The 72,089-nt window shown below is 44.2% G+C and overlaps 1 protein-coding gene and 2 pseudogenes across 1 annotated transcript; 1 reads left to right on the forward strand and 2 right to left on the reverse strand.

Annotated features, from left to right (window-relative positions):
- The window catches only part of LOC129530412 (coiled-coil domain-containing protein 188-like), a 2,260-nt pseudogene extending 1,960 nt beyond the window's left edge, over positions 1-300 (forward strand).
- A 2,932-nt stretch (positions 301-3,232) lies between these two features.
- LOC129530377 (palmitoyltransferase ZDHHC8-like) lies at positions 3,233-6,325 on the reverse strand (annotated as a pseudogene).
- An 18,246-nt stretch (positions 6,326-24,571) lies between these two features.
- On the reverse strand, positions 24,572-53,629 carry LOC129530378 (uncharacterized). The gene is made up of 14 exons (XM_063703414.1): positions 53,531-53,629; positions 46,925-46,986; positions 46,427-46,460; positions 43,860-44,215; positions 43,366-43,387; positions 43,049-43,090; positions 38,539-38,891; positions 38,045-38,066; positions 37,728-37,769; positions 33,216-33,568; positions 32,722-32,743; positions 32,405-32,446; positions 29,684-29,725; positions 24,572-25,132 (listed from the first exon to the last, which is right to left on the reverse strand). The coding sequence occupies exons 1-14, from the start codon at positions 53,544-53,546 to the stop codon at positions 25,056-25,058; spliced, it is 1,485 nt and encodes a 494-aa protein (XP_063559484.1). The 5' UTR covers positions 53,547-53,629; the 3' UTR covers positions 24,572-25,055.
- Between the last annotated feature and the right edge of the window lie 18,460 nt (positions 53,630-72,089).

Consider the following 72,089-nt stretch of genomic DNA (forward strand, 5'->3'; position numbering starts at 1 on the left):
AGGGAGGCCAAAGCTGGAAAGCTCCAAGGGCCTGGCAGGCCAGCTCTGGTAGGTGACTGTGTGGCAGAGCCCAGACCCCAGGCCCCCTGCGTGTCCCTGGCCCTGACTGTCGCTGCCCATAGGCTGCTGATCCTGAGGCTGCTGCTGGGCACCCTGCTGGTTGCCTATGTGTACATGGTGAACCCCAGGCCCTTCGAGGGACTGGTGCCGCCCCTGCTGAGCCGTGCCACCGTCTGGAAGCTCCGGGCCCTGCTGGATCCCCTCCTGTGCCTTGAGGTGGATGGCTTCCTGTCCTTCTAGGCCGGAGGCCCAGTGGCCCCAGCGAGGAGGTGGCCAGGCGACCAGTGCTGCCCCAGATGCCCGGTGGCTGCACCAGCCCCCTGCACACGGCACCACTGTGCACCATCCCTGCCAGAAGCTGCAGAGAAGGGTGGAGGCAGGGTCTGTCCTGAGGGTTGGGCCTGTGGCTGGACATAGAATCATGACATATGTAGCCGGTGAGCACGTCTCTGTGGAAATTGGGGAAGGGACACCGGGACGATACGGCAGCGAGGGTCCCTCAGGGTGGAGACCCCAGCTTAGGGCTGGCTTCCCACCCCACATCCCACCTGCCCTCCAGAAGGCAGCCCCTCTGCACAGGGCTCTCAACCCCCAAGGCATCTTAGGAGGGTCTCCACTGAAAAGCAATAGCAGTAAGGACTGGGGGGTCCTCAGGTCTTGCCCCCTGGGCCAGGCCCTCCCGGGGACCTCAGAGGTCAGGTTTTCAGCACTGAACCTGCTGATCCACTGACCTCATGCCCCTCATGCAACCCCCCCTCCCTTCCTGGCCACCACCCACCCTGCCCAGGTCCTGTCACCTCCCCAACCCAGGGCCCTGTCCAGTCCAGGGGGCCACACTGGTAGACAGAACGGTGGAGATCAACACCAAAAATTGTATCTGGGGAATTAATTAGCAGGGGTACCCTTAAGAACAACAGAGAATGGTTTTGTGGCTTTCTCATCCCCAAATGGGAGAAATAGAGCCGCAGCCCAAGGTAAACCAGGGACAGGGACCCTGTGCTGGAGAAGGGCTGGCCGGGATGCCACACTGCCATAGGCTGTACCACTGCTAGAGGACACAGGACTTGGGCCTCGGGCCCTCTGAGCTCCCAGCAGCATCATCTCTGGGTGCAGGCAGCCCCAGTGGGGCTCAGGCAGAGCTGGCCATGACCACAGGACCTTGGTGGCAGGCAGGGGCCAATGGCTCACCAGGCTGGTGGCTCCAGGAAGTTAAGTCATCTGTTCATGTGTCAGGGGAAGGGAAGGAGGAGTGCAGAGACCTTCGGGGGCAACCTGAGACCCCCCCACCCAGCCGAATCCATGGAGGCCTGGGCTCCTAGAGGAGGAAGTGGCTTAGTCTAAAGAGGTTGGTTGGGCAGGGAGGCTGGGCAAAGGTCATGCTGGTCCCCACAGCAATGGGGCTGCCCCCTGTGGGGTGCTGGGCCCCCTGCAGCAGGTGGGAGACTCCCTGAGGTCACATGGACACAGGGTCTCGGGCACTGGCAGGCTGGGAGTCTGTCAAGCTGTGGCTGGTGGAGCAGAGAGCCCAGCCCACCCCCAGCCCTGCTCCAGGATCCATGACAGTCTGACCTCCTGGGCCCCAGCTGGACTGTCCCGGACCCCAGAGCCACCTACTTGTCATCCTGCTAGGGCCCGGGGCCCGGAGAGGCTGGGGAAAAGACTGGAGGCAGCCAAGGGCAGGCAGCACATGGCCCCGCATGGGGGTGCCCCGGCGACCAGGCTCCAGGGGGCCCGCAGTGGTGGGTGGTCCTCCGGGTGGCCAAGGTAGCACAGGTGCAGCCCAGGAGGCACCCAAGGCTGGCCACGCCACCCCCATCCACGGGTGCAGGTGCCAATCCACCCCCTGTGGGCCGTGGCATCCGTGAGAGAGCAGCAGAAAGTTGGTCAGCACGGCGCCAGCTTCGGGGCCCTAGAGCTCACACTCCTCCCGCATTGAGATAGCTCCAGCCCAGGATGTCTCAGACCCGAACAGCTGTGCACCCCTCACACTCCCTCAGCGCTGCCCCTGGCATTTGGCAGGCAGGAGAGTTCCAGCAGGTTCAGCAGGCCCTACAGGGCCCTGAGCCAGCAGGTGGCCCCTATGCACCCCCATTTCATCTCCCCAAGCTCTTGGGTTCCTGGGATTATGCTGTGGGCAGTGGCAGACCCAAGTCTTTTCCCCAAACACCCTGTCACTGCCAGAACTGATGCAGACCCAAGGCGAGAAACCCTCACACTTCCCAGCCACAGACCATCGGCCACCCCCTCCTCCCAAGCCTCTGACTCAGCCCAAGTCCGCAGAAACAGCCCTGGCCTTGCCCGAGGAAAGAATCAAAATAACTTTTTCTTTTTTAATAAAATTATAGATATACAGATGTAGATATAAAAACATAAGACAGAAACAACACAAGTGGACGCTGTTGTGAACTTAATCTCAGGTCCCTGACACCAAGGGAAGCACTGACCCTTCCCCAGTGTGCTTTCCCATGGCGTGAGCACCACAGCCAGGCCGGGGCTGGGGACGTGGCATGCCTTGGGGCGGGGTTCTCCAGTTTGGCAGGGAGGGCCTGAGGGCTGGGGAGTGGGCTCTGGATGTCACACGCCCCGTGGCAGCATCACCCCAGTGCCTGCTCCCACCTGCTCCATTGCCTCCCATAAGAGCATAAACAAAAGTTCAGGCTTTGATGAAAGGGACGGCGATGGCCGGAGCACTGACACATGGCTGGCCATCTGTCCACCTATCCACCACCACCCAGAGCAAGCCAGAGCAGAAGCATCGGCCTTGCCAAGCTACAAGCTTCCAGTGGGGTCCGTGAAAGGCAATGGGTTAGGAGTAGCCTGGCTGGGGACACTCGGTCCAGGAACCCACAGGCTCTATCAGAAGGATGGTGGGGGCCCTGGGTGCCTCTGTCAATCTCTGGGACCCATCCGTAAGGGGACCGTTGGGGGCTGGCCTGGCGATGACCTGGGGTGCATGGGTGATGGCAGTGGGCCAAGCCTGGCTGAGAGAAGGTGCCCCAAAGAGGCTGACTGGGCCCCCTCACTGCCCCAGCCATGGGACAGGCCCAGACACAGACCAGCCCAGTGGCCCTTGGCCCAGTGAGCCGACTTCCCCATGGGCAGATGAGTGGATGGGCAGGCAGAGTGCTTGGGGCAAGCTGTGGCAGTGTGGCACTCTCTCCCACTGATGGGCCCACACCAGGCTGGGGTGGCCTTGGGTCCCTGGGGCAGAGAAGTTGGTGGGGAGGGGGGGTGCGCTGCGGGGTCCTGGTCCCCGTGGCACCATGGCGGATGGGTGGCGGTCAGTCCTCACACCGAGATCTCGTACATGGTCCCACCCATGCCAGACACCTTCTTAACCAGCGTGTGCCATGTAGATGTGGCACAGGGCCCTGGGGGTCCTGTGGCAGGTCCCAGCCGGGCCAGGCCCAGGAACTGCCCATTAAGCTTACCTGGCGAAGTCTTCAGCTGAGGGTGGTCCCTGCATCAGAACAAGCACATACACACATGCATACGGTGAACACACGAACACGGGGACAGAGGACGGAGGAGGCAGCAGGACAGAGATGACGCAGACGTGGACTGGTGTAGCCATGTCATGGGGACCCGGGCAGTCCCTGCCCTCTAGGCTCGGAGGGTTCACCCAGAAAGTAGGAGGGAGATGCAGAGCCTGCCTGGGGAGTGGCTGTGCCATCTCAGGACAGACAGGTATCATCAGAACTGCCACCACACTCCGGAGTCCCTGGGTCCCTAGGCAGCACTGGCCAGAGAGCATGGGGCAGCCAGGTGGGCATTGAATGGAGCCCCTGCCCTGCTCTGTACTGGGAGCCCGGCCGGCCACTCTGCCTGGCCTCATTCCTGCTCTCTCTCAGGAAAATGAGGGGCTGCCCTCCTGCCCACCAGCGCTGACCAACAGCAGCTCTATCCTTGCTGCTTAAACTTTCTCGAGGCGAGAGCCCTTTGTCCCCGGGCTGCGATCCCTGCCTGGCTGCAATGCTGCCCACTTCTAGGTCTCGGGCTCCCCACTCATCACTCCCAATGGCAGCCTCCTCCCCAACTCCACAAAAGCTGAACAGACTCCTACCCTGTGGGGTAGGGGAGGCCTCCTCAGGGCTGGACTGCTGTGCTCTCAGCCCCTTTGTGGCCAAGTGGCCTGGGCTGGCCTGGGTGGGGCTGGGCTCTCCCCCTGGGGCCGCATCTGACAACAGGAAACAGCTGAGCCTGTGCTTGAGGTTTCCAGGCCCAGATGGGGTGACAGACGACACATGCCATGAGGACACCATGCGTCCACGGCATGGGTCCTGGCCCCAACAGGTATGCAGTTCTCCTACCTGGGCCTGGGCCTGCAAGCCAGCTGACCCTGCTTTCTCAGTTACCAACCTGCTGGGTGCCTGGAGCCAGCCTGCTTTCTCCAGTCCTCAGTTTCCCCACCTATGAGCAGGGAAGCCCCTGCTTCCTAGAACTATGTCCCACAGGGAGGGCCAGGGCCTGGCCGCCCAGGGTGGCACATTCTGCTGCTAGGTAATGTCCTCACCCCCAGCCTCCTAGAGATGCAGCAAAGCAGGCCCAGGGAAAGCACTGGGTAGACAGGGCCACTGTGACCCAGAAAGCCAGAGCCACAGCCTGAAGGAGGCCCAGGCTGCCACGTGATACTGGCCCCAAAGAGAAAGCCCCATGGCCTCCCACATGCTGGGTCTGTGCCAGCATTGGAAGAACAAGTCATTGGGATCAGGACACAAATTCTCATACCCTGTCCCCAGAGCGTGCCCAGGACATCCTCAGAGCTGAGCCACACAGGCTAGCCAAGGCCTTCAAGTCAGGGTGAGGCGCATCCTCCCTGTCCCATCCCCAGAGAAAAGCTCAGGCCCCTGGGATGACCTATGAGTGCCCAGCCAAGAGGGCCCCTGGAGACGGCTGGACAGCTGCCCTGTGCCAGGAAGCCCACCCGCACCTCCCGGCACCCACCTCTGCATGGTCAGCGAGGGCGGTGGCTCTGAGAGGTCAGTGTGAGCAAAGGCAACAGCTTTGGGGCCCATGTAGGATGGTGAGTGGGGAGTGCCGGGTGGGGAGGGCAGGCCCTGGCGTGCGGGTGACCTGTGTGAGCCACTGCTGGGCTGGGGCCCCGGGGTGTTGCTGCTGGCCTGATCAGCCTGCAGGGAGGAGGACGACATCCACGGTTCACGGCTCACAGAGCTGGACAGTGAGGACAGTGACGTCTGCAGGGCAGGGTTGCGGGCGCCGCCGAAGCTGGGCCAGGCCACAAGGTCATCTCTAGAGCTGTAGCACAGCATAGGACCTCGGAGGCCCTCGGACAGCACACTGGCCTGCTGCAGGCTGTAGGAGCTGGGAGCGTCATAGACGCCTGAGTCACGGAACAGTGAGTTGGCCTGGGAGCGCAGCAGGCGCTCACGTTCCTCCCTGTCCTTGCACTCCTGGATGGATGCCATGATGGTCTTGGACAGGTTGTCGTAGAGCACAGGTGAGGGCTCCCAGGGCCGGGGGCCCAGCACGGGACTGAAGCTGTGGGGCAGGGGCCATGGTGAGTCGCCCGTTGCCCTAGGGTGCAGGTAGGGTGAGTGGTATCTGGCCACGCCAACTGCTGGATGGGAGAGGCAGGCGTGGCCACCAGGCGAGCCAGGGTTGAGCACACTATTGTAGGTCAGGCTGCCATTGTGGTTGGGCAGTGCGTGGCATGGGGGGGCAGTGCAGTGCATGGCGGGGCAAAGATGCTAGGGTGGGGCATGGGGGGCCCACCCTCGGAGCACAGGGGCTGCAGGGCCACGTGGTGCCCCCCCTGCCGGCTTGAGGCCTTGAGGCTCAGGGAGGGCAAAGCAATGAGAAGGCATCAGAGGCGCTGAGCAGTGGGGATGGCAGGTAGGCTGCGTGCAGGCCCCCGGGCCCATAGTCAGGGAGGTCCAGGCTCGGCTCGACACAAAGTCCAGGCTATGGATGCTGTCGTCCCCCAGGATCATGGAATCGGGGCCTGGAACTTGTAGGGAGAAGGCATTCTCACCACTGCCCACCTGCTACCCTGCCTGCAGCTGCCAGTCAGCACCCACGGGGGCCACACTGGTACCGTGGCCTCAGGAACTGGGCCTCAAGGAGCCATAAGAGCCACATAGTGACCCATGGCCCTGTCCCTGAGCATCCATGGCTGAGGGGCAGGGGCTCTGCATCGGGAGGGAGGCCACAGCTGGCTACTGCAGACACCCAGGGCTCAACCTTTTGAGCTACGCAGTCCCAGGGGCCTACCACTCAGGGCAGCCACAGGGAGGAGGGGCCTCATCTAGCCTCTTTGATGGGCACGTGGGCATGGGCTTGGGCTTGGGCTAGGGACAAGAGCCTCAGGAACCACAAAGCCAGAAGGGGATCAGGGCCAATGTGGGCTCAATGCACTTGGCCAACCAGACCCAATCCCCCACTGGACCCAGGAGTCCCAGGAAGATGACATACCTGGAGCCCTCATCTCCAAGCAGGGCTACCGCCTCCTGAGAGGCATGGCCCCTGCATGCCTGCAGACTCAGACCCTTGACAAGGAGCCTAGACTCACTGCTCCACCATGTGACTCTCTCCAGGAAGGACATCAATCCTGAGGGGAGAGGTCCCCAGGGATGGGGCTGGTCTAGGTGCACGGGCCCAGCCACAGGCCTGCCCAGAAGGCCGGGTGGCCCAGAAGGAGGGATGGCGCCCTGGGCGCCAGGTTTTAAAACCTGGAGCACAAGAAAAACTCACTATAGGACTCGAACAATCTGGGGCTGTATTGCTGACCTGAGAATTACATCTGGCAATCAAATAAGGAATGAACAGCATCCCCTAGAAGCCCTAGCGATGTGCTCACGGCAGAAGGCAACCACAATGAACTGGCCTGTGTGCAGCCAGGTAACCAGAAGGCGGAGCTTTACCGCAGGTGGCAGCGACTGTAAGAAGATGTCTTTCTCAGCTTAAAACCTAGTTCATCCTCATCCCTGGGGTACAACGACTGTCTACGGAGCAAAGTGTCAGATGGGACCAAATACACATTGGTGGCCTGATATTCAAATGTTATCCTCTCCATGCACATCCCACTAAAAAGAAGCTTAGAGAAAAAAAAAAAAAAAAGCTGTCCACCTGTCTACAGTTGACCTTCATTCGTCTGCATCAACCCATTTCACATAAATCACAATTAGCATCCGCACTAAACACCATTAAAAGAACACAAATGTGGTTTGAACTCTTGGATATACTTTCTCTGCATTCAGAGTCAGAAAAACCAGCCAAGATACGGAGCTGGTCCCCGCCCCTTAACGGGATGCGGCACAGAGGCCTTGCCTGAGGGGCCTGCCAGACCCCTTCGTCCCGGCTACCTACTGAGCAAGTGGGGTGGCGGCTCACCAGTGCCGCATGCCAGGCGGAGGCTCCCGGCAGCGGCCAGCTTTCTGCTAGGCCAGGCAAGCCCGGCTCCGTGTAGGTCTCCTCAAGGTGGTTTCTAAGCTGGGAATTTCCAATGTGCCCGGGAGACCTCCAAGAGCGCGGACCGCTCGGAAGGCAGCTAGGTAAGGGGACCAGAGGCGAAGGCGGCTGCCATCGCCAGGCCGCGCCCACCGCCCTCACAAATGTAAAGGCGCGCCAGGGTTCTCTCGGCCACCTACCTGCCAGGGTCGCAGGAGCCCACCCTTGGCGCACGCCACTGCCAGGCCGGGACAGCAGGACCGGGTGGCCCCGGGGGCCGGGCCGCGAAGGCAGGATCCGGCGGAGCCTCGGCCGCGAGCCTGCGGACCCGGCTAAAGACAGAGACCTCCCCCGCCCCAAAAAGCACCCCCGCCCAACGCCGGGCTAAGGGTTAGGGCTAAGCCTCCTTCCTCCGCCTCCCGCCTGAAGCGGGCGGCCTCTCCGCGCCCGCCGCCCCAGAACTCCCGACCCGCCGGCGCACCTGGCCACGCATCCTCCGGCGGGAGGTGACCACATGGGCACGCGGGGCGGGGGCTTGCTCGCGGCCCCCACGCCGGGCGCAGGGCTACAAGCGCCGCTGGAAGGAGGCGACCGCGCCGCGGCGGTTCCGGGTCTCGGCGCTGCCCGGGCGGGAGACTCGGCGCACGTCCGCTCGCGGGGCCACCCGCTCCAGAGTCGCCCGCAGGGGCCAGCCCGGGGCCCGAGACCCCCAGCTCTGGCGCGAGCAGGATGGGGCTCCCCGGGGGCAGTTGGCGCGAGTCGGAGTCCCGAAGCTCCATCCTTACCTCTGCTTCATGCTGCGGTGTCCCTCAGCGCCGGCGTCCCTTTGACCGGCCAGTACCGCCTGTCCTGCAGCCCCCGCGTCGGTCGAGGTAAGTAGCAGCCAGAGCAGCGGCGCAGCCGGGGGAGGGGCGGACACAAGGAAGGGCGGGGGTTGAGGCCCTCGAGCCGGACCACAGGATCCCAGCCTCGGGGGCGAGAGATCTCAGTGCACCTCGGGAACTGGCACGGCGGCTCCCGTCCTCAGGGACCCCATTGGTACCTGCACGCTCAGCCTTGCCGGAATCTCATGGGATATGTGCAAAAGGCAAAGAAATAAATTGTCGCCACACCCTTCGTCCTCTCCGTCTCCCCGCACGGTCCATATGGTACATTCCCCAAAGCCCAACGGGAGACAGGAAAGAGGTGATTGGATGGAAATCTTGGAAGGGGCGAGAAGCCACACGAAGTGGCCAATGGAGAAACCCGGTGGGCATATCAAAGCCCGCCAGCAGAGAGAAGGGAGGATGGATTTAAAGGGAACTTGTTGGCCGGGCGCGGTAGCTCACCCCTGTAATCCCAACACTTTGGGGAGCGGAGGCAGGCGGTGTTGAACACTTGAGGTGAAGAGTTCAAGAGCAGCCTGGCCAACATGGTGAAATCCCATCTCTATTAAAAATACAAAAACTTAGCCAGATGTGGTGGTGCATGCTTGTAATCTCAGCTACTCAGGAGGCTGAGGCAGGAGAATCGCTTGAACCCGGGAGGCAGAGGTTGCAGTGAGCCGAGATCACACCATTGCACTTCAGCCTGTATAACAGAGTGAGACTCCATCTCAACAAAAAGAAAGACAAAGAAAATATAGAGTGAATTGAACCAAATATATCTGTATGACCTTGAGCAGGTAAGTCCAACCCTCAGCCTCAGTTTCGTCATCTGGTCCAATGAGGATACTGGACTGCACTTGGTGTCTAACAGCCTTCACACACTTGGTGTGTGATCCTATCATCCCTTGCACGGGAATAGTAATACCTGCAAATATTCTTCAATTTGGGGCATGATCTACCATCTTAAAGAACTTTAGTTGAAAGTAGATAGACTTTCTGACACCTACTTTCAGCGACAGTATCAACCCCACCTTTGGTAAAGGTGAATCCAGTCTTCTTTCTGGGTCCCTCATCTCTTAGGGAAGAATATTCTTCTTATGTGTGGAGCCCCCCACCTCCAAGTAGTTAATAATTTCTATTTTTCCAAGAGGCACCCCTTTCTCTTCCTTCTCCCTTCCTCCTCATAATCAGACAAAGCTTCAATTCATAATTCATTCACCCCATGAGCTGTCCACCATTCCTGCCTTCAGCAACAAACCCCACTGTTCACCCCTACCTATAACTGCTAAATTGCTCGTCCCTAACTCAGTCTGTGACACACCATTCAACCACACATGGCCAGTTGTGCTTTCATCCACACTACAAGCCAAATTTCAGACTTTCTAACCATTCCTTGGGACCTGCTCTGTTTTCGAGTTTTACACCAGCCTGCTAGGCTTACATTTTGGCTACCAAGCTTCAGCTCCACCTTCTTTATTTCAGAATTTTTCAACCTCCCAACAGGTGATCACCCCACCCCCACACAACCAGCTTCCAAATCATGTAGGGTGCCTGGGATACCTGTTCTAAAAGCTCCAGACAACTTATCTTCCAACTACAATCCAAAGAGCTCTAGAAAGTGCATCCCTCCATGAAGCCTTCCAGATTGATTGCCAGAAGCTGCTAGCTTACAGAGCTCCCATTTCTACTCTGTGCCCTGCCACAACCCAACTGTCCATGCTCTCTGCCCCAATGTACAATTTTTTTTTATACGGAGTTTCGCTCTTATTGCCCAAGCTGAAGTGAAATGGCATGATCTTGGCTCACTGCAACCTCCGCCTCCCAGGTTCAAGTGATCCTCCTGCCCCAGCCTCCGCCTCCCGAGTAGCTGGGATTATAGGCATGCACCACCACACATGGCTAATTTTGTGTTTTTAGTAGAGACAGGGTTTCTCCATGTTGATCAGGCTGGTCTCAAACTCCAACCTCATGTGATCTGCCCACCTCGGCCTCCCAAAATGCTGGTATTATAGGCGTGAGCCACTGCGCCCGGCCAATATACATTTCTTATTGACATATTTCCCTGTCTCCCTGATGGCCACAGCAGCAGCAGACACAGCTTACATTTATTAAGTGCTCACTATGTGCTAGGTACTGTTGGGAAGTGCTTTGCCCGCATTATTTAACTTCACCCTCATATCAATTCTGTGATATTCCTTATTATTCCCCTTAGTACCGTTTTGCCTTCCTGAGGAAAACACAAGAGCTTAGTGAAACTGATCTGCCCGAGTGCACACAGAGGTCTGACATCTAGTGCCCCCACCATAACTCCACAACGCAATACTGTCTTGAGTTTCTTAAGAATCTACTGCATGCCAGATGAAAGATAATCTCATACATTTACTTATTTATTTTTATTTCTATTTTATTTTATTTTATTTTATTTTGAGGCAGAGTCACACTCTGTCACCCAGGCTGGAATACAGTGGCACAATCTTCAGCTCACTGCAACCTCTGTCTCCTGAGTTCAAGCGATTCTCGTGCCTCAGCCTCCCAAGTAGCTGAGATTACAGGCTCGTGCCACCATGCCTGGCTATTTTTTGTATTTTTGGTAGAGATGGGGTTTCACTATGTTGGCCAGGCTGGTCTCGAACTCCTGACCTCAGGTGATCTGCCTGCCTTGGCCTCCTAAAGTGCTGGGATTACAGGCGTGAGCCACTGTGCCAGGCCTCATACATTTATATTATGTTTACATTTATTTCTGTACCTATAATATCATTTCAGTCTCAAAACAGTCTTGTGAGGAGAGTTAGTAGAAGTCTATTCACACATGAGGAAGGAAACTACAGCTCAGAGAGCATGATTGTTTGGCTAAGGTAGCAAGGCTGGTAAGTAACTGAGCCTGGCTTTCCACACTGCATTCTTTCCACTGCAATTTCTGCCCCCTGCCTGAACACAACCTTTTTACATGTGACAACCAGAGAAGGAGGAAACAAATACAAAATAGCAAAACCTAAGCCATGGGGTTTAGGGAGTGTGGTACAAGGAGTGCTTACAGGGGGCCAGAAAACAAGTCAAAGAAGACTTCTATGAAGGGTGAGAATCACTATGGACTTCTTTATACTGGTTTGTTGTTTATATTCTGCCCATGAGACTGCGTCTTGGACACATCTGGCAAATTCAATAGCAAAAGGCCACAAAACTGCCCCATACCGCTGGAAGGCTGGTGGCTAGAATTAGCCACATGTCAATGAAGAAGGGACTTCTATGTGCAATGCTGCTGCCGACCAGTTTGGGAAAGTTCTCAACTTGCTGTTTAGCAAACTATCCTGCTCCACTGGCAGTTTTAACACTCCCCTGCAAATACAGGCTGGGCGCATTATTTCTTCTTTTTCAACTGTTGACATCCTCACAGGGTTGGAGAGCCTAGCAAAATTGTGTGGGAGCAGGAAACTTTTAATATTGATTAAGCAGCCTGAGCAAGCTAATTGTGAGGCCAATACTTCTGAGTTGTTCTTTGCCAGGTCCAGCCATAGTCAATCAAGTTAATTCTCACTCCCATAGCTCTCTCTTTTCTCATCCCCAGAGAGCTCTAAAATGTCTCTGTTTATCTGAGTGCTTTATTTATGCATTCAAAAATTTATTGGGCACCCACTACAAACAAAGAACTGGCAGGTTGTGTGGGGTTATCCTGATGGATCGCACATGAAGTGTGTACTTAGCGCATGGGGTGATTAAATATCAGACCTCCTCCTGTAAGGAAGGAATCTGCCTGAGCACCTCAGAGAATGCAAGTGGATCCCATCTACAGCGAAATGTAGGTGATCATGTTGGAAAGTCCGCCCCGCTAGTAGGAGAAGGAGCAGTAGGTTGAGAAATGGTCCTGGGTTGGAGAGATGGGCAGTGCCCTGGGGAGGTGGAGAGTGCCCAGAAATAACTGGACACATAGCAAACAATAGGGAGAATCATCTAATTCAGTCCACAGTGGAGCTGGTAAAAGATTTGTGGAGTATGCTGTCTTATTTTCAATTTAAAAAATACTTTCTGGGCCGGGCACAGTGGCTTATGCCTGTAATTCCAGCACTTTGAGAGGCCGAGGCGGGCGGATCACCTGAAGTTAGGAGTTTGAGACCAGCCTGATCAACATGGAGAAACCCCATCTCTACTAAAAATACAAAATTAGCTGGGCGTGATGGCGCATGCCTGTAATCCCAGCTACGCAGGAGGCTGACACAGGAAAATCACTCAAACCCGGGAGACGGAGGTTTCAGTGAGCCGAGATAGCGCCATTTCACTCCAGCCTGGGTAACAAGAGCGAAACTCCATCTCAAAAAAAGAAAAAAATTTGTCTGATTTCTTTTTTTTTTTTTTTTTTTTTGAGATGGAGACTCACTCAGCCGCCCAGGCTGGAGTGCAGTGGCGTGATCTCGGCTCACCACAACCACCATCTCCTGGGTTCAAGCGATTCTCCCATCTCAGCCTCCTGAGTAGCTGGGATTACAGGCACCCGCCATCATGCCCGGCTAATTTTTGTATTTTGGTAGAGACAGGGTTTCACCATGTTGGCCAGGCTGGTCTTAAACTCTTGACCTCAGGTGATCCGCCTGCCTCAGCCTCTCAAAGTGCTAGGATTACAGGCGTGAGCCACCATGCCTGGCCAATTTTCTGATTTCAAAAGTAACTCATGTTCATTGTAAAAGAATTTTTTAAATAGAGAAAAGTACAAAAAATAAAAATACCCATTATCTTCACTAGCATATCATTGTGACCATTTTGATGTATGTGTTTTCTTGTATTTTTCTGTGTACATGTGTCATATAGCTTCTTTTTCTGTATTATCTTTTTAACAAAATTTGATCAAACTGCTTTGCAATCTACTTTTCTACTTAATAGGCTAGGAATTTTCCTAGGCCATTATATATTACTTAAAAAATGATTTTTTTTCTTTTTTAGAGTCAGGGTCTTGCTCTGTTGCCCAGGCTGGAGTGCAAGTGGCACAATCATAGTTCACTGCAGCCTTGCACTCCAGGGCTCAAGTGATCCTCCCACTTCAGCCTCCTAAAGTGCTAGGATTCCAGGCCTCAGCCACTATGCTCAGTTTTGTTTTTGTTTTTGTTTTTGACTTAAACCAGTTTTGATCAGCTATCTGCCACTAGCTAGCAAAGTAAAAAATGCATGGTTGGGGCCGGGTACGGTGGCTCACGTCTGTAATCCCAGCACTTTGAAAGGCCAAGGTGGGCAGATCACCTGAGGTCAGGAGACCAAGACCACCCTGGGCAACAGGGCGAAACCCTGTCTCTACTAAAAATACAAAAATTAGCCAGGTATGGTGGCAGGTGCCTATAATCCTAGCTTCTTGGGAGGCTAAGGCAGAAGAATCACTTGGACCTAATTTATTGATTTTTTTGAACTTGGAATATGGGGTCATGACAAGATCATGCCACTGCACTCAATCCTGGAAGACAGAGCAAGACTCTGTCTCAAAAATAAAAAATATAAAAAGAGGTTCCTTTTTATTTCTGGAAAAGCTTGAACTTCCTGACATTGAAAGCCCTAAGGAGCTAGTGGACAGAAGACAGCTGGCAGTCATCGGTGGGGCAAAGGCGGAGATACCACTGCTGACTCTACTGGGCCTCAGGCCTCGGCCCTCATGGGGACCCTCTTTCAAACTTTTGGAGGACTAAGGGAGGGCCAGGCAGAGCTGGGACCAAGGCAATGGTGGTCAGCGGGGGCCTGAAGTTCTATCATCTAATTGGGCTTCTTCACGGGTGCATCGCCCATAAGTGCAGTATTGAGTCCCTGAGCTCCCAGGGCTGCCAGATAGGGCTGGGGTGGCCACAGCCTCCCAGCCAGTCTCCTCCTGCAGGAGCACCTTGTCAGTTTACCTCAGATATTTGCTGCTCAAATACCATCTTCTGTGTGTATCACAACATGACACGCCTATGAAGAATGCTGAGCTAGGATTTCTAGATGTACTGTTACACGGTGATTTACTGGTCTGGAATTGCTGCCTCGCAGGAGGTCAGATGAAAACACCACCAGCAAAGCCAAGCATTTATGGAGCCACTCCCTTGTGCCAGGTCCTGGGCTGGGATGTCTGACTGCATCAGCTCCGCGGTGGACAACTGTGGCTTTAGACTGCCCAGCATTCAGACCCCCTTGCCTGGTAACAGTGTCTACATCTTAGCTTCTGTTGTGGAAACTACCTTTTCCCCACAGCATGCAGGCCTGGTGGGCATGGGGATGGAGGCACCTTGCTCTCCATCCATGAGGAAGGCAGCACATGGCCCAGCCTCGTCCAGTCTGACCTGTCTTCCTGGAAGTTGAGTGTCAAGCAGAGAGCCGCAGAACTGAAAACAACCGGAGCTGCTTCATGCAGTCAAGAATCCCCTGAAGAAGGAAGGCAGTTAACTCCCTATTCTTGAGATCTCTTCAGCTGGCCTGGCTCTCATCCCTTTCCAAGACTTGGCTGTTTGCTTTGCATTCAGTTATTTGAGCTAATTCATATCCTTCTAATAAATGTCTTCCATCCTTCTCCAAAGTTAGTCCTAGAGTATATTGCTGTTGTTTACAATCAAAAAGCCCTAGAGGTGTACTCTCCAATTCTTTTAATAACCTCGTTTTCTGTCATTGCCCCTGTTTTAGTACCAGTAGCTGAGCTTCAGAGAAGTTAAAACATGTGCCCAAGGTCACAAAGCTAATGAGTGTCACAGTCAGAATCTGAACCGAAGTCTGTCTGATGTGGGGTCATGACAAGAGCATGGGTTTTCTTGGGAGAACAAAATGACTTCAAATCCCCACTTCCTGCATAAAAATGCACAATGGGTATAGCAATGCCGAAGCCACAGAGCTATTGAGGATGGATGGAGGTGACGCATAGGAAAGCACATGGCCTAGGGTGTGTAATCCCAACACTTTGGGAGGCTGAGGCCGGCAGATCACCTGAGGTCGGGAGTTCAAAACCAACCTGGCCAACATGGAGAAATCCCGTCTTTACTAAAAATACAAAATTAGCCAGGTGTGGCGGTGCATGCCTGTAATCCCAGCTACTTGGGAGGCTGAGGCAGGAGAATCGCTTTAACCCAGGAGGCAGAGGTTGCAGTGAGCCGAGATCACACCATTGCAGTCCAGCCTGGGCAAAAAAAAAAAAAAAAAAAAAAAGAAAAGAAAAGAATAAGAAAAAATATTTGAACACTTCTTTTTAAATTTTTTTGAACTTGGAATAGGAACACTATTGCCAACAAAAGTAATTAGAGAATATAGATGTTAAATCTATTATCTAAATGAATTATTGCTTATTTTAAAATTACATATTAATTAATTACAGGAAATTTGGAAATTAAGAGATGTATCAAGGAAAAAGGTAAAAATGAATTCTAATCCTTCTGACAGTTACCCATTAATGCCATTTTTGGTATATTTCCTCTCAGTTTTTTCCCCCTCCACCACCAGTATGTGTGAGTAGTTTATGTTTTATAAAGCTGGGTTCATACAATCTGATTTCTTGGCTGGTGTGGTGGCTCATGCCTGTAATTCCAGCACTTTGGGAGGCTGACACAGGAGTATTGCTTGAGCCCAGGAGTTCCAGACCAGCCTGGGCAACATAGTGAGACCCCATCTCTACAAAAAGTAAAAAATTAGGTGGGTATGGTTGCACTTGCCTGTAGTCCCAGCTACTTGGGAGGCTGAGACCAGAGGATCACTTGAGTGGGAAGTGGAGCCTGCAGTGAGCCTAGATTGTGCCACTGCACTCCAGCCTGGGTGACAGAGCAAGACCCTCTCTCAAAAACCCAAAAAAGATTTCTCTATAATTTCTTTTTTTATTCAATAAAATATTGTAGTTTTCTCCATCTTGATTAAACAGTCTAAAATGATTTTAATGTCACTGTAGTATTCCATTTTATAAATTTGTCAAAATTTATTTAACCCGTATTGTTACGTTTCCATTTTTTAAAATACTGCTGCAGCTGTTGACTTGAAAGGATAATTTTTTCAGGTAGTTGACAACCAAAATATCCCCTTGGTGCGTTCTGGCATACCCCACGCCTCAGTATCACGCAATAAACCTTTGTAACTAACCTGCTCGGTACCCCCCCTCCCTGATTCTAAAATAAAAGTTGAAAAAAATCACCTAGTGTTTTAAAATAAATTATATATTATTTTTGGGCCAAGCATGGTGGCTCACACCTGTAATCCCAGTTCTTTTGGAGATTAAGGTGGGAGGATCACACAGGAGGATCCACTGAGACCAGGAGTTTGAGACCAGCCTGTGCAACATGGTGAGACCCCCATCTCTACAGTAATTTAAAAAAAAAAAAATTTGCTGGGCATGGTGGCATGCACTTGCAGTCCCAGCTACTTAGGAGGCTGAGGTGAGAGGATTGCTGGAGCCCAAGAGTTTCAAGTTACAGTAAGCTATGATGATGCCACTGCACTCCAGCCTGGGTGAGTGAGACTCTGTCTCAAAAAATATATACTATTTTAAATTTATAAATCACAATTGAATTACATTTATGTAGTACAATCTGATGTGTGATATATGTATACTGTTAAAAGAAAAGCCTTAGGCTAAATTTGACAGAGTTTAGTTAAACAGAAAAAAGATTCGTGAACCAGGTAGCTGTGAGAACCAAAAGTGGTTCAGAGATCTCTGCTTCACAAGTGGGCAGGGAATATTTATAGCCAGAAAATGTAAGTTTCATGCAGAAATAGCCTGTTGTTTACAGCTCTGCAGTTGCCTTATTTGAACGTTTTTGGCAGCTTGCATCCTGTGAAGGGCCGAGAACCCTGCTGCTGTGATTGGCTGAGACTGGGCTACTTATTCCAAGGGCATATTCTCAGGTTAGGTTGCAGTTTGGCTTTTTTACCTATGTGAACCCCAAATAGCTGAGACAGGTCTCAGTTAATTTAGAAAGTTTATTTGCCAAGGTCGAGGACACATGCCCATAACACAGCCTCAGGAGGTCCTGACATGTGCCCAAGGTGGTCAGAGCACAGTTTGATTTTATACATTTTAAGGAGACATGAGACATCAATCAACATATGTAAGATGAACGTTGGTTCGGTCCGGAAAGGCAGGACAGCTCGAAGCAAAGGTGGGACAACTCGAGGTGGGGAGGGGGCTTCCAAGTCTTAGATAGATAAGAGACAAATGGTTGCATTCTTTTGAGTTTCTGATGAGCCTCTCCAAAGGAGGCAATCAGATATGCATTTATCTCAGTGAGCAGAGGGGAGACTTTCAATAGAACGGGAGGCAGGTTTGCCCAAAGCAGTTCCCAGCTTGACTTTTCCCTTTAGCTTCTTGGGGCCCCAAGATTTATTGTCCTTTCATGTCTATTAAGTTAGGTTACAGTGTGCTATATGTGGAGGCAGCTTTATTTTATTTTAATTAATTAATTTATTTATTGTTGATGTTGATTTCTCTTGTTTTAAAATCAACTTTATAGGCTGAGCATGTTGGCTCATACCTGTAATCCCTGTACTTTGGGAGGCCAAGGCAGGGGATTACTTGAGGTCAGAAGTTCAAGACCAGCATGGCCAACATGGCAAAACCCCATCTCTACTAAAATATACAAAGATTAGCCAGGCGTGGTGGTGCACACCTGAAATTCCAGCTACTGGAAGCTACTCGGGAAGCTGAGGCAGGAGATCACTTGAACCCAGGAGGCAGAGGTTGCAGTGAGCTGAGATCGCACCACTGCACTCCAGCCTGGGTGATAGAGTGAGACTCCATCTCAAAAATAAATAAATAAATAAATAAAATCAACTTTATGGAGAAAAATTTACATTCAAGAAAATATGCCCATTTTAAGTGTCCAGCTGGATGAATTTTCAGAAATGTGTGCACCCTCATGACCACTTCTACAATCATGATACAGAACATCTCCATTAACTTAAATCCCTGTAGCCCTTTGCTGGCAGTTCCCCCACCCACCCCCAAGAAATCCCTGATCTGCCCTCTGTCACTGTAGACTAGTTTTGCCTTTCCTAGAATTTCATACAGAGGGAGTCATGCAGTATGTACTCTTTTGTAGCTAATGTTTTTGAGATTCGTTGGTGTTGCTGCATTGTTTTCTATTGCAGAATAGTATTCCCTTGTACAAATGCACTATAATTTGCTCATCTACTCTTCTGTGGCTGGATTTTCCAGTTTGGCGCTAATATGAATTGTGGAGGCAGTTTTAGACCAAATTTAACTTAACAATACAATATGGAGTGATTAAGTCAAGCTAATGAACATACCTGTTACCTCACTTACTTGGCATTCTTTTATGGTGATACACCAAATTTCCTCTTATTTTGAAATATTCACTATTATTGACTGTAGTCTCCTGCTGTGCAATAGATCTCAAAACTTTTTTCTTCTGCTTGGCTGAAACTTTGTATCTTTTGAAGAGGAAGTCTCCATTCCCTTGTTCTACCACCTTGCCAGCTCTGGTAACCATCATTCTTCTACCTTCTACTTCTATGAATTCAACTTTTTTTCTTTTTTTTTTTTTTTTTTTTTTTTTTGAGATGTTGTCTCACTCTGTCGCCCAGGCTGGAGTGCAGTGGCACAATCTCAACTCACTGCAACCTCCGTCTCCTGGGTTCAAGTGATTATCCTGCCTCAAGTAGCTAGGATTACAGGCGCCCGCAACCATGCCCAGCTAATATTTGTATTTTTAGTAGAGACAGGGTTTCACCATGTTCACCAGGCTGGTCTCAATCTCCTGACCTCAAGTGATCTATATGCCTCAGCTTCCCAAAATGCTGGGATTATCAGCATGAGCCAGGGCGCCTGGCCCAAATTCAACTTTAAAAAGATTCCACTTGCATGTGAGATTATGTGGTATTTGTCTTTCTGTGGTATTTGTATTTCACTTAGCAGTGTGTCCTCTAGATTTATTCGTGTCATTCCCAATGACAGAGTTTTGTTCTTTTTTCTTTTTTTTCACTCTTGTTGCCCAGGCGGGAGTGTAATGGCGAGATCTCAGCTCACCACAACCTCTGTCTCCCTAGTTCAAGTGATTCTCCTGCTTCAGCCTCCCAGGTAGCTGGGATTACAGGCATGCGCCACCACGCCCAGCTAATTTTGTATATATATATATATATTTTTAATAAATATGGGGTTTCACCATGTTGGTCAGGCTGGTCTCGAACTGCCAACCTCAGGTGATCTGCCACCTCCACCTCCCAAAGTGCTGGGATTACAGGCATGAGCCACAGCTCCCGGCTGAGTTTTGTTCTTTTTAAGGCTGAATAGTACTTCGTTGTATACGTGCACTGCCTTTTCTGTATGCATTCATCTTAGGCTGATTCACTTAGGCAGATTCCATATCTTGGCTACTGTAAATGGGGCCGCAGTGAACATGGGAGTGCAGATATCCCTGAACATACTGATTTCAATTCCCTTGGATATATTCCCAGAAGTGGGATTGCTGGCTCACACGATAGTTCTATGTTTAGTGTTTTGAGGAACCTCCATGCCATTTTCCATCGCAGCTGTACTATACACCGGCAGTGTACTAGGGTTCCCCTTTCTCCACATCCTGGCCAACACTTACCTTCCATCTTGTTCATAAAACCCATTCTAATGAGAGGGAGGTGGCGTGTCACCGTGGTTTTAATTTGCATTTTCCTAAAGATTTAGGTCGCCACCAGTCAGCTCCGGGCCCCAGAGCTTCTTCAGTACTTGCTGCCTATAGTAAGCATCTTAAACTTTAATGTGCATATGGATCACCTGGGAATCTTGTCAAATGCAGCTTCCAGGTCAGGTCTGCAGTGGGGCCTGATATTTTGCCTTTTGAACAAACTCCCAGATAATACTGATGTTACTGGTCCCAGGACCTGCCTTTGAGGTAGCATTTTTTCATGAACCTGTTAGCTGTTTGTTTATATGTCTACTTTTGAAAAATGTGTTTGGTTTCTTTGTTCATTCTTTTTTTTTTTTTTTTTTGAGATGGAGTCTCACTCTGTCGCCCAGGCTGGAGTGCAGGGGCATGATCTTGGCTCACTGCAAGCTCCGCCTCCCGGGTTCATGCCATTCTCCTGCCTCAGCCTCCCGAGTAGCTGGGACCACAGGCACCCGTTACCACGCCCAGCTAATTTTTTGTATTTTTACTAGAGACGGGGTTTCACCATGTTAGCCAGGATATTCTTGATCTCCGGACCTCGTGATCCGCCCACCTGGGCTTCTCAAAGTGCTGGGATTACAGGCGTGAGCTACCGCGCCCGGGCTCATTCTTATATTGGCTTACTTGTTCTTTTGCTGTTGAATTGATTGAGTACCTCATATATTTTGGATATTAGCCCCTTTTCTAACGTATGGTTTGCAGATATTTTTGCTCACGATGTGGGTTGTTTCTTTACCTTGTTACTTGTTCTTTTTGCTGTGCAAAAGCTTTTTAGTTTGATGCCATCCTGTTTCTATTTTTGCTTTTGTTGCCTGTGCTTTTGGGGACATACCCAAAAATCATTGCCTAGGTCAGTGTCATGGAGCTTTTCCTCTGTGCTTTCTTATAGTAATTTTACAATTTCCAGCCTAATGTTTAAGTCTTTGATCCATTTTGGGTTGATTTTGGGGCATGGTGTAAGACAAGGGTCTAATTTTATTTTCTGCATATGAATAGCCACTTTTCTCAGCACCGTTTATTGAATACACTGTTCTTTCCCCTTGGCATGTTCTTTGTGCCTTTGTCAAAAGTCAATAGACAGTAGGCTGGGCACGGTGGCTCACGCCTGTAATCCCGCACTTTGGGAAGCCAAGGCAGGTGGATCTCCTGAGGTCAGGAGTTCAAGACCAGCCTGGCCAACATGGTGAAACCCCATCTCTCCTAAAAATAAATAAATAAATAAAATAGCTGGGTGTGGTGGTGGGCATCTGTAATCTCAGCTACTCGGGAGGCTGAGGCAGGAGAATTGCATGAACCCGGGAGGCAGAGGTTGTAGTGAGCCGAGATGACTCCACTGCACTCTGTCCAGCCTGGGCAACATTCCACCTGTGTTCTGGATATATATTCTTGAGGGTATTCCCATCTGTGGATAGTTGCCAGTTAGATCTCTGTGGTGGGGAAGTGAAGCTTGAGTATTCTTTTCCTTTTTTTTTGAGACAGCATCTCACTCTGTCATCCATGCTGCAGTGCAGTGGCATTAACATGGCTTCATTGATCTCTTGAGCTCAAGTGATCCTCCCACCTGTCTCCTGAGGAGCTAGGGCTACAGGCATGTGTCACCACACCTGGCTAATTTTTAATTTTTTTGTAGAGATGGGTTCTTGCTGTGTTGCCTACCTTGGTCTCGAACTCCTGGACTCAAGCAGTCCTCCTGCCTTGGCCTCCCAAAGTGCTGGGATTACTTTGGGTGTGAGCCACTGTGCCTGGCCTGTTTCTTTTGTTTAGTATTTTTGTTTGCTTTGTTTCATGAGCTATTTTGACTACAATTTTAATATTTTTAGCAATTTTTCGGATATGCAGAAATTTAATTCTTACTCATCAAATATATTTTAGTATTTTGTGTGTTTTTTAGATTTCCTTTTTTAGGAGTGTTTCCAACCATAAACTGCCAAATAGAAACACACACACACACACACACACACACACACACACACACACACACGCAGGTTATGAATAAGCAACTCATTGAAATAGAAAAAATTGATTAATTAAAGCACCTATGGGATTTTTCACCAGCCAAATTAGCATTTTTATTAAAAAAATCTTTTAGTGTTATTTAGCCTACATAGGAAGAGGCTTACTTATGTAGTTGATAAGAGTGTGAATTGATCAACTTTTTGGAAAATAATCTGCCAGTATAATTAAAATTATAATTAAAATGTACCATAGGTCAGTTACACCACTTTGAGAATCCTATACTACAGAAAATAAGAAATATAAAACAAAAACATCAACGGGATCCATGTATATTGATGATTATTGAAAAGTCATTAGTGGTGGGAATTTTTAAAAACAACCTTAATATCCAGCTAATAGGGAATAAAGAAATCAGAACTTATCTATAATGCGCATTACTACACAGAAATCCAAATGATACATTTGATCTACATTAGTTGGAATTAGTGATGTCCATGTACTGTAATGGGAGAAAGTAAACTACTAAATAATGTAAGATTTGAGCATGTTCTTTAAACAAAACAAATCAATAAAGCCCCAAAAGGACATACTATTGAAAGCAAGTCACAAAATCCAGAAATGGCAGGGAAAATGTTCAACAATTTGACTATGTAAAAATGAAAGTTTCTTCAAAACAAAGATAATATAAATAAAATAAAAGTTATGACACAGACCTTAAGAAACAAACTTGCTAATTATATGGAATAAATGTGCAGAATATATAAAGAATATCATTACATGAATTAGAAAACTAGTAAAACATATCATTATGAAATTCTCAGCGAGAAATACAAATGGCCAGTAAACATACGTAAAAATGCACAATCTCTCTAATAAGTGGAGAAATCCAAATTAAAAGTAGAAATATTTCTCAATCATAAAATTGGCCAAGATTAGCTTTGGTAATTTCCTCTGTAATTAAGGGTGTGTGGAAATAGGAACTCTCATATACTGATGGTGGGAGTATAGTATCATTAAATTTTTTTGAAACACAGATTTTTAATTTTTTATCAAAATATGGCCCAGCGCAGTGGCTCATGCCTATAATCCCAACACTTTGGGAGGCGGAGGCAGGCAGATCATGAGGTCAGGAGATCGAGACCATCTTTGCTAACACGGTAAAACCCTGTGTTATTTGTAAAAATACAAAAACAAAATTAGCCAGGTGTTGGGGGGCACCTGTAGTTCCAGCTACTCGGGAGGCTGAGGCGGGAGAATGGCATGAACCTGGGAGACCGAGCTTGCAGTGAGCCAAGATCGCGACACTGCACTCCAGCCTGGGCGACACAGCGCAACTCCGTCTCAAAAAAAAAAAAAAAAAAAATTAAAGATTCATACTTTGCCTCAGTATTTTATTTTTAGAAATCAGTCATAAAAGAAAAAACTCACTTAACTAAGGTACCAAAAAGATGAATATACAGGTATAGGTAACAGTAACAAATAACTGAATCCAACATAAAAATTCCACAATGAAAAAGTGACCAAATTATGGTCAAATACCCTGTTGAATAATGATGCAACTATAAATAAGAATGAGAGAGACTTATATGCACTCATAAGCAATGATCACCACATTCTATTTTACATGGAAAAGCCAGTCAGGGAACAACACACAAAGCAGTATTACGTCATGTAAAAACATGAGCATGTCTATCTGCGTGTAAGTGGATGTGGATGACTGAGTGGGCAGGGCGCTGGCAGTGATACATTTCATTCCATAGACCTAAGCAGTATTTGAATTTTTATAACAATAGCATATGTGTTTCTTATGTGATTTGCTAGAAACAATTTAATTTCTCGAGTTGTAAAAAGGTGTATTTTAAACCTGTGTAAAGGTACCTGGAGATCATCGTCATTCAAAATAACAACATAAAACAGCAATATAAAAACACAGATATTATTATAGTACAATGTTAAATACTATAATATTCAAGATGATATTAAAATTACATATATCTACATCTATATGCATGTAAGGATGTCAATAAATGATATTAATGTCTAAAATTAAATTGTAATTTTTGCAGACCTCTGTGAATATATTAGAAACCACTGAATTGTACACTGTATGGGGGTGAAATTTATGGTATTTAAATTATATCTCAAAGTTCTGCTAAAAAATGAATGGCTTGATATTCTAGTGCTAAGGGATGGTTTTATTTAAAATATAAACTAATAGTTTCCAGTAGATTCCATTAAAAATATTACAGCAGGGATTTCCAGATCACACACATTTCCACCTTTTTAGAATTTTTGACTATTTTCCAAAGTCTTGAATTCAATGAGGTGCAGGTGGAAGAAAGCGTTTACAAAGTCAGTGGGTTACAGGAGAGCTGGTGTGGGCTGAGGCAGAGTGGGGAGAGAGGCTCCTTTCAAATGGAAGCCTCTGGAACCCACAGAAAGCAAGTGTAAGGTGGGGCAATCTTCTGGAAAGCTACCAGAGAAAGGTTTTAGGGCCAACTCTCCAATTCACAAACACAGACAGGGGCATCTCAATATTTTCTTAAATCCACTCTTTCTATATAGACACAAGGAAATAATTAAAAGGGGATAATTCTGGTTTCGTTATTTCATTAAATTATCAACAAACAACTTTTGAAACAAAAACTGTAAATAACAAAAACGATAAAAGTGAAAGTCAGTAAAATTATTATCTGTTTAATAATCTGTATCTGTGGCTCAGATACAGATCAGGCAAACCAGCCAAGGATGAAGCCCCTGCTGTGGATGAAGTCTCCAGCTGTAGATGAAGCCCCCAGCCTATGGATGAAGTCTCCAGTCGTGGATGAAGCCCCCAGTCATGGATGAAGCCCCCAGCCCATGGATGAAGCCCCCAGTCATGGATGAAGCCCCCAGCCCATGGATGAAGCCCCCAGCCCGTGGATGAGGCCCCCAGTCATGGATGAAGGCCCCAGCCCATGGATGAAGCCCTCAGTCGCAGATGAAGTCTCCAGTCATGGATGAAGTCCCCAGTAGTGGATGAAGTCCTCAGCCCATGGATGAAGTCCCCAGCTCATGGATGAAAACCCCGGCCATAGATGCAGCCTCCAGCTGTGAATGTCCCCTGTGTTCTCCAGGAGGTTTCTTGGGTGTGTCCCGCAGCTGCTCCATCAATGTGGCAGCCCCGTCTTGCTCATCTGGGGGCATTTTTCAAACCTGAGAAGAAATCATAAGCCCTGTGGAGACAGTCAATATATTTCTCAGGGTTATCTGAAACAAAGAAAGATCAATTATTACAAAACATGGGAGACACTGGCTGCTTGTCATCAATGCCACACATATTACTGTAGAAAGTCAACAGCAGCCTTGAAAGGGGTAGAACAACCCCTGAGAACACAATGAAATTATAATGTTTTGTTACATAAAAATAGAAAACCTCAGCGTGACATGAAGTTCAATTTAAAAAAGTACAAAAGATACATGGTAAACAGGAAAAAAACACGGCCAGGCATATCACAAAGGTTTTAATATACTTAAAATATAACAAGTCTCTAAATATAGGGAAGAAGAATACCAACAATCACATGTAAGCATGTTAGAGACATGAACAAATAATATAAAGGAAAAAAACAGAAATGGCTTTTAATCTCATTGAAAAAATTTTAAAAAATCACCTTAATACCACTTTAGAGACAAAATTTTAGAAGTTCCACATGTAACTATGTTAGTGTGGCTGTACACACATTGTTGCTAAGAAAGCCCCATTAGGCACCTGTGGAGAGGGATTTGGCAACATTTAGCAAAGTTGCAAAGCAGTAACACTTTGACCTACAATCCGACATCTTAAAATCTATCCTAAAGGAGACTGGCAAAAATTGAAAAGACTCGTGCACAAGAACATTGGTTGCAACAGTAGAAAATGTAGAGCATACTTCTAAACTTTAATGTCAGTAAAAATCATAATGCAATTAGATAATTCTTATGAATAAATAATAAAATGTGTGCAAACTGAAAATTGTGAGATGCAGCAAAGAGCATTATGTGAGAGCAATCTATAAGCTTAGTTGTTTACACTGGAAACTCAGAAAGGCCGAAAGTTAATTAAGCATACAACTCAAGTTAGAAAAAGTAACATCAGAATAAACGCAGATAATGTAATGGAAGGATAACAGATGAGAAATTGATGAAATAGAAAACAAGAACAATACTAGGGAGAAGTAACAAAGCCAACAGTTGTTTTCCAGAAAAGTCTAATACAAAAGTCATTAGTGAGATTTATCAAGAAAAAAGGGAAATAATCAAAATTCATATCAGAAATTCATAGGAAGACATAACCACAGAAGTAGCAGAGATTACAAAACAATCAGTGGATATTATGAATAAACATATGTATTCAAATCTACATATGTATTTATTATGTATGTAAACATATGAATATGGATATCATGCCAATACATTTTAAAATGTGTACAAAATAGACAAAATCCTAGAAAGTATAATTTTCTAAAATGAACTCATGAAGAAATAAAAATCCTGAATAGTTCAGTAGCTTCTATGTAAATTTAATCAGTAGTTAAGAAGTATCGGTCTTTGTCTCTTTCTTTCCCTTTCTCTCTTTTTCTCTCTCACACACAGAGCCGTAATACTATTATTGGCTAAATCCAAAATTACAATGGAGTTGTCATTCTAATCCGATTAAAACATTTCCATAAAATTAATGAAGGGGGCTACTTTCAATTAATCTGATGAGAATATTATCTCAATACCATACAAAAAATTAAGTACAAAAAAGAAAAATTGCCTGCCAATCTTATTGAAGAGCACTGGCATAAACTCCCCAGAGGAGAAGGCAATGACCATGCCTCCAATAGGAAGAATCAATACAAACAAAACAGTGTGTACCCCAAAAAAGCATATCCTGACTTGCTCAACCTTATAGCCAATATTTAAAAAAATCCGGAACACACAGGGCCATGGGAGTGGCTGTTGGAGAAATTTTCATGAAGGAAGATTACAACTAAGTTTTAAAATACTAGTTTTGTTTGTTTTGTCTTGGAGAGGAGGTAGAAGTGGGAGTAAAAATAGGGAGTTTGGTGTAAGATGAGAAAAGCAAAGGAAACCTGCATGGATGGGCTGGAGGGTGTGATGGGAGAACAGTGAGAAGTACGCTTGGGGAAGCAATTGGAAATAGCAGCTAAGCTTAATCACAATCTATCAAAAGGGATTTGTTGAAGAATTAATGTGTGACTAGGAACAGGGAGGTAATGGGCTTGTCGGCTCGACAGTGGGCACTCAGTTCCACTAATGAATGATGCCTGTGTGGACAGACAGAATGATGAACAGGCAGATGAATGCGTGGGCTTTATGTGAAACAGGTCCTCTTGGTTGTTGACAAGATACTGTTTTAAAGTTCCATTTTGCCATACTTCGAATAGCTTTTCATTAGCTAAATTTAGCTACATGTAAAATCACTAAGGCAGACTTCCAGAGTTCCCACATGAAAATAAAATGTAAACCAGCTGTGACCTACTTCAACACCATCATCGGAAGTCAGAAGTTGAGCTCCTTTTTGATGTTTAAAGCCTGCATAATATTTGCTGTATTATTATTCAGTGTATTACTATTTCCGTTGTGATGGAAATTTGGTTTGTAACAATTTTCCATTCTATTAAAACACTGCTACATAGAAAATCACCATGGACATATTTCTCCTAATTGTGGAAATATTTTACATAAAATACCCTAGACATGGATGAAATTACCAGGTTATTAGAATTTTAAAATAGGTACTCCCAAATTGTCCTCTTACAAATTATATGAATTCATAAGCTTCCAACTGTTATGGAGTTGCCCACTTTGAGAAATCTGTGCTAAAAGGACCCAATCAATGCTGATGACAATGATCAGGATAATAGGTACACTGGGAAGACAACAAAATGATTTAGATCTTAGACAAGTCATTCTAGGTGTCTCCACTGTTTCAGTTCTTGCATTCATTCTTGGGCTTTTTCCTTTTACCAAATAAAATAGCTCCTTGACATCACATGAGTCCATGCTATGCTTAATGAGTATGGTTAGTAAAAATGCCTATGACTAGTCATCTTCATCTATGCAAGTAAATATTAATTCATAAAACACTTCAAATGTAAGCAATTCATAATTAGTGAATGAAAAGTACATAATATATCAATTAGAAAAAGTCACTATTAAAAAGACATTATTTGTGTGATAAAAAAGATTGCCATTTTTGTATTTTTCTACAAGGTTAAAGAAAACTAAGTCAACTTATACAAGTGAGTTTTAAAAGCCTTTACACCAGGCATGGTGATTCATGCCCATAATCCCAGCACTTTGGTAGGCCAAGGTGAGCGGATCACCTGAGGTCAGGAGTTCGAGACCAGCCTGACCAACATGGTGAACCCTCATTTCTACCAAAAATACAAAAAATTAGCTGGGTATGGTGGCATGAGCCTATAATCACAGCTACTTAGGAGGCAGAGGGCAGGAGACTCGCTTGAACCTGGGAGGTGGAGGTTGCAGTGAGCCGAGATAGTACTGTTGCACTCCAGCCTGGGCAACAAGAGTGAAACTCCGTCTCAAACATAAAAATATTAATTAATTAAATAAAAGCCTTTAACCCAGAATGCTGAGTAAATTGGCCAAAAATGCTAACCTATGTATTTCAATACTATAGGATTCACGTTAATAGAAATAACCAGATGAAATGCTTCTGGTATGTCACCTTCCCAACCCACTCGAGCCAGTGTTTTTTTCTGTGAATAACAAAAACAGCAGAATTTACTTGCCTATCCATAACAGGTTACCACTTCTGTGTATTGCCCCAAAACAGGTGGTGGCTGGGTGAGAAGGGGGACAGCCCTAAGGCAGGAGATGGGGGCTCCGGTATCATGGGTGAGCTTCCTAAACCTCTGCAACTTTCGGCCCCTAAGTGGGATGAGCCACGTTTAGCACAATGCCCAGAACAAAGTAAGGATTTGACACATCACACTTCTCTCCACATTGTTCTGTCATCAGCCACCGTGTCCAGCACCTCCCAGCCCACTGGGCTCCGGCTGTTTCCATCACATGAAGAATGATCCAGAGCCTGGCCTCCAGCCACCCTCCTGGCCTTGCTGCTTCTCACTCTGCCACTGACTCTTAACAGAACAGCCTGGCTGTCCTCAGACATACCACACCCTTCATTGTGGGAGTCATGCAGCCCTCCCTGCTCCTTCCCCAGGGAGCCACGGGGCTTTCCTCCACAGGAAGACTCTGCAAGCACCTGGATGAAGGTCCCCCCTGTCTCTCATCCTCCCTTAATTTTTGTCTCAGCTCTCCTTCTTTCCACTCAGTGCAGCACACACTGATTGATCCTCCATCTTCCCCAAAAGACAGGAACAGCACAAGCAGTAGAGAGTAGATTCCAATGATACAAAAAATAGTCAGTGATTTCTCATTTCCATTGATCATCAATGAAGAAAATGTATCCTGAAGGTCATGTACCTCCTATGGGACTGCTGCATCCTCAGCCTCCTGAATTTCAGCCCAGCACCTTCCTTCCCAGCATCGCAACAGGTCAGGCCTTACCAGCATCCCTGTCTTACTGCCTTTGTGCAGAGCCAGCACCAGGACCAGGGGAGGCCTTGGGATTGTCCCTCCCCAAAAATTTGAGAAATAATCCTTTACGTCACCAACAAAGCACAGCCTTATGCATTGGTGGTCAGTCCCTCCCAACACCTCTGTCACTGTAAAGCTGGCAGCACCCCCCCAAGGTTGGCCTTTCCAGACACTGGACCTCTAAGTGACAGTGTGTGTCCTTACCTTGAGGCCTGGGTGCCCAGTCTATCCTGTCCAGTGAGGGAGCTGCAGAGAAGGGGGGATTCCAGGTTAACGGGAGACTAGCAAGGCTCCTGCTTTTATGCTGCCCTATTGGGAAGGCTGTTAAAGAAACACAAGGTGCGAAGCAGTGAAGATAGAACATGTTTTCATTACTTAAACCAATACATTCCACAGATGGAATAATAAGAAATGCTACAACCAAGCTAACTGAATCCAACAGCATATCAAAAAGATAATCCACCATGATCAAGTGGGTTTCATACCAGGGATACAGGGATGGTTTAACATATGCAAGTCAATAAATGTGATACATCAAATAAATAAAATTAAAAACAAAAACTCATATGATAATCTGAAGAGATTCAGAAAAAACATTTGAGAAAATACAGCATTTCTTTATGATTAAAATCCTTCAGCAAAATCGGCATAGAAGGGACATACCTTAAGGTAATAAAAGCCATCTGTGACAAACCCACAGCCAACATTATCCTCAACGGGGGAAAGTTCAAAGCATTCCCCCTGAGGACTGGAACAAGACAAAGATGCCCACATTCACCACTTCTACTCAACACAGTGCTATTCACTACAGCATTGGCTGTAAAAGCAAGACTGGAAACAGAACAAATGGATACCCATAATGAGTGCTTAAGTAATTTTGGGAATAGTCATAGGGTGCAGTACTTTATAGCTCTGAAACAATACAGTGGATTTACATTTGAAAATGTGGAATGACAACTAAGGTGCATTGCCCAGTGATATATGCAGGGGGCAGAGGACTTTGTGTAAACACGATCATGCATCAGCATGCATTCCAGGCGCATGTTTCTATTTGCACATAGATTGTACAAATGATATGCAAGCAAAAATGTTGACTTGGTGTTTGGAAGTTCAGAGTGGAAGGGAAATTTCCTTGCTAACCTTTTATGATATTTAGAGTTATTTCTAACCGTGAATATGTAATACATTTAGAAATCTTAGCTAACAAGAAAAGCCTCTGGTCCTGGCCTCCTGCTGGCACATATCATGTGGACATGGACCTGTCGTGCTAATGTGTGCAAACTGAGAAAAATCCAAGAATGGGAGTCTGCTTTTTTCATCATACAAATAATTGTTAATAGAAATAGTATGATAATTATTGATCATTGATATACCATGCATATTCTATTAGATAATAATAAATTTCTGACATTTGAACTATACTTACACATGGAAATTGAAATATATGGATGAAATATTGTGGCTTATAGAGGCAAACAATTGTTTTATTGTCATTTTACAAACTGATCATCATTCCTCAAGGCACGGGTCCATGTGATATTAAGTAGCTTGTTATGTTTGGGAAGGGCAGTGATGACCACAAGCATGACTTCAACTACTAAAGTACAATGGAGATTTCAACAATGTTTTGTTTAATATTTAAATATTTCATTGTGCTCCAAGGCTTTTTCTCACCCTAACAGCTCTCATCCACATCATGTGGGTCCCATTAATACAGATACCTCCAAATGCACCACTCTTCCATTATATCCAGTCAATTGCTGGTTACCTTGGGCCTACAATGGGGGGCAGGGGCTGCTGGCCACCTCCTCATCTACAGTAAGAGTCAATGAGCAGTTAAGTGGATACTGAAAACCATTTATCCTGCTGGAGTGAGAAACAAATGGTTTCTTTCTTTCTTTTTTTTTTTTAGATGGAGTCTCACTCTGATGCCCAGGCTGGAGTGCAGTGGCACGATCTCGGCTCACTGCAAGCTCTGCCTCCTGGGTTCATGCCATTCTCCTGCCTCAGCCTCTCGAGTAGCTCAGACTACAGGCGCCTGCCACCACGCCTGGCTAATTTTTTTTTTTTTTGTATTTTCAGTGGAGACGGGGTTTCACTGTGTTAGCCAGGATGGTCTCAATCTCCTGACCTTGTGATCTGCCCGTCTCAGCCTCCCAAAGTGCTGGGATTACAGGTCTCCGCACCTGGCCATAAATGGTTTCTTTCAATAGGGTAATAAAATGCATCTTTTCCAAATTATTTATATGACTCAAGGCCCATCTCAATTTCAGATGTGATTAGCCTCACTTCCTGATTCTCACCAAGGTGTGTAATGTCATCCACGGCCCAGTGCAGAGGAAAACAGGTGTTGCCGTCAAACTGCCAGGGTCCCATCCTGCCTCCTCATTCACTCCGGGAGCTCCCTTTAAGCTAGGAGTCAACAGCGAGGATGGAAACATGAGTGCTTCTGAAAGTCCTAAAAGTTCAGAGGCAGACTGTCAATTTCTCCTCCACCCCTGGGCACACACCGGGAGAACTCTGTCTCCAGGTTGAAGGAAGTGCCTGTGAGAGAGTTGTGTCCCTCAGATTCTGTTCACCACAGGTGACACTCGATGTGACCCCAAACCTCTTCTGCACAATCCCAAGGAGTGCTGACTAATCCAACCCAAAGGCTGTTAAAGGCTGTTTGGCAGAGGCAGAAAAGAAAAGGCCAGGTGTTCTGGGAAAGACCACCTTCACATAACACAGCACCCTCATAGCCCAGAGAGACAGTTCTTACTATTATGCCAATAAACCTGGAAAAGACCAAATCCAATATGACACATATTTCCTTTTTTGTTTTGATTTCATGCCTCCTCCCTCAACCTCCCAAGCAGCATGAATACCGGGAAGGCCCCTGGGAACTCTCTCCCATTGGATCTTACATGGAAAGTAGTTACCTACCTGCAAAATCCTCATCATCAGATATGCTCTCCACAATCAAATCTGTAGAAACACAAACATCATGATAAGTCATTAAAGAGAGGCCCATCCACTCCTCCCACCCCAGCTGAAGCCCGGGTGCTTCACACAGGATCCCCTGATGTTTCCTCTGCTTCACAGACATCCCTATAGCCCCTCTGGACATTGTTTTATTCTTGCAAAATCATTTGTCTCACCAGACCCCAAATCCTCCTTCCCAAAAGGAGCCCAGAATCAGGTTTCTGTACCCTAGAGACAATGTTTTTCCCTCAGGAAGTGAGTTATTTCAGGGTACGTACCGTTCTCCAGTGTCAATGACTCCTGCAGTTACAGAAAAGAAAACATTAGGAGGGTGAAATGTTGCCATGCACGTCACACAGATCTGATATTCTCTCAACAACTTGAGAAAATTAGAAGGGGTATAGTGATTGAGTCAAAGATCGAAGTCACCCAAAACTAGCACGGAGGACACCTGTGGAAAAGACAACACCTTTTCCCACAGAATGTATCTTTAAAGTGCATTTAGATTGGCAGTTTCATAACTCTTAATCCACAGGGGAAAACTGCTGTGGAGGGAAACACCTCTACATTGCAGTGGATCGTGGATGCTGCCATCTACCACGCCCCAGTGTGCCCGGCATGGGTTGATGAGAGGTTGCCAATCAATAGCACCACACCAAGGGAATTGCAGATGGCATAAATAACCCACATTGGCAGATGTTCATGTCTACATCTGATTGGAAAGAAGCCAGGAAAGCAACATTTCTGTTCAAGACAAAGGAAAGTGTTTTACCTTGGTAGCATCTTCTTTTTTACAGATGTATCGTACAGCATCCTCATTAGTGATGTCGTATACAGTGTCCTCATAAGAGATGTCTTCTATAGTGTCCTCATTAGAGATGTCATGTACAACAGCCTCATTACAGATGTCTACAGCGTCATTAGAGATGTCACGTACAGCAGCCTCAGAGATGTTTACAGCATCCTTAGAGATGTCACATACAGCAGCCTCATTAGAGATGTCATGTACAGGAGCCTCATTAGAGATATCTACAGTGTCCTCATCAGAGATGTCTACAGCGTCATTACAGATGTCATATACAGTGTCTTCTTCAGAGATGTCTTGTACAGCACTCCCACAAGGAGCTAGGAGAACACAGAGTAAAGGTCAGTGCCCTGGTGGTGAATCACCCAGGGAGCTTGCTTGGTGTGGTGCATGGAGGTGGCTGATCACAGCATGGGCCGAGCTGATGCTAGGCCATTCTTCCGGGTGGACCTGCACTAGTGAAGCTAAGAGACATGACTCAGAACACTTTCTGCAGTGGGAATCAGTTTCCAGGTTCAGATATGCATTATCCAGTGAAGTGGGGAAATATAAAAAAATAGAAATTGACAAATTCATGAAAAGCCTTCCATGAGTGTAAGTGTGATTTTTTTTGTTAACCACTTTACATTCAGTATGCATTCACACCTACAAAATATTTTGACAAGAAATCAGAAATTTTAATTTTTGTCAGTTATGTTAAATCTAACTTAGCTGTCAACATAAAGATTCTATCTCATTTACTCTGTGGTCTCCAGAAAATCTAGCACATAATGAGTAGACCGAAATATTTATTAAATGAAAACACAGAGCAGGGGTGGGGGGGTTGTAGGCAGAGCAGGTTGCACCTGATTACCTGGATAATAATAAACTGCACAAAACTTCAGTCAGATTAATACTGAAACTGCCTTTTGCTTGGGCTCTTTTCTCTTGCAGAAGAAGGATGACCAAGAAGATGAACAGGGAAGAAATGAGAAACAGAGGCCTTTGCTTAGCAGCTAAAGGCCACCTTTTGTAACATGCAATAGTCTACAAGTGGCCTTGAATTCTACCATGATTCAGTGACAGAGTTCCCTCATGTCTTCTACCCAGGTCGAAGTCCAGCAAAATTGCGACTGTCCTCTTTACACTTGCAAGACCATGCTGCTTCTGCATTTGCCTGTTGTATGAGATTTACGTTTGTTTTAAAGCAACATTTTGTTTCAGTTGGGCTAGTGGCCATACACGGCACTAGCCAGTCCATAGTGAGATGGCTCCTCATGGAGAAGGCTTGGCTTGAGGCTGAGGGTCTTTAACCCACATGCACAAGACAGTTGCCATGAGGGGATGGAAGCCAGGCTAATAACCAAGTGCCGCAAAGAGTTCCTATCTGTCCCTCACCATTTTCAGCTGGCAGGATTTGAGCATTTTAGGGCTTGGGAAGATAATATTACTAAATCTACTAAAATACAGCACCTATCCTTATAGGCTTTGGCCAGTTGCTGAGCAAATTAACTTCACAACTGAAGTGGGCCACACTGGCCTGCGTGGTCTCCCACTCCTCTTAGAATTTGTGAGTGTGGGGCCTACTGGAGGACAGAAGTTGGGAGGAGGGGGAGGATCAGGAAAAATAACTGATACTAGGCTTAATATGTGGGTGATGAAATAATCTGTACCACAAACTTTCATGACACACATTTACATATGTAACAAACCTGCACATCCTGCACATGTACCCCTGAACTTAAAATAAAAGTTAAAAAAAACACATCACATAAATAAAATTAAAAACAAAAATCACACGATAATCTGAACAGATACAGAAAAAGCATTTCAGAAAATCCAGCATTTCTTCATTATTAAAACCCTTCAGCAAAATCGGCATAGAAGGGACATACCTTAAGGTAATAAAAGCCATCTGTGACAAACCCACAGCCAACATTATCCTGAATGGGGGAAAGTTGAAAGCATTCCCCCTGAGTACTGGAACAAGACAAAGATGCCCACTACGTTCACCATTTCTTTCTTTTTTATTTTTTTTTTGGGACAGAGTCTTGCTCTGTCGCCCAGGCTGGAGTGCAGTGGCATGATCTCGGCTCACTGCAAGCTCCATCTCCCAGGTTCACGCCATTCTCCTGCCTCAGCCTCCCAAGTAGCTGGGACTACAGGCGCCCGCCACCACGCCTGGCTAATTCTTCATATTTTCAGTAGAGACGGGGTTTCACTGTGTTAGCCAGGATGGTCTTAATCTCCTGACCTTGTGATCCGCCTGACTCGGCCTCCCAAAGTGCTGGGATTACAGGTGTGAGCCACCACGCCCGGCCCCACGTTCACCACTTCTACTCAACATAGTGCTATTCACTACCACATTAGTTGTAAAAGCAAGACTGGAAGCAGAACAAATGGATACCCATAATGGGTGCTTAAGTAATTTTGGGAATAGTCATAGGGTGCAGTACTTTATAGCTCTGAAACAATACAATGCATTTACATTTGAAATGTGGAATGGTAACTAAGGTGAATTGCCCAGTTATATATGGGGCAATATATATATATATGCAGGGGGCAGAGAATTTTGTGTAAACATGATCATGCATCAGCATGCATTCCAGGCACATGTTTCTACTTGCACATAGATTGTAGAAATGATATGCAAGCAAAAATGTTGACTTGGTGTTTGGAAGTTCAGAGTGGAAGGGAAACTTCCTTGCTAACCCTTTATGATATTTAGAGTTATTTCTAACCATGAATATGTAATACATTTAGAAATCTTAGCTAACAAGAAAAGCCTCTGGTCCTGGCCTCCTGCTGGCACATATTATGTCCACATGGTCCTGTCATGCTAATGTGTGCAAACTGAGAAAAATCCAAGAATGGGAGTCTGCTTTTTTCATCATACAAATAATTGTTAATAGAAATAGTACGATAATTATTGATCATTGATATACCATGCATATTCTATTAGATAATAATAAATTTCTGACATTTGAACTATACTTACACATGGAAATTGAAATATATGGATGAAATATTGTGGCTTATAGAGGCAAACAATTGTTTTATTGTCATTTTACAAACTGATCATCATTCCTCAAGGCACGGGTCCATGTGATATTAAGTAGCTTGTTATGTTTGGGAAGGGCAGTGATGACCACAAGCATGACTTCAACTACTAAAGTACAATGGAGATTTCAACAATGTTTTGTTTAATGTTTACATATTTCATTGGGTTCCCAGGTTTTTTCTCACCCTAATAGCTCTCACCCACATCATGTGGGTCCCATTAATACAGATACCTCCAAATGCACCACTCTTCCATTATATCCGGTCAATTGTTGATTACCCTGGGCCTATGATGGGGGGAGGGCAGGGGCTGCTGGCCACCTCCTCATCTACAGTAAGAGTCAATGAGCAGTTAAGTGGATACTGAAAACCATTTATCCTGCTGGAGTGAGAAATAAATGGTTTATTTTTATTTTTATTTTTTTAGGTGGAGTCTCGCTCTGTTGCCCAGGCTGGAGTGCAGTGGTGCGATCTCGGCTCACTGAAAGCTCTGCCTCCTGGGTTCATGCCATTCTCCTGCCTCAGCCTCTCGAGTAGCTCAGACTACAGGCGCCTGCCACCACGCCTGGCTAATTTTTTTTTTTTTTGTATTTTTAGTGGAGATGGCATTTCACTGTGTTAGCCAGGATGGTCTCAATCTCCTGACCTTGTGATCTGCCCGTCTCAGCCTCCCAAAGTGCTGGGATTACAGGTCTCTGCACCTGGCCATAAATGGTTTCTTTCAATAGGGTAATAAAATGCATCTTTTCCAAATTATTTATATGACTCAAGGCCCATCTCAATTTCAGATGTGATTAGCCTCACTTCCTGATTCTCACCAAGGTGTGTAATGTCCTCCATGGCCCAGTGCAGAGGAAAACAGGTGTTGCCATCAAACTGCCAGGGTCCCATCCTGCCTCCTCATTCACTCCGGGAGCTCCCTTTAAGCTAGGAGTCAACAGCGAGGATGGAAACATGAGTGCTTCTGAAAGTCCTAAAAGTTCAGAGGCAGACTGTCAATTTCTCCTCCACCCCTGGGCACACACCGGGAGAACTCTGTCTCCAGGTTGAAGGAAGTGCCTGTGAGAGAGTTGTGTCCCTCAGATTCTGTTCACCACAGGTGACACTCGATGTGACCCCAAACCTCTTCTGCACAATCCCAAGGAGTGCTGACTAATCCAACCCAAAGGCTGTTAAAGGCTGTTTGGCAGAGGCAGAAAAGAAAAGGCCAGGTGTTCTGGGAAAGACCACCTTCACATAACACAGCACCCTCATAGCCCAGAGAGACAGTTCTTACTATTATGCCAATAAACCTGGAAAAGACCAAATACAATTTGACACATATTTCCTTTTTTGTTTTGATTTCATGCCTCCTCCCTCAACGTCCCAAAGAGCATGGATACCCCAAAGGCCCCTGGGAACTCTCTCCCATTGGATCTTACATGGAAAGTAGTTACCTACCTGCAAAATCCTCATCATCAGATATGCTCTCCACAATCAAATCTGTAGAAACACAAACATCAAGATAAGTCATTAGAGAGAGGCCCATCCACTCCTCCCACCCCAGCTGAAGCCCGGGTGCTTCACACAGGATCCCCTGATGTTTCCTCTGCTTCACAGACATCCCTATAGCCCCTCTGGACATTGTTTTATTCTTGCAAAATCATTTGTCTCACCAGACCCCAAATCCTCCTTCCCAAAAGGAGCCCAGAATCAGGTTTCTGTACCCTAGAGACAAAGTTTTTCCCACAGGAAGTGAGTTATTTCAGGGTACGTACCGTTCTCCAGTGTCAATGGCTCCTGCAATTATAGAAAAGAAAACATTAGGAGGGTGAAATGTTGCCATGCACGTCACACAGATCTGATATTCTCTCAACAACTTGAGAAAATTAGAAGGGGTATAGTGATTGAGTCAAAGATCGAAGTCCCCCAAAACTAGCACGGAGGACACCTGTGGAAAAGACAACACCTTTTCCCACAGAATGTATCTTTAAAGTGCATTTAGATTGGCAGTTTCATAACTCTTAATCCACAGGGGAAAACTGCTGTGGAGGGAAACACCTCTACATTGCAGTGGATCGTGGATGCTGCCATCTACCACGCCCCAGTGTGCCCGGCATGGGTTGATGAGAGGTTGCCAATCAATAGCACCACACCAAGGGAATTGCAGATGGCATAAATAACCCACATTGGCAGATGTTCATGTCTACATCTGATTGGAAAGAAGCCAGGAAAGCAACATTTCTGTTCAAGACAAAGGAAAGTGTTTTACCTTGGTAGCATCTTCTTTTTTACAGATGTATCGTACAGCATCCTCATTAGTGATGTCGTATACAGTGTCCTCATAAGAGATGTCTTCTATAGTGTCCTCATTAGAGATGTCATGTACAACAGCCTCATTACAGATGTCTACAGCGTCATTAGAGATGTCACGTACAGCAGCCTCAGAGATGTTTACAGCATCCTTAGAGATGTCACATACAGCAGCCTCATTAGAGATGTCATGTACAGGAGCCTCATTAGAGATATCTACAGTGTCCTCATCAGAGATGTCTACAGCGTCATTACAGATGTCATATACAGTGTCTTCTTCAGAGATGTCTTGTACAGCACTCCCACAAGGAGCTAGGAGAACACAGAGTAAAGGTCAGTGCCCTGGTGGTGAATCACCCAGGGAGCTTGCTTGGTGTGGTGCATGGAGGTGGCTGATCACAGCATGGGCCGAGCTGATGCTAGGCCATCCTTCCGGGTGGACCTGCACTAGTGAAGCTAAGAGACATGACTCAGAACACTTTCTGCAGTGGGAATCAGTTTCCAGGTTCAGATATGCATTATCCAGTGAAGTGGGGAAATATAAAAAAATAGAAATTGACAAATTCATGAAAAGCCTTCCATGAGTGTAAGTGTGATTTTTTTTGTTAACCACTTTACATTCAGTATGCATTCACACCTACAAAATATTTTGACAAGAAATCAGAAATTTTAATTTTTGTCAGTTATGTTAAATCTAACTTAGCTGTCAACATAAAGATTCTATCTCATTTACTCTGTGGTCTCCAGAAAATCTAGCACATAATGAGTAGACCGAAATATTTATTAAATGAAAACACAGAGCAGGGGTGGGGGGGTTGTAGGCAGAGCAGGTTGCACCTGATTACCTGGATAATAATAAACTGCACAAAACTTCAGTCAGATTAATACTGAAACTGCCTTTTGCTTGGGCTCTTTTCTCTTGCAGAAGAAGGATGACCAAGAAGATGAACAGGGAAGAAATGAGAAACAGAGGCCTTTGCTTAGCAGCTAAAGGCCACCTTTTGTAACATGCAATAGTCTACAAGTGGCCTTGAATTCTACCATGATTCAGTGACAGAGTTCCCTCATGTCTTCTACCCAGGTCGAAGTCCAGCAAAATTGCGACTGTCCTCTTTACACTTGCAAGACCATGCTGCTTCTGCATTTGCCTGTTGTATGAGATTTACGTTTGTTTTAAAGCAACATTTTGTTTCAGTTGGGCTAGTGGCCATACACGGCACTAGCCAGTCCATAGTGAGATGGCTCCTCATGGAGAAGGCTTGGCTTGAGGCTGAGGGTCTTTAACCCACATGCACAAGACAGTTGCCATGAGGGGATGGAAGCCAGGCTAATAACCAAGTGCCGCAAAGAGTTCCTATCTGTCCCTCACCATTTTCAGCTGGCAGGATTTGAGCATTTTAGGGCTTGGGAAGATAATATTACTAAATCTACTAAAATACAGCACCTATCCTTATAGGCTTTGGCCAGTTGCTGAGCAAATTAACTTCACAACTGAAGTGGGCCACACTGGCCTGCGTGGTCTCCCACTCCTCTTAGAATTTGTGAGTGTGGGGCCTACTGGAGGACAGAAGTTGGGAGGAGGGGGAGGATCAGGAAAAATAACTGATACTAGGCTTAATATGTGGGTGATGAAATAATCTGTACCACAAACTTTCATGACACACATTTACATATGTAACAAACCTGCACATCCTGCACATGTACCCCTGAACTTAAAATAAAAGTTAAAAAAAACACATCACATAAATAAAATTAAAAACAAAAATCACACGATAATCTGAACAGATACAGAAAAAGCATTTCAGAAAATCCAGCATTTCTTCATTATTAAAACCCTTCAGCAAAATCGGCATAGAAGGGACATACCTTAAGGTAATAAAAGCCATCTGTGACAAACCCACAGCCAACATTATCCTGAATGGGGGAAAGTTGAAAGCATTCCCCCTGAGTACTGGAACAAGACAAAGATGCCCACTACGTTCACCATTTCTTTCTTTTTTATTTTTTTTTTGGGACAGAGTCTTGCTCTGTCGCCCAGGCTGGAGTGCAGTGGCATGATCTCGGCTCACTGCAAGCTCCATCTCCCAGGTTCACGCCATTCTCCTGCCTCAGCCTCCCAAGTAGCTGGGACTACAGGCGCCCGCCACCACGCCTGGCTAATTCTTCATATTTTCAGTAGAGACGGGGTTTCACTGTGTTAGCCAGGATGGTCTTAATCTCCTGACCTTGTGATCCGCCTGACTCGGCCTCCCAAAGTGCTGGGATTACAGGTGTGAGCCACCACGCCCGGCCCCACGTTCACCACTTCTACTCAACATAGTGCTATTCACTACCACATTAGTTGTAAAAGCAAGACTGGAAGCAGAACAAATGGATACCCATAATGGGTGCTTAAGTAATTTTGGGAATAGTCATAGGGTGCAGTACTTTATAGCTCTGAAACAATACAATGCATTTACATTTGAAATGTGGAATGGTAACTAAGGTGAATTGCCCAGTTATATATGGGGCAATATATATATATATGCAGGGGGCAGAGAATTTTGTGTAAACATGATCATGCATCAGCATGCATTCCAGGCACATGTTTCTACTTGCACATAGATTGTAGAAATGATATGCAAGCAAAAATGTTGACTTGGTGTTTGGAAGTTCAGAGTGGAAGGGAAACTTCCTTGCTAACCCTTTATGATATTTAGAGTTATTTCTAACCATGAATATGTAATACATTTAGAAATCTTAGCTAACAAGAAAAGCCTCTGGTCCTGGCCTCCTGCTGGCACATATTATGTCCACATGGTCCTGTCATGCTAATGTGTGCAAACTGAGAAAAATCCAAGAATGGGAGTCTGCTTTTTTCATCATACAAATAATTGTTAATAGAAATAGTACGATAATTATTGATCATTGATATACCATGCATATTCTATTAGATAATAATAAATTTCTGACATTTGAACTATACTTACACATGGAAATTGAAATATATGGATGAAATATTGTGGCTTATAGAGGCAAACAATTGTTTTATTGTCATTTTACAAACTGATCATCATTCCTCAAGGCACGGGTCCATGTGATATTAAGTAGCTTGTTATGTTTGGGAAGGGCAGTGATGACCACAAGCATGACTTCAACTACTAAAGTACAATGGAGATTTCAACAATGTTTTGTTTAATGTTTACATATTTCATTGGGTTCCCAGGTTTTTTCTCACCCTAATAGCTCTCACCCACATCATGTGGGTCCCATTAATACAGATACCTCCAAATGCACCACTCTTCCATTATATCCGGTCAATTGTTGATTACCCTGGGCCTATGATGGGGGGAGGGCAGGGGCTGCTGGCCACCTCCTCATCTACAGTAAGAGTCAATGAGCAGTTAAGTGGATACTGAAAACCATTTATCCTGCTGGAGTGAGAAATAAATGGTTTATTTTTATTTTTATTTTTTTAGGTGGAGTCTCGCTCTGTTGCCCAGGCTGGAGTGCAGTGGTGCGATCTCGGCTCACTGAAAGCTCTGCCTCCTGGGTTCATGCCATTCTCCTGCCTCAGCCTCTCGAGTAGCTCAGACTACAGGCGCCTGCCACCACGCCTGGCTAATTTTTTTTTTTTGTATTTTTAGTGGAGATGGCATTTCACTGTGTTAGCCAGGATGGTCTCAATCTCCTGACCTTGTGATCTGCCCGTCTCAGCCTCCCAAAGTGCTGGGATTACAGGTCTCCGCACCTGGCCATAAATGGTTTCTTTCAATAGGGTAATAAAATGCATCTTTTCCAAATTATTTATATGACTCAAGGCCCATCTCAATTTCAGATGTGATTAGCCTCACTTCCTGATTCTCACCAAGGTGTGTAATGTCCTCCATGGCCCAGTGCAGAGGAAAACAGGTGTTGCCATCAAACTGCCAGGGTCCCATCCTGCCTCCTCATTCACTCCGGGAGCTCCCTTTAAGCTAGGAGTCAACAGCGAGGATGGAAACATGAGTGCTTCTGAAAGTCCTAAAAGTTCAGAGGCAGACTGTCAATTTCTCCTCCACCCCTGGGCACACACCGGGAGAACTCTGTCTCCAGGTTGAAGGAAGTGCCTGTGAGAGAGTTGTGTCCCTCAGATTCTGTTCACCACAGGTGACACTCGATGTGACCCCAAACCTCTTCTGCACAATCCCAAGGAGTGCTGACTAATCCAACCCAAAGGCTGTTAAAGGCTGTTTGGCAGAGGCAGAAAAGAAAAGGCCAGGTGTTCTGGGAAAGACCACCTTCACATAACACAGCACCCTCATAGCCCAGAGAGACAGTTCTTACTATTATGCCAATAAACCTGGAAAAGACCAAATACAATTTGACACATATTTCCTTTTTTGTTTTGATTTCATGCCTCCTCCCTCAACGTCCCAAAGAGCATGGATACCCCAAAGGCCCCTGGGAACTCTCTCCCATTGGATCTTACATGGAAAGTAGTTACCTACCTGCAAAATCCTCATCATCAGATATGCTCTCCACAATCAAATCTGTAGAAACACAAACATCAAGATAAGTCATTAGAGAGAGGCCCATCCACTCCTCCCACCCCAGCTGAAGCCCGGGTGCTTCACACAGGATCCCCTGATGTTTCCTCTGCTTCACAGACATCCCTATAGCCCCTCTGGACATTGTTTTATTCTTGCAAAATCATTTGTCTCACCAGACCCCAAATCCTCCTTCCCAAAAGGAGCCCAGAATCAGGTTTCTGTACCCTAGAGACAAAGTTTTTCCCACAGGAAGTGAGTTATTTCAGGGTACGTACCGTTCTCCAGTGTCAATGGCTCCTGCAATTATAGAAAAGAAAACATTAGGAGGGTGAAATGTTGCCATGCACGTCACACAGATCTGATATTCTCTCAACAACTTGAGAAAATTAGAAGGGGTATAGTGATTGAGTCAAAGATCGAAGTCCCCCAAAACTAGCACGGAGGACACCTGTGGAAAAGACAACACCTTTTCCCACAGAATGTATCTTTAAAGTGCATTTAGATTGGCAGTTTCATAACTCTTAATCCACAGGGGAAAACTGCTGTGGAGGGAAACACCTCTACATTGCAGTGGATCGTGGATGCTGCCATCTACCACGCCCCAGTGTGCCCGGCATGGGTTGATGAGAGGTTGCCAATCAATAGCACCACACCAAGGGAATTGCAGATGGCATAAATAACCCACATTGGCAGATGTTCATGTCTACATCTGATTGGAAAGAAGCCAGGAAAGCAACATTTCTGTTCAAGACAAAGGAAAGTGTTTTACCTTGGTAGCATCTTCTTTTTTACAGATGTATCGTACAGCATCCTCATTAGTGATGTCGTATACAGTGTCCTCATAAGAGATGTCTTCTATAGTGTCCTCATTAGAGATGTCATGTACAACAGCCTCATTACAGATGTCTACAGCGTCATTAGAGATGTCACGTACAGCAGCCTCAGAGATGTTTACAGCATCCTTAGAGATGTCACATACAGCAGCCTCATTAGAGATGTCATGTACAGGAGCCTCATTAGAGATATCTACAGTGTCCTCATCAGAGATGTCTACAGCATCCTCATTACAGATGTCGTATACAGTGTCTTCTTCAGAGATGTCTTGTACAGCACCCCAACAAAGAGCTAGGAGAACACAGAGTAAAGGTCAGTGCCCTGGTGGTGAATCACCCAGGGAGCTTGCTTGGTGTGGGTGCATGGAGGTGGCTGATCACAGCATGGGCTGAGCTGATGCTAGGCCATCCTCCCAGGTGGACCTGCACTAGTGAAGCCAAGAGACATGACTCAGAACACTTTCTGCAGTGGGAATCAGTTTCTAGGTTCAGATATGCATTATCCAGTGAAGTGGGGAAATATAAAAAAATAGAAATTGACAAATTCATGAAAAGCCTTCCATGAGTGCAAGTGTGATTTTTTTTGTTAACCACTTTACATTCAGTATGCATTCATACATACAAAATATTTTGACAAGACATCAGAAATTTTAATTTTTGTCAGTTATGTTAAATCTAACTTAGCTGTCAACATAGAGATTCTATCTCATTTACTTTGCGGTCTCCAGAAAATCTAGCACATAGTGAGTAGACCAAAATATTTATTAAATGAAAACACAGAACAGGGGTGGGGGGCTGGTAGGCAGAGCAGGTTGCACCTGATTACGTGGATGATAATAAACTGTACAAAACCTTGATCAGATTAATATTGAAACTGCCTTTTGCTCGGGCTCTTTTCCCTTGCAGAAGAAGGATGACTAAGAAGATGAACAGGGAAGAAATGAGAAACAGAGGCCTTTGCTTACTAGCTAAAGGTCACCTTGTGTAATACGCAATAGTCTACAAGTGGCCTTCAACTCTGCCGTGATTCAGTGAGAGTTCGCTCATGTCTTCTACCCAGGTTGAAGTCCACCAAAATTGTAACTGTCCTCTTTGCAACTTGCAAGACCACACTGCTTCTGCATTTGCCTGTTGTATGAGATTTACACTTGTTTTAAAGCAACATTTTGTTTCAGTTGGGCTGGTGGCCATACACTGCACTAGCCAGTCAATAGTGAGATGGCTCCTCATGGAGGATGCTTAGCTTGAGGCTCAGGGTCTTTAACCCACATGCACAAGACAGTTGCCATGAGGGGATGGAAGCCAGGCTAATAACCAAGTGCTGCAAAGAGTTCCTATCTGTCCCTCCTCACCATTTTCAGCTGGCAGGATTTGAGCATTTTAGGGCTTGGGAAGGTAATATTACTAAATCTACTAAAATACATCACCCATCCTTATAGGCTTTGTCCAGTTGCTGAGCAAATTAACTTCACAACTGAAGTAGGCCACATTGGCCTTCGTGGTCCCCCACTCCTCTTAGAATTTGTAAGCGTAGGGCCTACTGGAGGGTGGAAGGTGGGAGGAGGGGGAGGATCGGGGAAAATAGCTGATATTAGGCTTAATATATGGGTGATGAAATCTGTACAACAAACTCTTCATGACACACATTTACATATGTAGCAAATCTGCACATCCTGCACATGTACCCCTGAACTTAAAATAAAAGTTAAAAAAAAAAGGATCTGTGAGCTGACCCAAACACCTCGGGATCTTTGTGCTTTTCACACACTGATGACCATGCCGGTCCGTGGGGAGATGAGCCTATAACTGCCCTGGGTTGTGTGACCACGGAGGCCCCTTTATGATGATGGGCAGTGTCTGGGGCCTTTTGAGCTCGGTGCTTTAGGGCTTATACATGAATGCTGGACTCCCTGTGTGGTGGTAAACACCCCCATGACTAAGTGCATGCCAGCGTCAGCACTGGCCCACACTCCTGGGTTTGTGTTTTCACTTTTTCATTCAGGAACTCTGGAGCTGGGGCCACTCCCTTGGCCCTTCAGGTTCTCCACCTGAGCAGTGGCGATAAGAAGCCAGACCCAGGAATGGCTCTGTTGAGGGTGGAGGAGTCACTGTACAGACAGAGTAGAGTGAGGGTGGATTTTATTGTTAGAAGTGGACACTGGCGATTGGGCTGTATAAATGGGAAATCTCTCCTGAGAAAACACACAGCCTCACCTGTACAGAAACACACACATTCACACCACACGATGCAGCCTCACACAAGACACCACCAATCCTCAAGCACCCAACTCAGCACCACCCAAAAGGGAGCACAGCTGCTTCCTCAAAAATTGGCCTTAACTTTTCCCTGGGGAATTCAGGTTTTTAAAAAAACACTTCCCCTATGCTTATTCCTATCACGATCCCAGGATCAGGGTGGCTCTTCACATTGAAACCTGCAAAGATGCCACACTTTTCTTGGCATCCAGATTGTTTTCTTGGCAAGTAATTCCAGAATACTTACCAGAGCCAAACCTCAGAGGGGCCACCTGCACCACCTGCAATACAGAAACAAGACTTTATGAGGGGTACGTCGTGTTGTGGATTGTTTGCACAAGGCTCTGTTTCTCTCAATGAATATTGAAAACTTGATCAGAAAGTGTAGTCAACTTCAAGGCTCCCCAAACAAGGGTAGGATACACACTGTAAAAGACATCAACTTCTGGATGGTGGATCTCTCAGGTCCACATAGGTTGGCCAGTGCAAAATACTGAATCCAAGGAGAAGACATTGCTTCCAAGGACAAGGACCCAAGGATACAGTCTACAACCTGAAGCCGTCACAGCTAAATGCCGTTTTAGATTACATATCAGTTGCTAAGAGTCACTTATTCCACCCCCTCAGAAAACTGCATTTAATACCTGTCATGGACATTGTCATTTTTTCACATGTAAAGTCAGTTGAAAAAGAAAGATGCCAAGAAAGGAACATTTCTATTTCAGGGAAAGCAAGGCAACCTTACCCTCGCGTCGACCGGCCTCTCTCCATCTCCTCTGTCCTTGTGAGCTGGAGGCTCCTCAGAGGCTAGGAGGACACAGAGCAACGGTTAGTCATAGATGCTTTCATTCATGAGCTATTCAGGGAGCTCTGCTTAATGTGGACAACAGGACAGTGTGTGTGGATGTGTTTCATTAAAAGCACAGCTTGAGCTGCTGCTAGAAAATCTTCCCTCATGGAAAGACAGGCAAGAACGAGGAGCCGAGGAGCAAGAAATGGAGTCCCTGGCATTTTGCTGATGACAACTTAAGGCAACGGCAATGAGTCAGTCTACAAATGGCACTGAAGCACACGCTATAATTTGATGACAGTCCCACCGCTGACACTGTGAGGTTTGAAACCCAGCTAAATGATTTTCTAAACCCTATAAAACAATATTAGCTTGTAGGATTGATGTCCCAAGACCATTTTTACCTCTGTGGATCCACAGTGGCTGTCACTGCAGTTATGTGTTTTAGCATTTTGCACTTGAACAAAAGCAAAGTTTAACAGACAAATTGGATTCAATTCTAGGCAAAACAGTTTATTGTATTTATTCACTAATCCTTTGTTATGACCGCTGATGAGAGAATTAGAAATACCAAAATTATATCCTTTAAAATTAATTAAAGCATAATTATAATCACACAATATTTTTTCATCCAGACCTCCTTTTCTTTGTCATGCATGCATATTAATTGAGGATGGAGACTATCTATGCTTGTTCAGGCCAGCCAACATAGGACAGTTTACTTCAAGAGAGGAGACATGGGTTGAACGCTGGTATGGTTTAACTCTGCAGCACAAACAGTTGCAACAAGTGTGGTGAACTAATCACCAAACAGCCCTTTGCTGCTTTATCATTGTGCCTTATGTGTAGCTTGCAGGATTTGATTACACCTATGTTTTGTGGTGATAATACTTTCAACTATTCCTAAAATACTGCTTCAGTCTTATCTGTTTGGGGTCAACTGCTGAGGATTTCATACAAATTAATGAAGTTTGTGAATCTAAAGTTCTACACAAAGGGGGAAATATTTGCAAATCATTTATTATGTAAGAAAATAAAATTTAGAATATATGTTAAACCTCCCAAAAATCTACAACAACAAACTAAATAAAAATCAGATGACTCTTTAAAAATGGGCAAAAGACTCGAACATACATTTCCCTAAAGAAGATACAGCCACAGATAGTAGCACAGGAAAAACTGCTCAGGATCATTAGTCATTATGGAAACGCAAATGAAAAACACAAGCAGACACCAATATACACCTACTAGGATTATTTAAAGGAAAATAAGTGTGAACAAGGATGTAAAGGAATTGTAACCCCGATACATTGCTGTTAGAAATGGATAAGGTTGCAGCCACTGTGAAAACCAGTCTGCAGTGGCTCAGAAGTTTCAATACAGAACTCCTGTTAGACCCAGGAATTCTACTCTTAAAGAATAGAGAACGGAAATCAAACAGATGTTTGTATACTAATGTTTGTAGCATCACTTTTCACAGGAGCCAAAAGGTGGAAATAATCCAACCATCAATGAACAAATGATTGTAGTAAAAGCAAGGTGGTCTGCATGCAGTGTTACATCATCCATCTGTAAAAAAGGAGCACAATTTTGATAGATGATACATGGGTGGACATTGAAAACATTATGCTTAGTGAAATACGACAAGACACAAAAGGAATATATTGTCCAATTGTACTTATACGAAGTGCCTAGAATAATCAAATTCATACAAGAGAATATAGGATAGGAATCACCATGGGCTGGAAATAGGGGGAAGGTGCTATGTTGCCTACTGTGGACAAGGTTTTGTAAGAAATCATCAAAATTGTGGGTGTAGATAGTGGTGTTGGGTATGCAACCCTGTGAATATTTTGAATGCCACTGAGTGCACACTTTGGTTAAAAGGTTCAAATGATTATTTTATTATACATATTTTCCCACAATAGAAAACACACACAGCCAAGCCCAGATGCCAGTCTTGCTAGCAGCCTTCCTTTACCTTCAAGATTAGGCCATCATGCTGTACCTCCAACATGTCCACACACACCAAGGCACCTCGCTCACGCAAGGTGTGTGTCCTCCAACAAAGTTTCACACTCTAAACCCAGATAACTTTTGAAACCCAAGTTCTGTTGATCCCCTACTTCAGGTGCTCCATAGATGCTTCTTTGTCTACAAAACACTGCCTCAGACAATTAAATAGTCCAAAGTGACCAGCAGAATTTTTATGTTAATTCTGACATTGTATGGTTAGTACAAGTGTTTTCCCCTTCAGATTTATGTCTTTGTTACTGATAAATATAACTAATAATGCTTTTGTCAGCTATGTTGCCAAGCATATTTATGTAAAAATATACTCAGATTTTTTTCAGAATTTGACAAAGATGATAGCAACAATGATAATCTCATTTGTTTTATACTAATCTTTACGTGTTACTTTCATCATTTCTTACATGTTGGGGCCTACCATACATTGTACAGTAAAATTAGTGCTATGCATCATGGTAGGAATATAAATTGGCAAAGCTAATTTAGAAAACAGTTCTCTTGTTTCTCAAAAAAATTAGGCCGGACGCAGTGGCTCATGCCTATAATCCCAGCACTTTGGGAGGCAGAGGTGGGTGGATCACCTGAGGCTAGGAGTTTGAGACTAGCCTGACCAACACAGCAAAACCCTGTCTCTACTGAAAACACAAAAATTATCCAGGTGTGGTGGCGTGTGCCGGTTGTCCCAGCTACTCGGGAGGTTGAGGCACGAGAACTGCTTAAACCTGGGAGGCGGTGGTTCCAGTGAGCCGAGATTGTGCCACTGCACTCCAGCCTGGGTCTCAAAAAAAAATAATAATAATGACCAAAATGTCATGTGTATGATGCTCAAAGCTACATTACTCATCATAGAAAAAAACAAAAATAATTAAATGTCTATTAACTGATAAATGAATAAACACTATCTGTATGAGTAAACACAGTAGACTATGAAGGAAAACACATGACCAGCACGTGCTAACACGTCAATTAACTTCAAACATAGTATGCTAAATGAAAGAAGTCAGGTTCCAAATACATATATATATGTCCATTTCTATTAAACAAGCGGGAAATTTATGGAGATGGACTATCATAGCAGTATTGCTTAGGGATGGAGATGGTAGTGGGGATTCACTGCCAGTGCGCAAGAGAGAACTTGGGTGAGGGAAACATATTTAAATTAGATCATGGTGTTGGGTGCACACAGTATCAATTTAATAAAGCATCAAATTGTAGACCTTTTCAGTGGGCAAACTTTATGGTGGGTTCACACCCAATATAGGTGTTAAAAATAAATTAATGTTACGGAAATTCTTGTCAGGTTTTTAACAAGCCAAGAGTTATGCTGTTACAACAGCATTAATTCAAATGGTTGTCACAGGTCACTTAAAGTTTATAAGATAATTGTCCTGTAAATATATAGCGAATGTTACCCATGAACTTCCTGAATCTATCGCAATAATCACATTTTCTCTCCATTAACCTTTTGAGTTAGCTAATTTTATTTATTGCATTTTCAATGTTAATCCACCATTTCATATTTTGAGATTAATGCACATTAGTCAGAATTTACAGTATTTTAAAATATCACAGAATTTAATTTACCTTATCTGGTTTTGGTTTCAAGACTATACTAGCCATTTCATTTAATTGTACATGTAGGGTATTCTAATTTATGGAAAACTATTACATCTTCCTTGATTTTTTTTCTTTTTTTAGAAATTACTTCTAGGGATCTATATGGTAGAGTCCATGGAGAATTGTTTTAATTCTTCATTCATGTCTTCAGTGGGTATAGGATTGGTCATATTGGTCATAGATTTCTGCTCGGATTTCAGTAAGAAACCTGTGGAAGAACCTGAATGGTGGGATCTTTGAGGGAGCCTAAGACAGAGCAAGACAAGCTAAGAAGGAGGGCAGTGCCACAGAACTGTTATTGATGCCCCCTCACCTAGATTGCAGAAGAGACATCAAGCTGTAGACACTGAGGTGCAGGAAAACAATGGAGCACCATCAGAGAAAGCAGTGCCCAGGAACAAGGAGACACTGATGGTGGCAAGGGGCAAAGACAGCTGCCACGAGGCTGTTCACATGAGGGTCTCAGGCTACACAGACACCCACACCAGCTGAGGGGTCCTGGTTTTCATAAAGTGTGTGGCTCAGCCAGGCCACCAACAAGCAGTTCACAAACAGTAGTAATACGACACTTTCCAAAGACCTTACTTGAGTAACACGGTTATCCTCACAAATTTCCAATCAGGATGGTCGCACAGTTCCTCCTGCTTTAGGACTCAGAGCCTGCCCGTGGTCACAGTGGGTAGGTGCAGACTCTGAAGATGCACTTTGGTCAGAGACCCCGCTGAACTCTGTCTAATGAGGACCTCCGTCCTGTCTGCTGACCACTGGTCAGAGGTGCAGGCTGCACTGGGGAGTAAGAATGCCACCTTCTCAATGTTGGGAAAACTCCCTGCTAGAACTGAGAATGGCCCTTTCTAAGCAGAAAGCAAGCTCAGACTAAAGAAGGAGGCCGACCACATCAGGTTGGCAGATTGCCAAAGATTCACTCAGGGAGAGCCCAAATCCTGGGCCATCTTGGGTGGTGGCAAGACGAGGTAGATGACTGCTTTTGCAACACATACCTGACAACAACAAATCAACAACTGTAAAAGAGCCACAAAATCCCCAAATATTTGCAAATTAGCAATGCACTTTTAAATAACTCATGGGTTAAAGAAGAAGTCTCAATAGAAAATTAAAAATACTTTTAACTACATTAAAAGAAAATGTGACTTGGCAAGATTTCTGGATGTAGCAAAAGCAGTCCTTAGAGAGAAATCTACAGCATTGGATGCAATATACTAAAAATCACAAGATCTAAAATCAGTAATACCATGTTTCAATTAGGGAACTGTAGAAAATAGAGGAATGCAATGGAAAGCAAGTAAAAGTAATAAACAACATCACAGAAATCAATAAAATTAAAACACTGAAATCATCAGAAAATCAATAAAACCAAAAGCTGGTTCTTTGATATGCTCATTACAATGAATGAATTGATATGCAGGCTAACCAAGAAAAAGAAGATAACACAAATGACCAATTTCAGAAATAAAAGAAGAGCCATCTCTACTGAACTGTTAGGCATTAAAAAGAATATTATGAACAGTTCTATGACCGCAGTTTGATAACCTCAGTGAAATGTATCAATTCCTTGAAAGGCAATCTTCCCAAGGTCACGGTAGAATCCTAATTTGAATAAACTTATGTCTATTGAATAAGTTGAATTCACATTCAGAGCATTTCGAAAAAGAAAGCACCAGGCCCAGATGGTTTCTCTCATGAAATCTACTGAATTCTTCAACAGGTGAATAAAAAGACAAAAATTCATTTAATGCAATATTATTTGGTGATTTAATGTGCCATTTTTTGCCATTAAGGCATAAAAAAGACATGAAAGCAGCTAAAGTGTACATCAATTTAGTGCAATAAATTCATCTGAAAAAACTACATAATATATGATTCCAACTATATGACATTCTGGAAAAGGCAAAGCTGAAGCGATAGTAAAAATATTAATAGTTGCCAAGGTTTCTGGAGAAAGAGGACAGAGATTAATGAGAAGAGAGGATTTTTAGGGAAGTGAACATTTTCTTTATGAGACCGTAAGGGTGAACTAATGTTTTAAATATTTCAAAATTCACATATATGTATAACAGAAAGAATGAACATTATGCAAATATAGACTTCAGATAATAATGTATCAATATTTTCTCATTATTCTAGCAAATGTACCACAGTAATGTAAGATGTTACTAATAGGTGAAATTAGGAAGTGAGGGTGAGGAGACAGAATAACATGGGAACTTCTTGTATTATATACTCAATTTTTATTTATTTATTTATTTATTTATTTTGAGATGGAGTTTCACTCTTGTTACCCAGGCTGGAGTGCAATGGCATGATCTTGGCTCACTGCAACCTCTGCCTCCCGGGTTCAAGCGATTGTCCTGCCTCAGCCTCCTGAGTAGCTGGGATTACAGGCGCCTGCCACAACACCCAGCTAATTTTTTTTGTATTTTTAGTAGAGATGGGGTTTCACCATGTTGGCCAGGCTGGTCTCCAACTCCTGACCTCAGATGATCCACCTGCCTTGGCCTCCTAAAGTGCTGCGATTATAAGAGTGAGCCACCATGCCTGGCCATATGCTCAGTTTTTATGTCAATTTAAAACTCTCTAAAGAAATATATTAATTGAAAAATAATAATATAGCACTACTCTTTCAGGGAGATCTATGCTTATGTTTAACAACCAGGTAAGTTCTAGACATTAGCTTGAAACATTGTCTATCATTAAACATGAACCCAAATTGACTTTTAAGTAGATATTTACTTTTGTGGTTGTAACAATATTTACTGACCAGGCAAATTAGAATCCTGACATATTAAAAAATATGGCTTAGTCTCTTCATAGTTTCCTCTTACATATGGGACACTGAATACTCCCCGCAATTGCAATTCTTGAACCAACTTAATTAATGAACTTCCACAGTACCTTCTTGTGGGTACATCTTCTTCTTTACCGGGGAGCCATGAGGTCTCTGACACTGGTTGTTGTGCACAGCATATCTTCCTGTATTCTCTATCAGAGAAGATGCTGGTTAATGCATTTACAATAGATAGGGCTGTTGACATCTTGCTGACAGAAGACCAGAGGGAAAATAGTGGTAATCTGTTCTAAGTTTAAACTTATGATCCTTTTCTTTACAGGCTTCCAAGCAGAGCCCACTGAATCAAAGTTGGGTTTCAGGAAGATCACAGAGTTCAGTGAGCACTCAACACCTCTATCAGACAGACTGTGTGGGCAGTGCCTTCCTGGAAAGGAGAACACAGCAGGATGACTGTGAGTACAGGGCTGGTGCAGAGTGGGGACCCGGATTCAAATTCCACTAAGCCATGTGGACCTAGCAAGCTCATGTCCTCCCTCTGCCCTCAGTTCTCTGCACTGTCATAATGTAATTTTAGCAATACTTTTTAGGCCATATTTAGGCCTTACTTCTAGTATCACAGTACAGGGCTAAAAAATCACTAAATACAGGAAAACTTTAGAGAGGACTGGTACTTCAGTAATGTTCTCTAAGTGTTTACTACATGCCAGGAGGAATAAGCTGGACACTTAGCAGTGGCAGAATATGGAGGGGGAACTTGGATGGCTCCAGGGCAGTGGAGCATGCTTTCCTGTTCAGCTTTTCCGTGGGCATGATGCCTTATGGTTTATGGGGAACATCAGCCCTGCAGGGGGTGCAGAGGAGGGGCTGTGGCTGAGATTTTACACTTGAGGGTGCTGACATTCAGAGATGATAAGTGACGAGCAGAACCTCAACCCCGCTGAGTGAAGGACCTGAGATGGGAAATGTATTTGGTTCCCTAGAGAGAGAGATTCCTGAAAGACTGCCACCTCTTCATCACGCCCAGTGCCAGAGACCCAAGAGAACCTTCACTGTCTTTCTCCAGTCCTCCTAGCCCAAGGTGTGTGGGTGGACAAAGGTGATGCTCTGGAGGAAATGCCTGAGATAAGGACAGGTCCTTAATGATAAAAAAGTCTCCTTCCTCTTTCAGATCCTTGACCTCCCCAGTATGACAGCTTAAAGGCTGTCATCTCTGTGGCCTGCCTCCCCTTTCCCTTCACCCTGCCAGCTGCCTCTCAGTGACTGTCTCCTCCAGTGACTACACAGAGGGACCAGGGACTGCTTGCCTCCCGAGGCTGCTCAGACCTTCTGACACTGCAAAATGATTGTCAAAAGATGGGTCTGCAAAGAGTAACTTCGCTTCCACTGATCAAACCTGAATATGCAAGCTACTGTGAATTAACTGGAAAAGTGGCCGTGTGGGCTGGTGCTTTGGTGATTTAATGAATTAAGTCTGCAACCCCCACTGCCTCCTTGACTATTGATCAGAGCTGCCTGCAATAAGGTCTGGCTAAGAATGGGCAGTGGCTGCACCAGCTCTGGGTAAAATTTGACCTAAAATGACCAGTCTCATTCACTAACCTCAACATAGTCTTATGGGTTCAATGGACCTGTCCAATCCTTTGCTCTGTTCTCTCCATCACCTTCCTGTGTAATTTTCCTCCACCACGCACATCATAGAAACATGGCACAGGGGAGCTAATCACCTCTTTTATCCACCACTTCAGGCTCACACATAAGTTTATAGTAAAAGCCTTTTCAAATGACTGCTTTAACTGCTGCTACAGCATGTGTCATCAGTTGAATGGAATCTGTCATGTGACTTTAAGCAACCCTTTGTTGAGAGACAATATTCAATACTAGGGACAGTATTCTAGTGTACTACATCATTGATTTTATGTTATGAAGATCATCATTTATTGAAAATGTATAAATAACGAAGCCCAGCCTTACTCTTCAATGCTGTGTGTGTAAATCCACTGAGTGTGCTGACCCCCATGCTTGTACCCACCTGCTAACACAGAAAGGGTCCACTCAGAAGGGAGGCACAGCTCCAGCACTGAGGCTGTCCACACCAGCTTCACAAGAGAGTTGCCACAAGGATGACGGATACCCGGATAACAACCAAATGGTAATTTGAGTACTTAATGGTCATGATCCCTAAAGTGTGTAGCTCAGAGGGCTTGTGGTGATAACTCCATCAAGACTCTAAAGCATCTCCCCAATTCTTATTGGACTTGATCCATGTCTTGAGGAGACCCAGCTATGACACACAGGCACCACATTGTCCTACTTAGTGCCTCCCTTAGTGTTTCAGAACCTGTGATCTGATCAGAAACATGGGCTTTCTATGTTGGTTTCACACTAAGGACTATGTGACACCTGCAGGAAGATGTCTACATAGCTACCTGGATTATAAGATCATGAGGCTCTCTTATGTGAGGGATGGCATTTGGGATCTCTGCAGGCATGGGTAATTCCAGGCATAGAGGGTGCTGGAACTCCCTTGCATGGTGAATAGTGATCTCTTCACTGGCTGATAAATAGAGGTTGTAGTTCAGGCCTTCAATATTAGCATCGTATGAGTAAACATTTTGACTCTTCACTATGCAGCAAGTGAACCAGGGCACATTTATTTATGTGGCTTAGTTTCTCCATCTGGCATGTGGGCTCAATAAACAAGCTCACAACATATGGGCATGATGATGATGAGGTGTGAACTAATGTAAGTAAAGTATGTGGTCTGACTTGTTAAATTAAGAAAAATGGCACTGAGAGTTGTGCTGGGTAAACACAACATTTTTTTCCTAGGGGAAACACACATAGACACACATTCACAAGCAAATCATGCAGACTTGCACACAGACCACCTCACCCCACCCCCGCCCTAATACACACATACCCACACACAACCTAATGTGAACACGTTCCCAGAAACTATACATAGATAAAAAGAGTATGTCACCTGGAAAACCAGTTTCTTTTACTCTACCCCACATCCTCATTCCCACCAGATGTCTTGGATCATGGAGGCTCTCCAGACAAAAGCCAGCAGTTAAGCTCCAGATTTCCTGTAGAACCCTTTTCTAACAACCAGTGAGTGATTCCAGAATACGTACCATTGAATGTGCTCCCTGAAGTCACCTGTAATTAGAGAAGGAAAACACTCTGAGAATCAGGCTATGCTATGGATGGCTCACACAGGTCTTTTGTTCACTTGGAAACTCTGGGTAACCAAGATTGGAAATAAGGTTCAAGTCAAAAGCCCCAACTCTAGAGTAGAGTTCCCTTAGGAAAGCACAGGAGCTTTTCTTGAAGAATGTTTCTGTCTAGGTAATTTTTGAGTAGCAATTGCAGAATTCTTATCTAAAGTGGAAAGCTTGTTCCTGAAGAAAACATCCCTTAACACGCAGTGTACTATCTGACGCTGCCAATTTTGCACGTCCTCTGGAATCAGGTGTCAGTTGGTAAAATACACCTCCTCCATCCCCAAGGAAATATTATCTAACATCTATAATGTAGTGGATAATTTTCCCATAGCTGATATCAACTGAAAAATAAAGGATCCAAGAAAACAACATTTACATCTTAGGCAAAGACAGGCTACTTTACCTTGGTAGTAGAGTAGGGCTCCCTTTTCACACGCTTTTTGGAAGGCTTCTTCGAGTCACCTAGGGGATGTGGAGGGACACAGCATGGCTGTCAGTTCATTGGCAGTGCTACTCATGAATGACTCAGGGACTGGAACTTAGGGGTGTGCCTGGTTAACAAGCATGGAATGAGCTTCTCCTGGACCATCTTCTTCACGGACCAAGGAAGGCAAAGAAACAGCAGCAAGGAAATGAGAGTAGAGCCCTTGGCTTTCCAGGTAATGGCAAATGAAAGCAAAGTGAAATAATCAAACTCCAAATGAACAAATGCTAAAATACATGCTAGGATTCAACCACAGCATCCTGTCACTTCTTCAGACCCTTTAAAAGCCCAGCAGGACTGCCACTACCTTCTTGACATCTACCAAGTCCCTTTCAACCTCCACAGACCCACATACACTGCTACTGCATTTATCATGGAGGGTATAGGGTTCTGCCTTGTTTATGTGTGAATTTTTTAAAAACTAGATTTAATACCATGCACCAGCATTAATTGTATTTATTTCTTTTCTTGGTTATGAAAATAATCAGTCAGGCATAGTGGCTCACACCTGTAATCCCAGCAGTTTGGAAGGTGGAGGGGGGCGGATCATTTGAGGTCAGGAGTTCGAGACCAGCCTGACCAACATGGTAAAACCCCATCTCAACTAAAAAAAAAAAAAAAAAACCCAGCTACTCAGGAGGCTGAGGCAGGAGAATCCCTTGAACCTGGAGGCAGAGATTGCAGTGAGCTGAGATTGCACCACTGCACTCCAGCCTGGGTGACAGAGACTTCATCTCAAAAAAAATAAAAAATAAAAAATCAGGCCAGGTGTGGTGGCTCACGCCTGTAATCCCAGCACTTTGGGAGGCCGAGGCGGGTGGATCATGAGGTCAGAAGATTTAGACCATCCTGGCTAACAGAGTGAAACCCCGTCTCTACTAAAAACACAAAAACTTTGCCAGGCGTGGTGGCACGTGCCTGTAGTCCCAGCTACTCGGGAGGCTGAGGCAGGAGAATCGCTTGAACACAGGAGGCAGAGGTTGCAGTGAGCTGAGATCATGCCACTGCACTCCAGCCTGGGCAACAGCGCAAGACTCTGTCTCAAAAAAAAAAAAAAAAAAAAAAAAAAAAAAAAAAAAAAAAAAAAAAAAAAAAAAAAAAAAAAACCTCCCCTAAAAATAATCATTAAAGATTAGAAAATACTGAAATACCTATATTTTAAAATAACCACTATAACCATACATTTTCTGTTCAGTCTTCCTTTGCCCTGTGTTTGCAGTCATCATGTGAGGGGCTGCCTATGTTCAGCCCAGGCAACCCACAGCGAGAGAGGGCAGAGCAGGGAGATGGCCCCTGGTGAGCACTGAGGCTCTTCAAACCAGCTGCCAAGGGAGTTGCAAGCAGGGTGACACATGAGGCTCATTATTTAGTGGTATTTTGTGTTCTTACTTGTCTTGTCCCCAGGTTGTGTAGCTCACAGACTTTTTTTTTTTTTTAACATTTCTATAGGGGTCACTTGAAGTTCATAACACCATCAAACATCAGTACAGGGTCTTCCCATTATTAACCGGCTTTGGGATATGTGCTGAGGAGTGGTCGCGCACTGAAGGAATGTGACCGGTTGTCCCAAGTGTTGTCCTCCAACTCAAAATCCGCGAACAGTTCAAAAGCATTTGGGCTTTTATGTGCCTTTCACATAAAGACTATGACACAGCTAAGCTATTCATGTACTAATACCTGCCCTGAGCTGTGTGACCACAGACACCACCCTATAATGTGGCCAGTGTGTAGGAACTCTACAGGCTCAGATCATTCCAGACATACAGGCAGATGTTGGAACTCCCTTGCACAGTGACTCATGATCCCAAGGCTGAGTGCTGAGGGCAGGTCAGTAGTTCAGAGCCTCAGCATTGGGGCTGTATGCTTGGGTTCCCATCTTGGCTCTTTTGCTGAGGGGCTCATAAGCTTGGGCACATTCATCTCTGTCTTTTTCTGCCCAGCGAAACGTGATAGTAAATCAATCATGCCATTTGTCTGTGGTGATGGCCGAATGATTTGATGTAGGTAAAGTGTACAGTATAAGTGCTCATGAGGCTTATCAGGGAAATGTCTTGCTTTAGATTTCACAGCTTAATAAGGCTCAGAGGCTATTCACACCCAGGATTCTGAACTCCCAAGCCATTGTTCTATGACATACACCTGCTTGGCCTAAAACCGACCACTTTATCATAATACAGACCCAGTTTTGAAAGAAGCAGATAAAGTTGTCAAAAGTACTGTGTCTACCTCAGTGCACACTCAGTGCACTCCACACAAAGGGCATCACCATCTGCCACAATGGCCCAGTGGCCTGGCTGGCACAGACAGTGGCAGAGCAAAGGGCAAGAGATCCCTAATCCCATCACCATGGTCGACAGGGCATCATAGACATTCCAGGGTGAAGGCACAATCCACATTGTGAGGTCCAACTGCTGCCATGTAGACAGGTGTGTTTTTACATGTACAGGAAGATCATTGAAGATAAGTGTTTTATATCCATGGTTAACAGATGAGATGACCATGAAATGAACACCAGTGTACTGGGTGGAGCAGCTTATCTATTCAGTCTTCTGCACTAAAACCTGTGAAACAATATCATCTTGGCTTATTTACTAACAAATACAAGTGCCTCTAAACTTAGACAGTTTCCAAGTCATGGAACTGATGAGCACTTAGCTCCTGCAGAGAGCTCTGGATGATGGGTCGGGAGAACAAAGTCACACAATACATCAAAACAGCATTAACAAGTAAACAGGATTTCAAAGCTCTCTACAGGCAAATTTACACAATTATCCTTTTAATTTTTATCTTCATATATATATGTACATAATCTACTTGCTTCTGAGTATAAATAAAACTGTATGTTCTTAGTTAATAGTCTCTACCAATTCATTCTATTTATCTTTCTGAGTTGAAATACTGCATCTCATTGGATAACAAAAAAAATTGGACTAAGATTACACTGGAAAGGTGAGTAGGTTGGGTGATTGACTGTGATTGACAATTCCATGATTTTGGATAACTCCCAAAGCATAAAAATAAATTTGTGTTTTATTTCACACGTAGACAATACACATTCTTATTACGTTAAAAAATTAATATGTGAATGGAAATGAATTACTACAAATTTATTAAAGTAAATATACATTTCACAAAAAAAGAAGAGAGGAAGGGAAAAACATGTTAAAAACAAAGACAGATACATTTTATTGTGGGAAAAGCCTCCAACCCATCCATACTACTGTGGCTTTGTTCCAAAGTTTTGGAAAGTAATGATTTCGTAGGTTCTTAATTAGGTTAAAAACTGCATTAAGATAGACTTTGCCATATTCTCCCCTAGGGAATAATTAATCTGTGGGGTGGGGGATGGAACGTTGAAGGATGCAGGATGTAAAAGGAAATTATGTATATATTATACATATATTATATAATATATATAATATAATATATAATATATATTATATAATATATATAATATATATATTACATAATCTATATTATATATACAATTATATAATATATCATATATATTATATAATTATATATATAATTATATTTTATGTATTTTATATATATATATATAATATTTGGGAATCTGAGAATAAACTGAATCCCAATTCACACTGGGACTACACCAGCTGCCACCATGCCTGGCTAATTTTTTGTATTTTTAGTAGAGACAGGGTTTCAATGTATTGGCCAGGATGGTCTTGATCTCCTCAACTTGTGATCCTCTTGCCATGGCCTCCCAAAGAGCTGGGATTACAGGCCTGAGCCAAGATACATATTTTTTAAATGAAGAAAAATTTCAAAGTTACTCTGCTTGGTACAATAATCAAATATATAAATTGAGGAATAAAACATAACCATGAAACATATTTATAACTGCAGATGGAAAATACAGACGATAATTTTTTAAATAATATATTTTGAAAGAATTAACTAGTAATTTGAAAAGATCGCATTTGACAGGCCAGTATGAACATACCTTGAATGCAGCAACACAGGTTCCCCATAAGAAAAATCAAAATCAGGGTAAATGAAACCACAAAGGTTCAATCTGCTCTGACCTTTGAAAAACTCAGCACAGACAGTGGCACTTAGGACCAAGGGCAGGAGATCCCTAATCCCATCACCATGGCAATAGGGCATAAACATTCCAGGGTGAAGGCACAATCCACATTGTGAGGTCCAACTGCTACCATGCAGACAGGTGTGCTTTTACATGTACAGGAAAGTCATAGAAGGCTCAGTGTTTTGTTTCAAAAACTGAATCCAAAGCCCACACACTATTATGCTGTGCTTCTTAAAATAAGTTATGAGATGGGAAATAGGGCACCCCCAAATATAGCCAATAGTGAGAGTTTCAAATTGAAGAGAGGCACAACTGATACGCTGAGAATAAACAGAGATTCCATTCTGTTTTTTCTTTTTCAACTTTTATGTTAGATTCAGGGTCTACATGTGCAGGTTTATTACCTGGGTGTACTGTGTGGTGCTGAGGTTTGGGGTGTGAATGATCCCAACACCCAGGTACTGAACATGGTACTCAGCAATTTTTCAACCTTTTCCTTCCTCCCTCCCCCTCCTAGCAGTCCCTAGTGTCTATTGTCACCATCTACATGTCCATGGGTACTCAGAATTTAGCTCCTACTTATAGGAACATGAGGCGTTTGTTTTCTGTTACTACATTAGTTCACTTCCTGGATTCCAGCTGTAGCCATTTTCCCTCAAAGAACATAATTTCATTCTTTTTTGTGGCTGCATAGTATTCCATGGTCTATATGTACCACATTTTTATCCAGTCCACTGTTGATGGGCACCTAGGTTGATCCCATGTCTTTGCTAATGTGAATAGTGTTGCAATAAACATAGAAGTGCATATGTCTTTTTGGTGGAATGATTTGTTTTCTTTTGGATACATATTCGGTAATGAGACTGCTGGGTTGAATGTTAGTTCTGTTTTATGTTCTTTGAGAAATCTCCAAATTGCTTTCCACAGTGGCTGAACTAACTTACATTCCCACCAAAGGTGTATAAGCATTCCCTTTTCTCCTTATCCTCGCCAGTATCTGCTGTTCTTTTTTTGACTGTTTAAAAATAGCCATTCTGATTGGTGTGAGATAATATCTCATTGTGGTTTTGATTTGCATTTCCCTCATGATTAGTGATGATGAGCATTTTTTTCATGTTTGTTGGCTGCATGTATGTCTCCTTCTGAGAAGTGTCTATGTCTTTTGCCCCTTTTTAAATGGGGTTGTGTTTTGCTTGTTGAATTATGTTCCTTATAGATTCTAAATATTAGACCTTTGTTGGATGCATAGTTTGTGATAATTTCCCCCATTCTGTAGGTTGTTTACTCTGCTGATGGTTTCCTTTGCTGTGGGCAGCTCTTTAGTTTAATTAGGTCCCATTTGTCAACTTTTGCTTTTGTTGCAATTTCTTTTGAAGACTTAGTGATGAATTATTTCCCATAGCCCATATCCAGAATGGTACTTTTGAAGTTTTTCTTCTAGGATTATTGTAGTTTGAGGTCTTAAAATTAAATCTTTAATCCAACCTGAGTTAATTTTTGTATATGGTGAAAAGGTGACCAGTTTTTTGTTTTCTTGTTTTTGTTTTTTTGTTTGTTTGTTTTTTGAGAGGTAGTCTTCCTCTGTCACCAGGCTGTAGTGGAGTGGTGCCGTCTCAGCTCACAGCAACCTCCACCTGCCGGGTTCAAGCGATTCTCCTACCTCAGCTTCCTGAGTCGCTGGGATTACAGGCACGTGCCACCACACCCAGGTAATTTTTGTAATTTTAGTAGAGACAGGGTTTCACCAGATTGGTCAGGCTGGTCTCGATCTTCTGACCTTGTGATCCTCCCACATTGGCCTCCCAAAGTGCTGGGATCACAGTCATGAGCCACTGTGCCTGGCCAATAAGGTGCATTATTAACATCAATAAAGCTCAGGAACCAGCTTTCACCATATTTTTGTTTAATTTACAGTTTTTCTCAGAGTCTTTGGAATAGATTCCTCCCTCCATGAGCCAGAGAACTTACAATGTTCACTGTAGTGTCTTTAAATGTAGCAGTAGCAGCTGTGGGTTGAGAACACAAGTCTTCCACTTTTCCTTTTAGAGCCAGCCATTCACGGTGCTCTGTGTTCTTATTCAGCATTGGGTAGGGGCATCTGGGTGCTGGGCATAGCACCAGTGCCCCATGGAGGAGGGAGGCAGGAAGCCCCTTTCTTCCTTCTCTAAAACCTTTTTTCTTTATGTAGATCCAAGTTTTTAGCCTGTATCATTTTCTTCTCTCTGGATAACTTCTTTTAACATTTTGACAGATCTACTGACAGCAAATTTGTTTGTCTGAGAAAGTCTTTATTTTTCTTCACTTTGGAAAGATAATTTTGCAGGATACAGAATTTTAGGTTGGTGGAATTTTCTTGCTTGCTTGCATGGGTTCTGAAGAAAAGTTTGATGCAATTTTTATTCTTATTCTAACATGTGTTAGGCCCTGCTAAAGCCCAAGGTGGTTAGACTCTTGTGAAATAGTTTCCCTGGGGCAGGCTTTTGCTAAGGAGAACGGAACACCCAGGGCGTATTTCAAAGTAGTTACTTTTCCCCTTCCCTGTGGGAAGCAAGAGGGAATTTTTCTCTGATGTGCATAAGAGCGTCTGGCAGAGCCCTTGGAGGTTCATGAAAGTGTAGGGCCCCCTAAGACTGGGCTCCCTTAATTCTTAATTCTCAAGTTTATGTGCATGGAGCCTCCAGCGATTTGTTGTTTACATGTAAGTCTTCCCACCGTGGTTCTGGCTCCAGTGGCCAGCCTCCGATCCTGTTAGGCTGAGACTCACTGCCTCTCCAATTTGGGGGATAATGGTTTGCCCTGTTAACCTCAAGTCTCTGATGGATCTAAGAAAAGTTGTAATTTTCAGTTTGTTCAAGGTGTTTTTTCTTGTTGTTGTGAGGACAGGAGTGACAGCTTCCAAGCTGGAAAACAGAAGTCACATTTGGGTTTTGTTTCAAGATATTTTTCCAATGACAGAGAATGATGCCACACACATTTCCATAGATGTCTTTTGATGCAGATGTGCATGCGTTTCTGTTATCCTAAGAGTGAAATACCTGAGTCCTAAATGTGTTCCTTTCTAGAACCTTTATTCAATGCCAAACACAGTATCCCCTCCAGCAGTGATGAGAGTTCTTGTTGCTCCAGATTCTCTCCAACACTTGGTGTTCTATCTTTTACATTTTAGCCGTTTTGGAGGATATGTTATCCTGTTGTGATGTTAATTTGCATTTACATGAATATTAAGAAAGCTGAACACATTCAAGTTTTGCTTTTATAAATTACACGTTTAAGTGTTTTACCCATTGTTCTTTCTCTTAGTGATTTTTAAGAGCTCTTTACATATTGTTGATGTGAGCCCTCTGTCAGTTCTATGTGTTCATAGATCTGTTTCCACTCTGCAACTTGTCTTGTCACTTAGTGGTGTCTCTTAATAAACAGAAATTCTTAATTTGAATATAGTCTAATTTATCAATTTATTCCCTTAAAACTATGGCTCTTTGTGATCTGTTTAAGAAATCTGTCCCCATTCATGGTCATAAAAATCGGCTGGGCACGGTGGCTCACACCTGTAATCCCAGCACTTTGGGAGGTCAAGGTGGGCAGATCACCTGAGATCAGGAGTTCGAGACCAGCTGGCCAACATGGTGAAACCCTGTCTCTACTAAAAATACAAACATTAGCCAGGTGTGGTGGCAGGTGCCTGTAATCCCAGCTACTCGGGAGGCTGAGGCAGGAGAATCACTTGAGCCCAGGAGGTCAAGGCCGCAATGAGCAGTCATTGTACCACTGCATTCCAGCCTGGGTGACAGAGCAGGATGCTCTTTCAAAAATAAACATAAAAATAAATCTAATGAGCTCTAGGATTTCTAATTTGAAGATAGAAGCAATAAACAAAATGAGAAACCAAAATACATTCGTTTTGATTAAAGCAGAGGTCAGCCATAACTCTGAACCTAAAGAGGAGGTCACCTGAAGCAGCTGTGAGTGAGCAGGGTAAGATAGGAAGCAGAGAACTGATGCTCATTGCCAGATCTTAGGAAAAAAATAATAAATTAGGATGACATACTTTTGCAAAATTAAAGAAATCCCCTGAGGTGCTCATACAAAATTTCATTTGTGATAGGACTAATAAAGAAATTCAGCTAGTAGTGGGATCTGTCATGGACTGAGTTTGATTCCAAGAACAGAAGAGACAGGACCAGTGAGAAATAGCACAGACATATTTGCAAAAGCAGCCCTCCCACATTAGGAAGAAGGGATACTTTTGCACAGTGAACAGCACTACAACTGCTCATCTCTTTCATGTACTATCACACATGGAATGACTGAGATAATCCTGTGTTCCACACATAGTGCCCCTGCCCCTACTGAATAGAGAAACCCAATTTCACCTTGGCTATCTCTAGATCAATTACCTGTTAATAGGTCTGCTGTTTTCTTTACCGTTCATTTCAAGAAGAACTAAATATCCCCAAATGGTATTTCAGCTTCCACTTAATGAAACCTGCCATCTAAAGCCAGACCCTGGCCTCAGCGCAAGCTCCAGCACAGACCCCAGCACCCGCTCTGCCTGGTCCTGCTTTTCCAGGGCCCTTCCCTGGTGGCCGTTTGGTCAGGCTGCACCCAGTCATTTTGGCCTCCACTGTGGACAGCTACGAGAGACGCAACAAGGGTGCTGCCCGAGTTATCGGGACCCTGTTGGGAACTGTCAACAAACACTCAGTGGAGGTCACCAATTGCTTTTCAGTGTCACACAATGAGTCAGATGAACTGGCTGTTGACATGGAATTTGCTAAGAACATGTATGAACTGCATAAAAAGTTTCTCCAAATGAGCTCATCTTGGGGTGGTACGCTGCAGGCCATGACATCACAGAGCACTCTGTGCTGATCCATGAGTACTACAGCCGAGAGGCCCCCAACCCCATCCACCTCACTGCGGACACAAGTCTCCAGAACGGCCATATGAGCATCACACACTGTAGGACAACATCCCAACCTCACTATGTGTTGTTTACCAGCTGGAAGCTTTAACTGAGTTACATGATTCCATTCCATCATGTCAGATTCTTCTAGGTGATGGGGATTATGTTGTAAATCCAATGAATTGCACAAACATGAGCCTAATACCATATTTTTTTTTTTGCAGTGAAATGAATTCCTTAGTCAAAAACAATGTTGTATGGGATATCATGATGGTGAATAACAAATTATTTAAGTTCACTCATGGTAGTACCAGCAGAACAATTGCAAATGTAAAGGGTGAGTTCATACCCAGAATAAGTGTCTATTTCGGTGAGAACAAAATCCCTGAGGGATGGGTTTCAATGTCGTCAATCTGCAAGTTGATTGGGTAGCCCCTGAGGGAAGGCTGTCATATTAGTCTTAGTTGTTCTACATTGGTCCAGATACAATTTGATTATGTAAAGTCATGAATACCTTCTAACCTTAATATTATGTGCATTTGTCCATGAGCCCATTGAACAAGTATCAGCTGACTAACATCTATTATATAACATGTCATTGTATGCATATGATTACTCCTCTTCAGTGGATTCCCTCTAATAAGAATTTACTTGGGCTACAAGTATTTTCATACTTTGTGTCTATTTTAAGAAGTCATCTTCGGCTGGGCATGGTGGCTCACACCTGTAATCCCAGCACTTTGGAAGGCCAAGGTGGGTGGATCATGAGGTCAGGAGATCAAGAACATCGTGGCTAATATGGTGAAATCCAGTCTCGACTAAAAATATAAAAAATTAGCTGGGCCTGGTGGTGGGCACCTGTAGTCCCAGCTACTCAGGAGGCTGAGGCAGGAGAATGGCATGAACCCAGAAGGTAGAGCTTGGGAGCTTGCAGTGAGCTGAGATCGCGCCACTGCACTCCAGCCTGGGTGACAGAGTGAGACTCTGTCTTGAAAAAAAAAAAAATCCAACTATTCAAAAGTAAAGAAAAAAATATGTCAATCCCCCATGTGTCCACTGCACACCATCACAAATTTTAAACCATGCATGAGCTCACATTTTGAATAGAAGGATCTTGGGGACAGGAGACACTAAAAGCCCCAAATATGGTCCTGTGTGGCATAATGGTTTTTTGGTAAATGCTATACTGCATACAATGGTGGTCGCTTAAGATAACAGAGCTGAAAAATTCTTACCATCTAGTAACACTGTGGCCATGATGACATCATAGCACAACGCATTACTCATGTGTTTGCAGTGAGGCTGGTATAAGCAAACCCACTACATTTGTCAGTGGCATTAAAGGTTAGCACATCTAATTATGTACCATATGTCATACTTGGTAATGATAATAAATGACCACGTGACTAGTTTATGTACAGTTGCTCCTTGAACAGCATGGATTTGAAATGCACAAGTTCACTTATATGCAAATTTCCTTCTGCTTCTCCCATCCCTGAGACAACAGGATCAACTTCTCCTCTTCTCTTCCTCAGGCTGCTCAACATGAATATGCAGACGAAGACCTTTATGATGATCCGCTTTCACTTAATGAACAGTAAACATATTTTCTCCTCCTTATGATTTTCTTAATAGAATTTTCTTTTCTCTTTCTTTATTATAATACAGTATACAATTAACAAAGTATGCATTAATTGTTTATTTGATCAGCAAAGCTTGCAGTTAATAGGCTATTAGTAGTTAAGTTTGGGGATAGCCCAGATTTATATATGGATTTTCAACTGCACAGGAGCTGGTCCCCTAACCCTTGCACTGTTCAAGGATCAACAGTATTTACAATACTATACATTTTATTCATATTTTAGAGTGTAGTACTTCTACTCATTAGAAATAATTAACTATAAAACAGCGTCAGGAAGGTCTTTCAGGAGTTCTTCCAGAAGAAAGCCTTGTTATCATAGAAGATGACAGCTGCATGTATGTTATTGCCCTTGAAGACCCTGAAGACCTTTCACTGGGACAAGATTTGGAGATGGAAGACAGTGATATTGATTATCCAGACCCTTACAGGGCTAAGCTAGTGTGTGTGTTTGTATCTTAGTTTTTAAGAAAAAAGTTTAAAACATAAAAAATAAAAATAAGCTTATCGAATAGGGATATAAAGTATTTCTGTACAGCTGTTCAATGTGTTTTTGTTTTAACATGTGTTATTATAAGAATCAAAAAATTAAAAAAATTAAAAGTTTATAAAGTTACGATAAGCTAAGATGAACTTGTTAAAGAAAGAAAAATTTTAAATACATTTAGTGTAGCCTAAGTGTACAGTGCATATAAAGTCTATAGTTATGTACAGTAATATCCTAGGCCTTCGCATTCACTCACCAAGTACTCGCTGACTCATCAGAGCAACTGCCAGTCCTGCAACCTCTGTTCATGCTAAGTGTCCTATACTGGTGTACCACTCTAACTTTTGTAATATACATATATTTTTTTCTTTCTGTCTTTTTTTTGAGAAGGAGTTTTATTTTGTTGCCCAGGCTGGAGTGCAATGGCACGATCTTGGCTCACTGCAACCTCTGCCTCTGGGGTTCAAGTGACTCTCCTGCCTCAGCCTAATGAGTAGCTGGGATTACAGGCCCACGCCAGCACGCCCAGCTAATTTTGTATTTTTAGTACAGATGGAGTTTCTCCATGTTGGTCAGGCTGGTCTCGAACTTCTGACCTCAGGTGATCTGCCCGCCTCGGTCTCCCAATGTACTATGTTTTTACTGTATCTTTCCCATGTTTAGATATTACTATTGTGATATAACTGCCTACAGCAGTGGTCCCCAAAGTTTTGACACCAGGGACTGGTTTTGTGAAAGATAATTTTTCCACGGAGTGGGGATGGCTTTGGGCTGAAACTGTTCCACCTCAGATCATCAGATCATCAGGCATTAGATTCTATTTTTTCTTTTTCCTTTTTTTAGACTGAGTCTCCCACTGTTGCCAGGCTGGAGTGCAGTGGCACAATCTCGGCTCACTGCAACCTCTGCCTCCCGGGTTCAAGTGATTCTCCTGCCTCAGCCTCCCGAGTAGCTGGGACTACAGGCGTGTGCCACCACGCGTGGCTAATTTTTTGTATTTTTAGTAGAGACGGGGTCTCACTGTGTTAGCCAGGATGGTCTCCATCTCCTGACCTCATGATCGGCCCGTCTTGGCCTCCCAAAGTACTGGGATTACAGGCGTGAGCCACCGCGCCGGGCCGACTCCATTGCACTCTTACAGACCATGTTGACAAAATTATAACTGCAACAGTCAACTACAATAGCAATTTTACCTCTCATATACCACTTGAAAAAACACATCATTCCCAATAACCATATTTGATGATTTAAGTAATCACAATACCACCGTACACTACAGATGATCAGGTTTCTGTCTCCTCCTGACAAGAAGGTCAGGAATTCATTCCGACTAAAACAGATCAGCAAACCAGTTCCAAATTCTCATCTGTAAAGATCTATTTCTAGAGGTGTCCACCTGGAGCCTGGTGAACATTGGACATCAAACACCAGGTTGACACTGTTTCTTGATCTTCAACAAAAACCACACAAACAAGCTTTGGAGAAAGAACTCCCTCCCCCCTCTCAATAGATGGTGCTGGGATAAAATGGCTAGCCAGTTGCAGAAGAAAAACAGTGGGCCCCTGTGTCTCACCATGTACAGAAATTAACTCAAGATGAATGAAAGCTGTAAATGCAAGAACTCAAACTATTAAAAGCCTGCAAGGGAACCTAGGAAATACACTTCCCAACAGAGGATTTGGCACAGCATGGATATGCCTAAGTCCCCAAAAGCAAGTGCAACTAAAACAATTATTGACAACTGGGACCTCATATACAAAAGAGCTGCTGAACAGCAGAAGAAATTACCAACAGAGTAAACAGAAAGCCTACACAATGGGAGAAAATGTCCCCACGTATGCATCTCATGAAGTCTGATATCCAGGATCTACCTCAAAAATGTTAAGCAAATAAATCAGCAAAACAAAAACTCAGTGAAGAAAGGGCAAAGGGCATGAAAACACACATCTCAAAGGAAGGTTTATAGCAACCAACGGACAGGACATTTCTCTACCTCAGTAATCATCAGAGAAATGCAAAGCAAAAGGCCCATGAGATAGTATTTCACACTGGTCAGAATGACAATTATGACACAGTCCACAAGAATGAATGCCAGCGAGGCAGAGGAGGAGAGGATGCTGGTCTGCTGTTGGTAGAAATGCAAACTAGTTCAGACACCATGGAAAACGATGTGGGGATTTCTCAAATAACTTTCTCGACATCACCAATCCTCACAAAAATGTCCACAAAAACCACACTAAGAGTCCATCTCATTCCACTCAGAATGAATACTACCAAAAACAAACAAAACACACATTTTTAAAGGTGACAGCCAGTGTAGACTTACAGAAGAGAAACCTCTTAAATGCTATTGGTGGGGATGTAAATTAGTATACACACTATGAAAAACAGCTAGAGGTTCCTGAAAAAATTCACAGTACAACTACCATGTCAGCTAGAAGCCCCATCACTGGTTCCACAATTAAAGCACTTGAAATCCCTAGGTTGAAGACAGTTACCCGCCTTCCCATGTGTACTAAAGCACTCCTAACTGTGGCCAAGGTACAAAACCAACCTACCTGTCCGTACACAGCTGCAGGGATGAAGAAACTGCCATACAGATACACCACGGAATATGTTTCAGCCATAAAGCTTTGGGAAATCCTGCCATCTGCAGCCACATGAAGAAACCTGGAGAACATCAGGTCCAACAAATGAGCCTGGTAGAGAAAGTCCCATGCCACGTGATCTCAGACATGTAGACTGAAAAAAGCTTTATCTCCTAGAAGTAGAAAGTTCAATAGGGATTACCAGAGGCTGCTGGGGAGGTGGAGAGGGTCTGGGAAGGAATCAGTAATGGGTACAAAGTTACTCTTAGATGACAGTAATCAATTCTGGTCTTCTATTCTACAGCAGAGTGACTAGCCTTAATAAAAATGTATCATATATTTCAAAGTAGCTAGAAGGAAAGATTCTGAATGTTGTCACCACTCAAAAAGTAGTAACTATGAGGTGAAGAGATGCTAAATAACCTGATTTTTTCATTACTCAACATATACATGTATCGAAATCTTCCTTGTACCCTCTACTTATATACACTTAGTATACGGCAAATAGTGTTTTAAGAAATACAAAGAAACAATCCAAAATTTATGTGGAAATATGAAACACCCTGAATTTCTAAAGCAATCCTGAGAAATACAAACCATATGGGCTGCATCACATTCCCTGAGTTCTAATTAAACGAAAATCCCTAGTTAACCAACCCATATGTTACTGGCATACACAGAGAAACACAGACTAGTAAGCAAAATGAGGGCGCTCAATAATAAACACAAATTTACACAGAGTGAACACATTTTTCGAAACACCACCGAAACAACACAATGGGGAAGGTTTCCAAAACTAGCTATCCATATGCAAAAGAATAATACAGGACTCTTGTGGTACTAAATAATACAGGACTCTTGTGGTACCAAAAAAAAAAAAAAACACTTTAACTCAAAAGGATTAAAGATTATTCACAAAACTTGCAATCATAAATCTCTTATAAACACAACCTCGAGTGTGTGTATATTTAGGGAAACTTGGATGTATGCTCACGGTTTGCAAAAAGTGTGGTACTAAATAATACAAATAGTGTGTACTAAATAATAAAAAATATTTTTATTTTGTATTATTTTGTATTTATACTAAATAATACAAAATATATTTAGTGTACTAAATAATACAAAAAGTGTGGTACTAAATAATACAGAAATAATTCACAAAACTTGCAACCATAAAGCTCTTATAAACACAACCTCGAGTGTGTGTTTATTTAGGGAAACTTGGATGTATGCTCATGGTTCGCAAAAAGTAACAAAAATACAAGGGAAAAATCACTG

Source organism: Gorilla gorilla, chromosome Y (assembly GCF_029281585.2).
Source record: "Gorilla gorilla gorilla isolate KB3781 chromosome Y, NHGRI_mGorGor1-v2.1_pri, whole genome shotgun sequence".
In the NCBI taxonomy this organism is placed as follows: Eukaryota; Metazoa; Chordata; class Mammalia; order Primates; family Hominidae; genus Gorilla; species Gorilla gorilla.

What these genes read in the sequence shown, in the direction of transcription:
- LOC129530378 (XM_063703414.1), bottom strand. An exon ending in TGATGATGAGGATTTTGCAG is followed by an intron (nt 38,892 to 43,048) that starts GTAGGTAACTAC and finishes GTGTTCTCCTAG; the next exon opens with CTCCTTGTGGGAGTGCTGTA. An exon ending in TGATGATGAGGATTTTGCAG is followed by an intron (nt 29,726 to 32,404) that starts GTAGGTAACTAC and finishes CCTTCTCTGCAG; the next exon opens with CTCCCTCACTGGACAGGATA.